Consider the following 72,089-nt stretch of genomic DNA (forward strand, 5'->3'; position numbering starts at 1 on the left):
GGTGACGTCCGGGGCGACCCTGGACCGACGGGATACCGGCCCGGAGCAGCGGCCCACAGGCCCACAGCCAGCACGGAGAAGAAGCGCCAACCCCAGCCCAACCCGCTCCAACTGCCGAGGAACCCGCTCTCTGATGGGTCGGGGATCGCCAGCCACACCCCCCGCCCCACCGAGCAGCTGCCGGCCCCCACTACCGGTGAAAGCCGAACACCAGCCATCAACGGGGATACACACAAAGCGCTGCAGCACATCAGCTGGACTGGCAGCATCCCCGGAGAAATGGAACGGGCGACGTTTCAGGTCCAGAGATGTTGCCTGACCCGCCGAGCCACCGCAGCACCCCGTGTGCATCCCCGCCGATGACCGGCGCTCAGCCCCGCCGGCACCGAGGGGGCCAACAGTCAGCCACTGGACAAGGAGAGTGGCGCAGCCGACGGTCCCCGGCCCACCGGGCAATGGCCCCCCCTGGGAGCAAGAGCAGAGCAGAGCTGGAGCCAGCGCCGGCTGCAAACCCAGACCGGTACCGCGCCAGCCCAGGGCCACCCAGACACCTCCGGTCATCCCCGGACAGGGAAGGGACGGCCTAGCAGCAACTTAACTGCGCCCACAGCGCCGGAGACCCAGGACCCAATCCCGACCCCAGGAGCAGCACGATCTCGCTCACTCACCGAAGCATAAAGCAATAAAAACGACAGAATCATCGTAGCTTTGTACAAAGGAACAATAAATACAACTAATTCATAGTTTGAAAGCAATATTTTCTTACCTAGACAAATCAAAGCTGGAAAATACGGATGAAACGAAGGTTCAGCTGCTCAGCCACCAACAATGTTTATGGCGAGTGACCTATGACCTGGGCATGCGCAGTCGGAATACCGAACTCGTTTATTTAAGTAAGTTGCGGCTACATGGTATATATATCGGGCAATTTAAAATATGAGGCACCTGCAACAAAGATAGAGATGTTTCATGAGCGTATCAAGAGTGTTTATTTGCATTTGCACCAGATTTGAACCATGTAACAAAAATCTTACCCGCTGTAGCTTTTACTGGCACTTTCAAAGCAACCAATAAATACACAATATATTATCAGTTTTTCTATGTAATCCAGACAATGATAATGCCAAAAACAAAGTACATGGAGCATACATAGTAGTGAAAATCCATTATAGTTTAGTGCTCAGGTAGGGTTATGTTTAGGGTTGTGCAGGGCGGGTTCAAGAACCTGATGAGTGATGGGAAGAAGCTGTTCTCACATTTGGAGGTATCAGTTTTCAGGTTCTTGTACTTTCTCACCGACAGTAACCATATAACCATATAACAATTACAGCACGGAAACAGGCCATCTCGACCCTTCTAGTCCGTGCCGAACACGTATTCTCCCCTAGTCCCATATACCTGCGTTCAGACCATAACCCTCCATTCCTTTCCCGTCCATATAACTATCCAATTTATTTTTAAATGATAAAAACGAACCTGCCTCCACCACCTTCACTGGAAGCTCATTCCACACAGCCACCACCCTCTGAGTAAAGAAGTTCCCCCTTATGTTACCCCTAAACTTCTGTCCCTTAATTCTCAAGTCATGTCCCCTTGTTTGAATCTTCCCTACTCTCAGTGGGAAAAGCTTATCCACGTCAACTCTGTCTATCCCTCTCATCATTTTAAAGACCTCTATCAAGTCCCCCCTTAACCTTCTGCGCTCCAAAGGATAAAGCCCTAACTTGTTCAACCTTTCTCTGTAACTTAGTTGCTGAAACCCAGGCAACATTCTAGTAAATCTCCTCTGTACTCTCTCTATTTTGTTGACATCCTTCCTATAATTAGGCGACCAAAATTGTACACCATACTCCAAAATTGGCCTCACCAATGCCTTGTACAATTTTAACATTACATCCCAACTTCTATACTCAATGCTCTGATTTATAAAGGCCAGCACACCAAAAGCTTTCTTTACCACCCTATCTACATGAGATTCCACTTTCAGGGAACTGTGCACAGTTATTCCCAGATCCCTCTGTTCACCTGCATTCTTCAATTCCCTACCATTTACCATGTACGTCCTATTTTGATTTGTCCTGCCAAGATGTAGCACTTCACACTTATCAGCATTAAACTCCATCTGCCATCTTTCAGCCCACTCTTCCAACTGGCATAAATCTCTCTGTAGACTTTGAAAATCTACTTCATTATCCACAACCCCACCTATCTTAGTATCATCTGCATACTTACTAATCCAATTTACCACACCATCATCCAGATCATTGATGTACATGACAAAGAACAGTGGACCCAACACAGATCCCTGTGGCACCCCACTAGTCACTGGCCTCCAACCTGACAAACAACCATCCACCATTACTCTCTGGCATCTCCCATTCAGCCACTGTTGAATCCATCTTGCTACTCCACCATTAATACCCAACCATTGAACCTTCTTAACCAACCTTCCGTGAGGAACCTTGTCAAAGGCCTTACTGAAGTCCATATATACAACATCCACTGCTTTACCCTCATCAATTTCCCGAGTAACCTCTTCAAAAAATTCAAGAAGATTAGTCAAACATGACCTTCCAGCCACAAATCCATGTTGACTGTTCCTAATCAGACCCTGTTTATCCAGATGCTTATATATATTATCTCTAAGTATCCTTTCCATTAATTTGCCCACCACTGACGTCAAACTAACAGGTCTATAATTGCTAGGTTTACTCTTAGACCCCTTTTTAAACAATGGAACAACATGCGCAGTACGCCAATCCTCCGGCACTATTCCCGTTTCTAATGACATTTGAAATATTTCTGTCATAGCCCCTGCTATTTCTACACTAACTTCCCTCAATGTCCTAGGGAATATCCTGTCCGGACCTGGAGACTTATCCACTTTTATATTTCTCAAAAGTGTCAGTACTTCCTCTTCTTTGATCCTCATAGTTTCCATAGCTACTCTACTTGTTTCCCTTACCTCACATAATTCAATATCCTTCTCCTTGTTGAATACCGAAGAAAATAAATTGTTCAATATCTCCCCCATCTCTTTTGGCTCTGCAGATAGCTGTCCACTCTGACTCTCTAATGTAGCAACAAGGAGAGCGTGTGGCCATGGTGTTGTGGCTCTTTCATGATTATACATGATGTAGCTCCCTTCAATGGTGGGGAGGTACGCCCATGATGTACCCACAACTTCCATCACTTTCTGCAGCCTTCTTCACTCCTGAGCACTGGCATTACCCAACCAGGCTGTAATACAACCAGCCCTACACTCTTGAAACATACACCTGTTGATTTTTGATTGAGTATTCAGTGGCATGACGAATCTTCTCAAACATCCGAGGAAGTACAAGTGTTGGTGACCTTTATTTGTGGTTACATCAATATGCTGTGCTCAGAAGAGATCATCAGCTCTTTGGTCTGCTGAAAACTTGTTGGCCTCCCAGCAGAGCGAGATATCGTTCAGGGAATGTTGCCGACTGGCCCATTCCAGACTGTAGGAGTTACCTGCTGAGGAGCACACTGTGAAGCTTGGTGCAGCCAAGGACAAGGCTCTGTGGGAGAGGACCACAGCCTAGGGACATTGAGGGGCAGGGTCTAGTGGAGACACCCCTCAAACAAGGGAAGAGACATCACCCCAGGAGGCCACAAGAAAGGCAAGGGTCCTTGGTTTAAGAATAGTTTGTGAACGCCACCACATCTAACACTGTTTAGACGCTGTGAATGTAGGAAGAGGTTCTTGAAAATGTTTTGTATACATGTTTCATTCTGAATAGAGTATATTTGGGGGGAGGGGGAGCGTGCCAACCAACAAGATTCTCGGCTGCCTTGGTTTTGTTTGCTTGATTAGTAATCAGCGAGCTATTTACCAGAAACGGGTTTTTTCCGACGGAAAAGTTCAGCTGATTTCCGACTAACATGAAAAGTTGATCCAGAAATAACATTGAGAAATAAATTCCCTGTTAAATCCGCCAGGCTGCACAACGGTGTGTTTGTGTCGAGTGCGAGTGTCCCGCGATCTGCAGCGGGTTTGATCACACGACCACCCCCTCTCCCGCACTCCCGACGCGATTCTCCGCCTCACTTGCTCTGCCCAGTTTGAAGATTTGCCCCCAGAACCCGTGCCCTGGACCTGGCTGTGACCCCGGGGCCGTTGGACCCGACCCCCCACCCCCGCCCCGCCTGCGGGAACTCCGGGGCTTTCCAGCCGCGCCACCGCAGCGCCGGGCTGGTCCCCAGTCAGTCAGTCAGTCAGTGCCGAGCAGGGCAGCGAAAGGACGAAGCGCCGTTTACGGGCACCCACTCACTCGGTGCAGAGCCGGCGGCAAGATGAGGTGCGACGAGCTGGGATACCGGTTACTGCTGACCATCTCGGGAATAGTCGGCTCCGTCGCCTTGATCTACTCGGTTAGCAGCCGAGATTGGTACGCGGGGAGAGGGCTGTGGTACAAGGACAGCATCACGCAGCCGGCGAACCAGCTCAGCCAAGGTAAGAGATTCCGTGGCGGCAGCTCACTTTGTGCCCGTCTCTGCTCTCCCCCGTGGGAAGGGGCGCAACGTGGTCGCTTGCGGGAAGGTAGACACAAAATGATGGAGTAACTGGGCGGGACAGGCAGCATCTCTGGAGAAAAAGGAATTCCGCGTCGAGAGTCTTCTTCAGACTGAGGCCACTCGGCCCACTGTACGTCTTCCTGCCGTTTGACAGAACCATCCTGGCAGACCCACCCCTCCCTCTCCTAAACTGTGGGCTAAATTGCCACAATTTCACAACGCTCCGTCTCCCTGCGATCTCCAAAGACTCAGCTGTCACCATTGCTCTCCATCCATGATGTTTACTCATTTGAACAAACTTTTTCACATCATGAGCGTAAAGTTAATGTTACATTGACAGCATCGGAAGGAATCCCGGTGATTCTCAATGTTCTGCTCACACTGCATTCAGATTTTCAGTTTTAGGTTTATTAATGTCATACTGAGGTACAGTGAAAAGTTTGAAAAACCTCCATTGACCACACCCATCCTCTTTCACGTGAGGCATAATTTCAACCACTGAATTTTTTTTTCCGTTGATGCCCATTGACCAGTTTTTCCAGTTATCGTTGATGCCACACTGGGCTCAATGTAGCTTTGAGGTCAATGGTGTTACTTTTACCTCACCTCTGAAAACGGACTTGTTATTCTTTAAGAAGGAACTGCAGATGCTGGAAAATCAAAGGTAGACAAAAGTGCTGGAGAAACTCAGCGGGTGCAGCAGCATCTAAGGAGCGAAGGAAATAGGCAACGTTTCGGGCCAAAAGCCTTCTTCAAACTGATGTAGGGTGGGTTACTTGTTTGGACCAAGGCCGAAATGAAGTGTGTTGCTGAATGGTCCTGGCAAAAACACACTGAGCAATGAGGAGCACACAATGGGTGGTAGCACTGATCAATGGCACATTAAACCATTTTACTTTTTATTTTAATTTGTTTTATCTGAAACTGTAATTGTTCCAAGCTCAGTCCATGATTTAGGAAGGGCTTTATTTATCACCAAAACACCCCATGTCATACTCTCCTACTCACACACCTTTGAACAATTTGTGTTGTGCTGTTCTCCCATCCGTGTTCTCCACTGCCCATCTTCATGCAATGTAAAAGTATTTTCTATTGCCTTCTTTCAAATTACTTTTCATCCTTGGCAACGTTACTTTTCATCTCAGCCCATCACATTTTAAGTTAATTGCCCTTCTAAATTCCTATAATCCCTCCCTACACCTACCCACTTGCAGATGTCCAAGATCTCCCTCTGAAACCTGCTTTAGACATCCCCTTATCTTTCTGCATGAATCACAGTAAATACCATCTCTCATTATTTTTTTGCATCTTCTTCTACTCAGATCCCCCAATCTCATTTCCAATTTACTTTCTTCTCTGTCCATCCAGGAAAAACTCTTCCACAAATCACTTCCAACAATAATTTCAAACTTACAACTGAATCACCCTAATACCTCCCCTCCTTTATACCCATCTTCAGATGACCGTTGTACTTTTCTTTGATGCTTAAGTATAATCCTACTGATTTTCTGATTTAGCTTTGATAATTTGTGCTTTGCAGATTCAAGCTTCTGCACACCATTGATGCTTTAATGAGTTGTTTGTATTTTGACAACTATTGCTGTAATAAATTCCACTAACATTGGTTGGTAGGCTATCAATCTACATTAAAACCACTGGCCACACAAGCTGTCTGGGCAGGGTGAATTGAGATGGAACATTCAGATGTCTTTCCAATGGGGTGGAGCAATGACCAAATATTGTGATATTTTCACAAACTCTAAAGCCATGTTTCTCCTGATGAGAATTTATGCAATAAACGACCAGAGAATCTGCCAGGTCTCGTATGATAATATTGTTTTTATTAGCAGAAAAAGATCTGAAGGACAAGCAATACGGATTTTTTACGAATGGGAAACATGAAGTGCTGTGTGTACTTTTGCTTAGTCAATCTTGGGTTTCCTTTTCAGCTGTGGAAACAGAACGTGTGCTTGGTGTGATTGCGAGTATGATGGCTGTCATCGCCATCTGTCTCTGTTTGCTGTTTAGCTTTTGTTGGGATCCATACACTTACAGTGAATCCAAGATGAATCCTGGACGAATTCGCCATCCAGAAAAATTGTTACTTACAGTACTGATGCCAACTGGTAAGAGAATCACAATCGATTAATTATCTTAATAAAGCAGTGACTAGGGAATGTACCTGCGGAGGGGGCATGTTGGGTGGGAAGGAATGAGTGAACAAAGGAGTTGCAGAGGGAGTGGTCTCTATGGAGAGCGGAAAGAAATGGGGATGGGAAGATGTGACAAGTGGTGGGAATGTGGGAAAGTGGTGGAAATGTTTGAAATGCCATTGCTTCAGCAAGAGGTTAGCAAGAGTGCAAGGTGGTGGATGTTGTCTACATGAACTGCAGGAAGGCATTTGACTAGGTTACACAAAGTAGGCTGGTCTGGAAGGTTAAATTGCATAAGATCCAGGGTGAGTTAGCTAATTGGTTCCATAATTAGCTTGATGGTATAAGCAGAGGATGATAGTGCAAGGTTGTTTTACAGACTGGGGGCTTGTGAATAGTGGGGTGCTTCAGGGATTGATGGCGGGCTCATTGTTGTTCGTCATTTGGATGAGAATGTTCAAGGGTGACAAAGAAGGCTTTTGGCATGCTGGTCGTCATTAGTGAGGGTGTTGTGTAAATGAGATGTGATGTTCTGTTCTATTGTGAGGTCTTGGTGAGGCTGTTTGTGGAGTATTGTGTCCAGGTTTATTTACCCTGCTATAGCAAAGACCTCATTTAGCTGGAATGAGTGCAAAGAAGATTTATGAAAGTGTCATAATTCAACAGACTGAGTTAAACGGAGAGGTTGGGCAGGCCTAGAGTTTATCCTTGGATGGTAGGGGACTGAGGGGGTGACCTTATGGTGGTGTATAAAATAATAGAGGGACATAAATAAGGTGTTTTTTTTTAAAACAGATTTTCCCCCTGGATAGGGGAATCAAAAATGAGAAGGCACAGGTTTGAGGTATGAGGGGAAAGTGTTAAAAGAGACCTGAGGGGCAACATCTGCACACAGAGGGTGGTCCGTATATGGAACGAGCTGCCAGAGTAAATGATTGAGACGGGTATAATTATATTTAAAGGATATTTGTACAGGTACTTGGATAGGAAATATTTAGAGGGATATGGGTCAAACGGAGGCAAATGGGCAAATTAGTTTAAATCGGCAGCTTGACAAGTTGGCTGAAGGGCCTGTTTCTGTACTATTGCCCAGTGATCTACTAACCTTCAGAAAAATATTTTGAAATAATATACAAACATGCAGAAAATAACTGAAATTCTCTACTTGACAGGATGTATAATTAGTACATATATGGGATTAATATACGGTGTACCTGACGTAGTCCATACTTGATTTATAGCTGTTTAGCACGTGTCAATTAAGTGAATCTTACCTTCTTTTCTCCAGTCAAGACAGTGAAACAATTCTACCTCGGATCTCTCAGCACAGCTATATTTTGACCAAACCTGTTACATTGCTGATGGAACAATCTGAAACACACTGAAATAGAATAGATTCATTTTGATATGTTTATAAAGCACAAAATGTTATCAAACTCAGCTTTTTGTATTGACCAGTGGAGAAGTCAATAAAATGTATGTGATTTAGTGCAATGGATGGTTAATTGCACAATTACATTTGACATAATGCAACTTACTGAGTAAGATGTATTTTGCTTTGTAGTTTTGTGTACCGCCTAGCCTTCAGACCCTCTTCATTTCTTTGAAGGAAATGTGAGTGGATCAACTGATTTATCTAAGTGGAAGTTAAAAGGCCCCTGGAAAATATTATCACATCAAGATAGATCGGATAAAATTGTTATGCTGTAACTTTGTTTCATGAGCTATTTTTCAGTTGTCAAAATTCACTATCAACATATAACATCATAATTGCTTGACTGATCACAATAACATTTTCTTTCTTTTATTTTCAGCTCTATTGTATTTTATCTCATGGTGTTCATACACCAGTCGTTACAAGGAACAAATCAGGAGTGATATCACAAAACTTGGCTCTGCATATTGGGCGGGAATCTGTTCTTGTCTCACTTTGTTAGTTATCTTGCCAATTATACACTTGACGAAACAGTGCGCACTTTCAGAACCAGAGACTAATCTGAAGAGGAGCTCAAAATTTCAAGAGAACATATAAATATTTGGATCAGGAGAACCTAAATGAAGTTTTCACAACAGCCAAAAGAGGCTGTGATTATATTCAGAACTATTTTAGGAAATAAAGGACTAACTCTGAAAGACTCTCCTTTAGAATTCAGAGAAGTGACATCATATTAAAATATTTATCATTGCAACGACCTTGAAACTTACTGAACTATATTATGAACAAAAAAGGCCATTGTAAGTGAAGATGTTATTATGTGGAAATGTAGTTGGAAAGACAGCAATTACCAATATTATTTGAACTTTAACAGTTAAGATGAAAAAACATCACCTTCCCTTCAACCACTTTCATCCCTCCCAATGTTTTACACCATCATCCTACTTGCTAAGTGACCTCAAACAAGTATTACCTTTGATTAAAGATTTTATTTATTTTACCCAATTTTTTTTAGATGTATTTTTTTCTAATGTAAGTTTCTGTTGTATTTTCTTTTCTTTGTTTTTTTACTCGTATTCTGGGTTTAATTAAACTGGGAATTCGTATTCTGGGACGGATGGACGTACTCTCTCACTCACATCTTGAATTACCAAATTATAATTGTCAATTTCATTAGAAAACTATTGAATCCTGAATTTTTCTTTGAAAATAATAATTTCTCAATATTTACTCCCTAATATAATACTACTGTTTTGCCATGGACTTTTCTAACACATTTGTAATAATGGAAATGATGTATGTTACAATGTGCAGTGGTTCACAATCTCATGCAACTATTTCTCACAGGCTTCTATTTTAAAGCCACAATGTAACAATCTTTGTTACAAACAAGATGCCGTGCAGGTTGAAATAAGGCGACTAATGGTGCATGAACAGAGAAAAACAAGAGGAAACGAAAGACTAAAAAGCCACAAGGTCTTCCTGTGCATAGGAGCAAAAATACCAGAAACCAACCGTAAATTGCTTAACTGCACTAGCACAGAATGTGTAAATACATTCTTGCTGAAATTCATGTTTTCCTCTAGTGGGGTGCAAACGTGATTTGTGTTCTTCCCACCAACCCCATATCATCTCTCCCCTCTGTTCCTCAAGGTTTTTAGACAATATTGTGCATTATTAACAATTGAATCTTGTAACAGGCATGAGTGAACAAATTCTCAGCAGATTATTCTACCAATGTGGTTATCAAAGGTGAGGTAATCACTTACCTTGTCCTAACTCCAGCTCTCGCATACGTACACACACACACACACACACACACACACACACACACACACACACACACACACACACACAGTGATAGTAGTTACTAAATAACAAGTACAAAAACTTTATCAATTTTTCTCCTCTTATGCTGAAATATTATGGTAAACTGAAGCACTATGTATTTTCCTGTCTGTTTGTTTAGATGGGTTAAATTTGAACTATTCCTGCTTCGTATGGAGTTATTTGCTATATGGACTGATTATTGGTGCAGGTCCTATGCAATGTAATACTGCAGGATGTAGCGCTGTAAGCAAATTTAAACCACAGAGCATTTACAGACAATTGAAATAGGAAGTAGAGCAACCGAGAAGGAAACACTCAATATGATTCCAAAGGTATTTCAGTGTTTTAAGTAATTGGGGAAATGGTGTTCAGTTCAGAGAAATTTGTATAGAAACATAGAACCAAAGTTAAAAGAATGCTTTACATAGAACAATGGTTTCACACTTGATCAGGAGAGAGAGAATAAATCTAAGAAATGCTCAGCAACAGTGAAAAACCATGTTTAGGTTTATCATGTTTAAGAATGAACTGCAGATGCTGGAAAATCGAAGGTAGACAAAAGTGCTGGAGAAACTCAGCGGTGAAGACTAGGGGGACTCTATAGATGAGGCTCTCACCAGGGTTTCTTCCATACCCCGTAACACTGCTCTCTCTCCCCATCCCCTCACTCGTAACAAGGGCAGAGTCCCCCTAGTCCTCACCTTCTACTCTGCTAGCCGTCACATACAACAAATAATCCTCCGTCATTTTCGCCAACTCCAACGTGACCCCACCGCTCACCACATCTTCCCATCTCCTCCCCTGTCTGCTTTCCACAAAGACCGCTCCCTCCGTAACTCCCTGGCCAATTCGTCCCTTCCCACCCGTACCACACCCTTCCCGGGCACTTTCCCTTGCAACCGCAAGAAATGCTACACTTGTCGCTTTACCTCCCTCCTTGACTCCATTCAAGGACCCAAGCAGTCGTTCCAGGTGCGACAGAGGCTCACCTGCACCTCCTCCAACCTCATCTATTGCATCCGCTGCTCTAGATGTCAGCTGATCTACATCGGTGAGACCAAGCGTAGGCTTGGCGATCGCTTCACCGAACACCCCCGCTCGGTCCGCAATAACCAACCTGATCTCCCGGTGACTCAGCACTTCAACTCCCCCTCCCATTCCGAATCCAACCTTTCTGTCCTGGGCCTCCTCCGTGGCCAGAGTGAGGACCACCAGAATTTGGAGGAGCAGCACGTCATATTTCGCTTGGGCAGTTTATACCCCAGCGGCATGAACATTGACTTCTCCAATTTCAGGTAGCCCTCAATATCTCCTCCCCTTCTCAGCTCTCCCTCAGCCCTCTGGCTCCTCCTCTTCCTTTCTTCTTCCCCCCCCCCCCCCCCCCCACCCCACCCTACATCAGTCTGAAGAAGGGCCGAAACGTTGCCCATTTCCTTCGCTCCATAGATGCTGCCGCACCTGTTGAGTTTCTCCAGCACTTTTGTCTACCTTTAGGTTTATCATTGTTACTTGTACCAAGGTGCAAGTACCAGTGAAAGCTTTTGTTTGCATGTTATCCAATCAAATCAGATATTACTATAACTGAATACGTACAAAAGTTAGAGAAGAGACAAATATACAAGAGGGCAGAACATCGTTCTCAGCATTGTAGCGTAGGAGTTCCAGAGAAAAAGTCCCATTTCCACAATGATGTAGTTTGGTGAATCAGGATTGTACCCGAGCTCATGGAAGGACGATCCAAAGTCCAATAAGAGAGGAGAAGAAAGTGTATGCCACCAGAATCTGGTGATACATGCTTTCACGCTTCTGTATCTTCTGTCCGATGGGAGTGGGAAGAAGAATGACTGGGGTGGGAAAGGTAATTGATTATGTTGACTGCTTTCCCAAAGCAGCGTGGTGTGTAGATGGAGTCAATTGTAGGGATCGGTCTGTGTGATAGACTGGGCTACATTTACAACTCTGTAATTTTTTATGGTCTTGGGCAGAGCTGTTCCCAAACCAAACTGTGATTGTAGAAGTACCTGCAGGTTTAAAAGAATTGTTGGAGATTTGCTGAATTTCCTCAGTGTCCTGAGGAATACAGACAGTGATGTGCTTTTTTAGCTTCAGAGTGGTATTGTCACGTGTACCGAGGTACAGTGAAAAGCTTTTGTTGCATGCAATGCAGTCAGCAGAAAGACAATACATTATTACAATTGAGCCATTTACAGTGTATAGATGCATGATAAGGGGATAACATTTAGTGCAAGGTAAAGCCAGCAAAGTCCGAGCAAGGATAGTCTGAGGATCACCAAAGAGGTAGATAGTAGTTCAGGACTGGTTGGTCCACAACAGATATTTGGTCATGTTTTCACCTAGGAACTTGAAGCACTCAACCATTTCCACTTTGGCACCATTGATGCTGATTGGGGCATGTACTTCAGTGGATGCTAGTTCAGGGGCCGAAATCACTGTCAAAACATGGGGGAGGGGGGTACACAATTTCTTGGTGGCCACGCGCACACACACACACGAGGCTCCGGAGGCTTCGGCTGTGGGGCCTGTGGACGCTAACATTGGGAGCTGACTTGGTTGGTGACCGACTCCGAACTCCAGCAACAGCAGCTTCGTCCGCCCGAATCGTGGGGCTTGAATCGGCCCGTTTGCGGGGGCTTGAATCGGCCCGTGCGGGGCCTTTCATCGCCCAGAGCGGCTTAAAATCGTCCAGCACCGGGAGCCTCGATCGCCTCGACGCAGCAGATTGAGTTTAAGCAGCGCCGGGCAAGGAAAGGCCCTGGGAATGGGCCGATTCAGCCCTTAGAAAGCGTCTGATACCCGCTTGAATCTTTCAAAAGATACAATGGATCACAATGTGATAACACTTAAACAAATAAAACTGAAGCAAATAAAGCCAAACAGAAGAATCAACCTTGGAGGGGGGAGAGAGAGATGGGGAAAACATACTAAATAACGTGAGTGACCGTGAATGAGGGATTTACCTGCAAGCCAGCCAGGAAATACATTCAACCGGAGCACTTAATGACCTGACCCGTTTAAATCCGATACTCGTTTAAATCTTTCCCATCCACCAATACATCCAATTAGCTCAAATGGTAATTGTACCCGCATCAGACAGTTTTAAGAAATTCTCCTTGAATACGTTCAGTAATACTTGGTCAAAACACAATTGGCAACACATCGTGTTAATACGATGTTAATGGAGACATTTAACAAGCGCTTAACAGTGACACCCCCACTGTCTCGCAGAAAGCGGAGATTTTACTAGGTTTTTTTCCACCGAATTTCAAAATCCGGATGACAAAACATGGGAGGGATTGTCCCCCACCTTTCAAGACATGGGAGGGGCATGTCCCCCCCCCCCCCCCCCCCCCCAGGATTTCCGCTCGTTTCCTGAAATCGATAACTAGCTCCTTTGCTTTGCTGAAATTGAGGAAGTGGCTGTTTTCCTGACACCACATTACTAAGCTCTCTGGGGTGGAAGGTTGCAACCTTCACGTGGTTCACCCTGTTTCGACGAATGCAATCATCCAGGCGTGCACAATCAAATAGAACAAGTTGTCCTACAACTTTAGGCTGTGCACGCCATACGCAAGAGGAAGTCTAAGCTCTCTATCTCCTTCCTGTACTCCATCTCATCTTTGTTCATGATCCTGCCCACCACATCTGCAAACTTGTAGAACGAGCTATTTGAAAACAGCACATTTTCAATTTTTTCAAATTTTGCCACTTTTTTTGAAATTGTACATTTTCCCCTCTATGCAGACAACGTACTAATTTGAACATTGTTTATTTCAGGTTCCCTCTCCTTTTCCCCCCAAAATCCCCAAAAGGCATCTCCACCAGATAGATTAACTGGAATGAAGTACACACATTTCTTTTTCTCAGTCAGCACCGCCACCTAATGTGTCTATTTCCAACGTCTCCACCCCCACCCCTTTGTCTACAACTTAACAAGTTTGATTTTTAATTTTCCCAATCCTGACGAAAAATCATACCCCTGAAACATTAACTCAGTTACTTTGTTACTGACACTAACTGATCTGTGTATTTCCAGTATTTTTTGCTATTATTTCAAATTTTTAGTATCTGCACCTTTCTTTCCTTTTCAATGACCATCCATAAAGGTGGTAAACAACAGTATATATGTTGTGATAAGAGTATGTAGAGCCCATACATAAACATGGAATGGTACGTACATAAATCATACAACCATGAACCTTGTGGTTCCAACTTATAACACTTAAGTTAACTTAGGAAGCATGGAAGCAAATCACTCTCCACCCCAAGGGAGTGTTGTAAAAGGAAGACATGAAAGCAGTTACATAAAATGCAGAGTCAAAGTGTAAGTGTCAATAACATAATTTTACTGGGCAAATGAATACAGAGCTCAAAATAAAAAATATTTTACAATAATGAACGTATTAACAAGTGGCATGTTTGAAATTGTGTTAACGCTAAATCGCTATTACATTGAATCATTACTGGATCCAAAACATTTTATATGAAATTCATTTTCTTTCCCTGTCCCATGTGGATATCGTAACACAGACAATTATATCTTACTCCACAGCTACATACATTAGTTTTAGGCAAATAGGCCAAATAGTGACCCAGTCCTTGGGACAATGTTAACATAACATGACAAATTACATTTGTGTTTCACAGCCATTTACAGTACTCAACAGAACATTAGTGAAAGAAAGCAAAATTAAAGGCAGAAAGTACTCATGTAACAGAATTCCACGTTACTTTCAGTGATGAAAGCAATGAAGGTTTTAGTAGTTTAAACTAAACCAGAAATACCTGGGAATACTCAGGTTAGCAGACTCTGTGGAGAGATAAATAGAGATAAAAGTTCAGACCATTTACCTCACAATTCTCTCTTCGTGGATGCTATTTGACTTGCTATTTTCAGCATTTTTCTCAATTTTTATTAGAAATTTCCAGCATTGGTGCAATTTTGCTTTTCCAGCAACGTAATCAATTGTTAAAACTTAGGGGTGAACTAGGCAGGGAAATACTATCCATGTCAGCTTAAAGTGAAAAATGATAAATGTTTTTCAATAAGGAATTATATAATACTTTTGTTTGAAATTATGTTCATTCTCCTTTTAATTGACTTCCCTCGAAATCACCCACGGTTCCCCATTCTTTCTGGAATCTTATGCACAAAATCAGATAGATAAGATGCATGTTTCATTTTAGTGACATTAAGACACTAAATATTCCCTAAAACAGTTTCCATGAAAATGATTTCCACCACACTGTATATAATTATCTCCACAAAACCACCATCACAAGGCACACTGCCAATTAACAATACAACTGGACCCAGTCCAAATACTGTAAAAAGTATTCCATCAAAACACTGCCGCTCTTTTGCACACTAATGCAATTTAGAGTTAGTGCACAATGTACTAAGATACCAGGATGAATTTAGAAGTTCGAGCTCTTGAACTAAACTTTTCAGTCACATTTTGTCACTAAACCTTGATAAATCCTTCATTGGAGACCAATTAAACCAATAAAAACAATTTGTGTTAACAGCCAAAATCTGAAATAAAAATTGATCATGGAAATGATGCGGCAAAGAGGTGATTTGGCCCATCATATAAATGCCAGTTATTTGGCTCATTTATTCCATTAGTCCTATTTCTATTTCCCAGCAAGTCTGTAATATTTATGCAGAGGCTGCAATTAACATGCTCTCTTCCCCTAAAAAACTGATGCTTGTGGTGAAGGTTTTTGATAAGCCAATGACAAAATGCCTAACTTTTCGTTTACAGAAATCTTTTACCAAACTGGAGAGGGAAAAAAACAGTGATTATTAATGATGACATTTACTTTTTTTCAATAGTTATAACAGTTTAGGAAGGTTCTTTAACTGGGATACAATCTAGCCTTCAGATCTTCAACAGAACAATTTTACTTTAAGATCTCAAAAATCATGAACAATGGCAGTCAAAAAATAGAAATCCTTCCCATTGTAAAAGTATGGAACTCCAAGTTAAAAACTCCCCACTGATGAGAGCTTTGATCTTCCAAGTCCTTTATCAATGATATCACATATCAGGAATTTAATTTGGTGAGTAAATTTGCGAAATATAAATGAGTTAATCAAAGCTCTGGACAAAGCTTTTCGCCTTGATAGTTCCCTCTGAAGAGCAACAAGTTACATTCCAATGGGAAAACGAAATTCCTCCTCAAAGTGAGTTGCCATGAGAAAAGACAACTAGAATGTACAAACATTCCTATATATTTAAATTAATTTGGCACTAAAGGCAATTAAAAGGTATGTAAAATTAATAAATAGGACGTACAAGATCTTAAGCGACAGTACTATATGGTATTCTTTGCAATTAACAATTTCAATGTAAAAGCAACATTTTTTAAAATTGTGGTAAGAATATCTTCTGAAGAAGTTACACACAATCTTAACATTCAAAATGAACATAACAACATAATGAATATCAACTACCAAAAAGATTTTTCAATCATACTGCCGATTTGCTGAAACATAATCCAAATATTTGAATCATGTAGGATTCCTTTTACAGCCTCCTCTTTCTTTTACTGTGGTTTAGGTGAAAGAGTTAAAAATCCTCCCAATGCCCGTGTGTGCTGTTTATTCCCATTTAGTAAGGTCATCCTTTTTCATCGATAATTTCTTCTCATTCAATGCAAATGGAAAGCACATGTAAAATTAAAACAAATTCACTGGAGCCAGCCTTTTATTTCACTCACAAGAACAGCATTCTCTGGAACTCATAGATTATGTATAATCATTTCCACATTCGTATTATATGTCATATTTCATTGTTTATCTTATTACTTGTTCACTGATGAGAGCTTTGACCTTCCAAGTCCTTTATCAATTATACCCTATATCAGGAATTTAATTTGGCGAGCACATTTGCAAAATATAAATGAGTTAATCAAAGCTCTGGACAAAGTTGCAGCCTTGATAGTTCCTTGAACAATGGACGTGGATTCTCTTGTGTAGTTAAAAGTACCAGAAATTTAAACAAAATCAGAAGATAGCAGAAATGCACAATCTGCAACATGCCCCTGTCCCACTTAGGAAACCTGAACGGAAACCTCTGGAGACTTTGCGCCCCACCCAAGGTTTCCGTGCAGCTCCTGGAGGTTGCCGGAGGTTGCAGGTAGTGGAAGCAGGTAGGGAGACTGACAAAAACCTCAGGGAACCGCACGGAAACCTTGGGCAGGGCGCAATGTCTCCAGAGGTTTCCATTCAGGTTTCCTAAGTGGGACAGGGGAACATCAGTCGCCACCATAGCTTTTGGTAGCAGAGTCTCACTCACCTGTTCTTTATTTTTCAAGTGCTTCTTAGTTTGCTGCAGATTATTTTTATATTTACACTATTATCTGCTCTTTTCAGCTTCACAATGTTATTGTCGTAAATACATATTAGTCTAAATGGATTGGACATCAGAAAGTTTTATTTTACATTTGCTGAGATTTAAAAACATCTGTCTTGCATTCATGAGCAAGTCCTTCCTCCACCCTTAAAGTACACAAAAATATCACAGCAAGTAATGAAAAATCAACCGTGATTCCTAGTTGTCATGAAGAATACTGCATGGAAAGCAGTTAACAATATTTTAAACAACATTTAAAAAACGCACAATGTGACCTATAAATTGTTTCATTTTCAATAAAAGTTGATTTAGTTTATTAGCAACCAGCTTGAAATATAAAGAAATCATAATTCCTCATTATTAGGAGGGTAATGCAGTGTATTTAACATTATTTTTTTAATGTTGTGATAGAAGGATAGGAGTATAATGGTGTCCTTGTTCTAGCGCTGTTCACTGCTGCCCCGATTTAGTCATTTAATGAAACTTCAAGTGCTGACAATCCTGTGAAGGTGACATTTCTCAATGCATCGTCGCTAAATGTCCTTAGAATGGGCAGGGGGCTTTGTGTACAGGTAAAGCTATAAACAAGTAAAATAACAAGTTAAAAGTCCAAGCAGTGTTCTACGGTACCATTTCAGTGTTGTGTTTCCAGCCCACGAGTCCCTGTAATGAATGACTAATTCATTCAGTTTACACATTTTTGTCAATTACAGGACAGTTTATTTCTCTGCGAGCTTGCAGAAAACTTCATGGACTTCGGGATTCTCTTGAGCAAACTGTTCAGCTGTGTTTCTCTGTAACCAGTCAGTTGTTCGAATCTGCTCACGGAGAAGTCCAATCAGACCATCAAGAGCAGGATCTGGTAGAGATGGCTGGACACCAATTTCTATGACTTCTTCGGCAATTTTGGTCCTACTCTCAGAATCAGAATTTGGCTCTTTATCAAGAGATTGGATTACTGAATCTTGCTCTTCCAGGACCTTCCTAATTCTGTGCATTCCTAACAGAACAAAATTCAAATGTCATTATTGAGGAAAGTGGCACAAAACGACAGCACAATTTTCATAAACCTGGAACATTTGGATCCAGGGACATCCGGACTTCCATCGGATTGCAACTGAGATAAGAAGATGGTCGGACGTAGCCCAAATGATTGTGAGTGAAGTAAGGGAATGTAGCACAGACCACCAGGGATCTGGGAGGATTTGGAGGGTGGGGTTTGCCGGGTATGTTCTTGGTGCATAACTCAGTTGTGGCAGAACTGGACATTCCATCCTCTGAGTACAGGACCTGCAAGCCCTGGAGCTGGGGGGTTGCATAGCACAGGATGATCACACCGGGTTGGTGATGCCAGAAATGACTGAGTACAAGCTTATCTTTACCTGGGTAGTTCTGTCCCAATAAATTACACCATGTCTCTGATTAAATATAAAAGATCTACACTTTATACTATGGGAAAGAACATATGGGTCTGCACGATGCAATCTTGTACTAATGAAATACCTGGATATTTTCAACCAAGAGGGCACCATACTTGTTTTTAGGGCAAAGTAATTGAATCAGTTTTCTCCTTCCAAATATTGAGAATTCCCAAGAGTTGCAATGGTTCCCAAGAATAATTGCAACTTAACCACCAACTGAATGGCAACAAGTCAAATGACTTTGGTGGGTTGTTGCCGGGTCACGGTGGACAAGACGATGGGTAACTTATTCCCAGCATCAATATTGGGACAAAGTAGATGACAGTTGGTTTGCAATAAGAATCATTGCAATGACTTCAAATCATTAGAAGAAATATTTTGTAATATTGTGATTTGTATGTTTGAACTCAAACTACCTTGCATCTATTGATTTTCTGTAATAACTGAAACGGGTACGTCTGAATTGTACTTAAATGTTCTGCTCATTAGCTACAAAACACTTGTGACAAATGCATATTTAGATGGGATAGAGAGGCTAACAAAGATGAAAACGCCAAATGGAACCAAGTAGATGAAAGTCATTGTAACTGTACTCACCTAGTTGTAGCCTACTGGTTTTGTCAGCAAACACAATGCTGAACCATCCAGGCTCACAGCACCCAAATGATTTCCCACTGCTGAGAAGGATTTTATTTTTAAGAAATTGCTTCCATAGTTTTGTTTCTTCTTCAAATGTTGGATTCCTTAAGTACTGGATAGAAAGATGCACACACATTACATTTGTGGTTTTCATTGCTGCAGTCTATCTGCTGAATCATGGAACACAAGTTATTATCTAACCCATGCCAACATACTAGAAGTCTCAAAACTGGAGGTCTGCCTGGACACAAACTGGAAAATATCATTCTGCAATGAAAGACTTCAATTCAATAAAACATAAGAGGATCCAATTGTTTAAGAATAATCAATTAGTAAGACTTACAAAATACAAAGTACTCAATCACCATCATTATTATTAATCCCTTCTCTAAAACCCATCCTTTACCCTCCAGCCTTGAGATTTACGGTCCTGTCAGCATGGTGGAGGGTAATCTCTGTACTGCACTTTCTGTTCTGAATCACCCTCTCATCCTCAGGCCAACACTCCTGTTGCCTCAAGTTTGTTCTCCTTTTCTCACTATTTCCTTTCAGCAACTCCCTGAACAGGTGTCTGTATTTGCCAAGCACTAAAACAGCCCCGTACAAAATCCCTTATACCAAAGTTTCCCAACCTGGGGTAAATTTGTTGATTCTGGATTTGTACATATTTTTTTCTCATTGACTGACTGTGTTTGGTTCTGGTATACCGGTATCTGTTCATCATTACTTGTTCATAAATATGTTAAATAACATTGTTATGTGCTATTAAAGTTGCCAGGGGTAAACGGGACGAAAAAGGTTGGGAACCCCTGCCCTATACTGTTGCTGTGTGTAGTTTTCCTCTGCATGATCTCTCCACAATTTTTTTATCTCTACTTCAATTCATTTGCTGTTCAAATTGTCATCTCTGCATTTGTCATCTCTGCTCTCAACAATTGGCAGGATGCCTAAATCATGTATAATTACCCTGAGAGCTTCAATCCTCTGTATTGTTCATACAAAATAGCATATAAAGCAAAAATGACCTAAATTCATCTTATGTTCTTGAAACTTCATGGTAGCGATAGTAAGGAGAGTCCGATATGTTGAAAGACTTACTTTTACCAAACACTATGTTACACAGCACAGTCCAAATGCACAAATAAATACATTGCACCCCATGAACTAACACAACCCTAATCCTACTTCGACAACAGAACACTATGACAGTACCAATGACTTGGTTTTTATTTTCTATTTTTATTTTCTATGCAATGTTCCTCCTTGTGTGTTGTTTGAATTGATGTACCCATGATGTGGTTGCAAGCAAGGTTTTTCATTACACCTGTACCTCACCGTACTTGTGCATATAACAATAAACTCGACTAGATATTCTAAAATATGCCCATCACTCTTGCTTCTCAATGCATTATGATGATAGATTTCTATGGCTGCATAACCATACCATCACCTTCCATCTTGAGTCCCTCCCACATGAATGAGATCCTACAAAGTCCCTTGGTCTGAAATCAGAAGATTCAAAATATGAAAAAACATTATTTTTAAACAATTTTATTACATTATAGAAGGAATATATTGAAACAACTGAAAAGAATCCTAAATAAATTTCTGGTACAGAAATGAAAGATTCCTTTATATCCGTCTACTGTGCAGTGAATACCTTTCTAAAATCAGCCCAGATATGATGGCCTGCCTGCGGGTTCAAGAAAGGAATGTCCATTGCTATTAATTCATTCGTCATACACTTGTGGGCAGTTTTTAATCTGGCTCGATTTGTTGGTAAAAAAACACGATTGAACCAATCTACAGAGAAATAGAAAAAAAAAATTTACACAGACGGCATGTCCTAATCTTGTAAAAGAAAATCTGTTATCCAATTTATAGAGAAGCATTTTTACATCCAACAATTAAAACAGTACTATTTTATCACATTACTTTTATAACTGGAATACTGGAATTCAGTATTAATTTTATGTAAGTTCAACTCGCTGGCTTTCCGCTCTGCACTGGACCACTTGGACAATAGAAGGACGTCTTTTTATATAACATTTAGCATGTAAAAATCGTATCATTAGATATCCTTTTTGCAGGACTTTTTACAGGACTAATTTCCAATCTATAAATATAAATCAAAACACTGTAGGTAAACATAACAGATCATAACTTAGTCTCAGTCTCTTACAGAGAATATAAAAATGTAAACAGGACCCACTAATTTTAAGTTAAAGAAAATATACTCTGTTACATTTTGATTATTAAATATAGCCTATTTTGTATTGACTAATAAGTTACTAAAGAAAGATATGATACCTTATTCATTGTTTATATCTCATCCCTCCCCACTCTCCTTTTGATTGATACTTAGCCAATGAATGGAGTTTTGACTCTACAAGGGTGCTGGGCTAGCTCATCTCAGTGGCATGATGATACTCAGAAGGTGTTTCAACTGGTTTAAGCAAAACTAATCTAGAAAAGGAAAACTAAAGGCTGTTATTCTTATGGCAGTTCAGTATTCAGTCATGTGTTGAAAAAAATGGACGTGCATGGTTGTGTTTGGAAAAGAGAAGAATTCAGTTTAACTATAAAATCCTTAAAAATCTAACTTGCTGAGTCAGATTTTTATTTAACATATTTGGTTCAGCCTCCAAACCTGGTCTGTAAAGGTGTACCTTCAGGAAAGTGTGAGGTGAATACAATTAAATCAGTTAAAACAAAAGGTAACACAATAAAACTGATAATCTGCCATCTTGAATTTGATGGATGCGGGCTGGCAGATTTTCCAGACCATCAGATGTTATTCCTATTAATACCCAACACACTTTTGATTTGCTTTTTTTTTGTGTCACATAATAGCATAATAAATTCTGCATTGATCCACGTGAGTTTGAAGGAGTACAGGAGCAGGGCCTGGTGAATTTAAAGGTAGTATGGTTTTCAGTGAGTTATAGAGTCGTATAGCGAGGAAAGAGGCCCTTTGGCCCAACTTGCCAATGCTGAGTTAATAGGGAATGTGTGAAACAGAACCAGGTGAGACAGAAGTCCAAAGATTGGGATTTTTTGTATTGGATTGGCAATCTTTGATAACTACTTGTTAACATCCTAGTTACACCATGGTTTAATGTAAAAGATGATGTAACACCCATTGCCTATACGAGTAACTTTTTAAAAAGCTCTTTGTCATACGTAGACACTAGGAACTGCAAATGCTGAAATCATGAACAAAGACAAAGTACTGGAGGAATTCAGCAGGCCATGCAGCATCTGTGGAAGGGATGGATAAGCAACTCCGGATCGAGACCTTCAGGCCGATTGTAGTAGGGGGGGAAAAGAGGTGGTGGGTGGGGCAAAATCTGGCAATTGATACGTGGATACAGGTGAGGGGGGTGTTTGATCGGCAGATGAGTGGAATTAGTGACAAGGGCTTGAGATAAAAAGGTATTGGTTAATGAGAGGAGTGAAATGTAAATCCAGAGAGAGGGATAAAGGTTGAAAGGGACAGGGGTAAGGGGGAAAAGAGGGGTAGGATAATGGGAGAAATGGGTACACCCCAGGTGTGGGGAAGGCCCAGGAAAGAGAGATGGGGAAAATGTGGTGTTACTAAAAATTTGGATAATGCAATATCCATTCCGTTGGGTTGTAAGCTTTTCATGGAATATGAGGTGCTGTTCCTCTGGTTTGCAAGTGACCTCGCTCTGGAATTGGGGAGGCCCAGAACAGAAAAGATGGTATATGACTGGGAAGGGGAGTTAAAATGGTAAACAACTGGGAGATCCAGCAAACCTTGCCAGACTGAGCATGTGTTTGGTGAAATGGTCACCTCTATTGCAATCAGCCTAACTTTCCAATCCAGGCAAAGCAATGTATTTCATGTGAAGCACTACCAATTCATTGATTAATGGACATATGCATTCTATGTACTGTTGGAACATGGGGCTTTCTCCACAAGGCATTCTTACCTTGGTCTCTCAGTAACTGTGCTACCATATGTTGTGTGGCAGCTGGAACACCATGGAAGTGTGACAGTTGGCCAAGGGCACTAATAACATCAGCATTCTCGGTGTGTAGAGTACCTACGTGAAGTCCACTGGCTGTAAAATCCTAGACAACAAAAAAACATGATCCATTTAATTATCTCCTGATATTGCTCACTGCTTCTCAGTTTGTTTTTTGGCATGCAATTTTATCCCAAATTGTCAAGCAAGCAAGGCCAAGCAACAAGGTCCCTGGAAATCAGGTACAAATCCATGACATCACCGGTTTGATATTTCGAATGCCCAGGAACGAAGGAAGCTGCAGAAAGTGGTGGACATTCCCAGTTCATCATGGGCACTGACCTCTCCACCATCGAAGGGATCTCAAGAGCACTGTCTCAAAAATATAGCTCATATCACGAAAGACCCACACAACCCTGGTCACACTCTCATCTCACTACTACCATCTGGAGGAATGTACAGGAGTCTAAAAACCGTGACCTTCAGGTTCAAGAACAACTTCTTCCTAGCAATAATCTAGCTCTTGAACGCCGCAGCACCCTAAACGCAATCCTTTCTCAGTAACTATGATGCATTATGGACTTTATTTTGTTTGTATTATGTACTTTGGTTTTGCTCTATTGTGGTTTGTTACTTTGTATTACTGATAATTAAATTTATTGTATAATTGATTCTTGTATATCTATGTGTTGTTGCATTAAGGCATCAGTAAAGCTGCAGCGTTGTTCCTTGCCAGTACATATGACAATTAAATACTCTTGACCTGATTAAATAGATTTTGCTCATGCAACATAATCCGCAGTGAAGACATTCACTGCAATGTGTTGCTGGTGGCTTGGAACAAGTTTATCTCCAATTTCAGATTACAAAGACAATAGTTACACAAAGGTAAATTTAAGGGTTATTCCGCCTCTGATGATCAGTATATGCTATTTTAGATACATAAAATATCAGTGATCTGAAGCTTAGGCAGATTCTTATGACTTAATGGTCCAGATTTTGCATAATTGGTGATAATGGTGAAATCACCAACATTTTCCTTCATTAATCTATGAAACCGACACTGATCATGGGATTTTGTCTTATGCAAAATTTGAACTTTTTACTGATTCAATGTCTTGCTACAGGCTTCTTTTTTGTTGCTTTCTTCAACAGAATCAAGGGGTATCTGAAGTTAAACCACTTTAGATTTATCCGCACTGTAGAATACCCTGCAAGTTTTGACGTGAAGGCCAAGCAAATTTTTGATGACGACATACTAAGCCATTGATAACTGCTGAGCAAACCTTGCATCAAAGATGACTGTGGTTGTTGGAAGTCAATCATCTCATCCCAAGGCCCATGGATACTGTAGGAGTTCCTTGAGGCAGTGTCTAAGGCCCAACTATCTTCAGCTGCTTCATCATTGACCTTCCTTCTACAGGTTGGAAGTGGGGACATTCACTAATGATTTCATAATGTCTAATTGCATCCACAATTCCTCACCACATGAAGAAGTCCATGCTTGCATCAGCAAGACCTAGACAACATCCAGGCATGGATAAGCAGCAGGACACATTCACGCCACAGCAGTAGCAAATAATTACCATGTTAAACAAAAAGTCTGGTCACATACTCCTGACATTCAATGGAATTACCATTGCCAATTTCCCCACCATCAACATTCTGTGGCGTTTAACATTCAGAAACTTCACCAGCTTGCTTCACATAGCACAATAAGCACTATCTCCATCCAATACAGGCAAACGTGGGTCACATATTGTGTACCATTGATAAATTGACCTGAAGTTACTCACCTAGGCTATGTCAATAGCACTACCCAAACTTGCAACCTCTACCAATAAGAAGGACAAAGGCTTCAGACAAATGGCAACAATACCACTTACAAATAGCACATCATCCTGATGCAGTTACTTCAGCATCACTGGGTGTAGTATCCTGGAGCTCCCTCTCCAACATCACTATAATGATTGCAGATGTTGGATGACCACCAAGTTCTCAACAACTCAAGGCTGAGCTTCAAATGCTGGCCTTGTTATCAATCCTTTAAAGATTCAATGTTGGCCTTGGATTACCTTGCAGCACTTTAGTTAGCAGGGACCCTGTCCTCCAGTTCTCACAATATTTTCACTGCTACTCGGAAATGCATGATAATCATCAAGATTATGTAGCCTTTACTGCAGAACTTCATAAAAGGATCACAACAATAAAACAGCCTAATAAGCCAATTTGGCTCACTTTTTTTTGTAAATGATTTAACATCTGTTTCCTTTGTGTTTTCCAGTATCTATCTCTTTGCAAGTATTTAACTGATTCCCACAGAAGGGAGTTAACGAATTCTGCTTTAATCACATTTGATAGAAAGAATGCTACTATTAAGAAAGTTTTAGCTATTCGTTATTTTAAACATTCATTGATCAGGGCTTATGACCATCAAAGGAAGGTAACATCACAGTGAATTTATAGCATCGACTGAGTCATTCAGCTAACTTCAAGATAAGTGTTCATGCTTTACAATATTTTCCTACAGCTCAACCTTCTATTTCAGTACTAATCACTTCTTGATTAAAGGATTTTTCACAAATTCCTTCCTTCCTGGAATAAACTAAATAGTACAGAGATAAATTGAACAGAGTTTCTATTTTTGTTTAAATGATTCTTCTGTAGCTTTAGATATAAACTCATGAGAGGCTTAGCTCGTGCGAATAGGAAGGACCTATTCCCTTAGCTGAGAGACTAATTACAAGGAAGCATAGGTTGTGGGTGGAAGGATTAGAGGAGAGCTGAGGAAAAAATATTTACCCAAAGAGTGGTAAGGACTTGGAATTGTGTGTCTGAAAGAATTATGAAGACAGAAATCATGAGTGGATTTATAAAAGGAACCAAGAAAATGAAAACTAGGAATAACATCAAAAGTTTGTTTTTAAACTGATATAACCACAAGGCTAAATGCCTCCTTCTGGATTAAGATATTTAGGAATCCATCAAGTCCCCTGCACCTCCTACAAAATATAGTAAGGTATTAGCTCTGGGCGGCGCCACAGCAGTTCAGTCGAATGGCTCTTCTTAATATATCCCCAGATTAATTCAGTAGTGACAAGGCTCATCATGGGAGATGCAAACCAGCATGTTACCATTTTCCGGCACAACATGTAAAAGTGCCAATTCACTGTTTCATTTTGCTACTTTAACACATTCTACGTTGCTGTTTTAATGAAAGGCATGCAGAGAGTGGATGTGAGAGTATGTTTCTACTAGTGGGAGAGTCTAGGACCAGAAGGCACAGCATCAGAATAGAAGGACGTACCATTAGATGATGAGGAATTTCTTTATTAGAAATTTCTTTATTTAGAGGGTGGTAAATCATTGCCTCAGATGGCTGTGGAGGCCAAGGCTTTGGGCATTTTTAAAGCAGAGATTGACATATTTTTGATTAGTAAGGGTGTTAAAGGTTACAGAGAGAAGGCAGGAGAATGGGATTGAGAGGGAAATACACATCAGATGAATGAATGGTGGGGTAGACTTAATGGGACGAATGGCCTAATTCTGCTCCTATGACCTCTGAACTTTAACATCACATTATCTCTTGCATTGACACAGATGCCACGGTGGATGCATTTACCTTTCTAATTCCCCACATAACATGAGTTCTCTGTGGATCAGGGAGCCTGAAAAACAATACCAGACAGCCATCAATATTGTACATATAAATATTTTAAAAAGCTCACACAATGTATACTAATGTGGACAAGGTAAAATTATGCAAGAGATAACATAAATGTGTTTTGAATTATCAGGTGAAAAAAACAAAGGCTGCTATTACTTGAACTTGTAGGTTGACTATGCATTTTAGTGCTTACCTTGCACTACCTGCAACCTCCGGCAACCATCTTCAACTAGCATTGCAACCGGCTTCGACTAAAAAATTACTGATTTTTAAAACGGCAACCTATTTTTAGTCGCGGCAAGTTTTGAATTTTTTGAAATAATCGCCGTAACATAGAAGAAGCGGAAACCACTTTCGACCATTAGGGAGACTGACAAAAACCTGCGGGAACCGCATGGGGCGCAAAGTCTCCAGAGGTTTCCGTTCAGGTTTCCTAAGTGGGACAGGGGCATTACCCTCTGGCAGCTGACAGGGAGACAATTACAAAATCAGATGGTTCTTTACTGAGTGTAATGATTACCACACCTATGTCCCTGGCACATTCTCCTCTTCTTAGATTGGAATGTATATAAAGATAACTAAAACTTTAAGAACTGAGTACTATAATGGTATTATTTGTGTCATGTGAAATATTCTATATCTTATCAGTCTCGTGAATATGTGTGAGTATGCACAGTGCACTTTTGCAAAATAAGGAAGACCTACACTGGCAACAGTGTGTACTGAAAACCTGTGCTTGTTTCTATCTACATGCTGAAACCGTAATTCAGTATCTTACGATGGCGACGAGGATCAGATAGAGTTCGTGAACTCAACCTCTGAATACAGTGCAGGATTATTTTGCAATATGCAGCATTGTTTAACGTTTTAAACAGCAAATATGAAGCTGTGTCGCAGTTGTTTGTGAACTGGACACGAGAGGCCACAGATCCTTCTATGCAAGGGACTGTAGTTTAAAACAGCAGCTGTACAAATCGTCTAGAGTTTGTCAGGCTATCTTTGTCTAGTGCCCAGGGGGCAAGATGGCATCCTCGGGACACATAGGCCGACTAGGGACTTTCGACAAGAACTGTGAAACCTTTACCTCGTACTGTGAGCGAATGGAAAGTTTTTTTTGCAAATTACATTATTGAAGCTGAAGAAGCAGAGGATGATGATCAAGTGCAGGTAAGAGCACAAAACAAGGCCATCCAAGAACAAAATAAAGCCATTCTGTTAACTGAAATTGATCCCGAAGTTTATGAAGCTCTCACTAACATCCTAGCCCCAGAGAAAGCAAGGAATGTTTCATTTGAGACTGTTCTTGCAAAACCTGATGCTCACTTCAACCCCAAGAGATTGCAGAAAGTTACAAATTTCACACAAGAAACCAGAAGTCTGGTGAGACTGTGGGTGAGAACATTATCTCACTGAAGAAGTTGTCTCTACACTGCAATTTTGCGACATTTCTGGATCGAGCTTTGCATGATAGATTTGTATGTGGAATGCTGGATGAGCGAATCCAATCAAAATTAATGACACACCAACCCTTACCTTTGATTTAGCATGCAAAACTGCTTTGGCCATGGAGATGGCATGTCAAAGTGCACATGAGTTTTGACCAACACATGCTGGCACAGTCAACAGTCAAAAGGTAGTTCCAAAACACAAGCATGACAAGACTGGGAAAAGGCCTTCACAGGAAAGTTCTGGGAAATGCGCAGCTATGTGCTATTGATGCAATGGTCAACATAAAGCAAATAAGTGCCAGTTCACTATCAAAGTGCCACAACTATCAAAAGAAAGACCATATTGCAGCAGCATGTAGAGTGCCATCACATGATAAAGCTAAACAAAAGGCTGGAGAAAACCACATGCATGGGATTCATAACCTCGAAGAACACCCAGAAAGTAATGAACTTGGCATCTATACTATGAACGGTGGGTCTGGAGAGGAAGACTTTCAGACAAGGGTCAAAGTGAACAATCCATACATCAATACATCAACCTCTTTGCTCCCTCACTGCTCGACACCTCGCTGCACCCGCTCTGCTGGACAACCTCTCTGCTCCCTCACCGCTGGATACTCTCTCCACCTGCACCTGCACCGCTGGACACCTCTCTGCACCCTCACCATCATGCTCAAATACTCAACTCTGCAGATGGCTGGTTTCTGCAACAACCACATCCCATCCTGCATCCAGGTCGTTAAACAGCTTGGACTTCTGCGTCGACCCCGTTACATCCACAGAGGCTCTCAGCGCAGGCGTGTTTGCTTCAACCACGGACGTTCCATTCCATCCGTCTGCTCATTACCACGCTCTGCCCCCCCTCAACCGCGTCACCCCCCATCCCAGCTGACCGCACGCACTGTCAACCGGGACAACCTCAGATCTCTCCAGCCTGCTCCCATCCCTCCACCCTCTCACAATGCCAACTTTGCCCTCCTCAACACCAGGTCGCTCAACAACAAAGCCCTTGCCCTCCATGAACTAATCCTTGACAACACTCTGGACTTCCTTCTGCTCACTGAGACCTGGCAACAACCCAATGTCTTCTTCTCCCTCAATCAAACATCCCCACCTGGATTTAATTACATTTCCAAGCCCCGCCCCTCCCGCCATGGAGGTGGCCTCGCTGTTATTTTCAACCAGAATCTTCGTATCACTGAACTCACCTTCCCCCCAGTAGCATCATTTGAATTCCTCGCCTTCAAAGCCCTTTCCTCCATGACAGTCATCCTCATTTACCGGCCACCTAAACCAAACCCCTCCTTCCTATCTGACTTCACTGAACTCCTCACACTTGCCTCATCCCTCTCCTCACGTCTGCTGCTACTTGGTGACTTAAATATTCACATGGACTCCCCCACCTGCAAGCTCGCATCTGAATTCGCCTTTTTACTGGACAACTTCTCTCTCACTCAGCACGTCACCTTTCCCACCCATGACAAAGGTCACATCCTTGACCTGGTCTGCTCCACAAATCAACCAGTACTCGACCTCCATCCTTGCCTCTTCCCCCTCTCTGATCATAAGCTTATACGGTTCACCATCCCTTCTCCGACACCTCGCCCCCGCTTCCTCCGAGAAATCACCTTCCGTAATCTAAAATCCATTGATCCCCTCCATCTCTCTGACCTGCTCTCCACCACTCTCCCCCTGGACTCAACCCCCATCTCACCTGATGATCTCACAAACCATCTCAACTCCACCTTGTCTACCTCCCTCAACACTCTGGCCCCCCTCAAAACAAGAACCGTAACTTTCAACACATCCTCACCCTGGTACACACCTGCACTTCGTAAACTGAAACAGACTGGTCGCCAACTCGAATGACTTATAAAGAAATCATCTCTCACAGTCCACCTTGAAGCTTACAAACTCCACCTCACTGACTACAAAGCTGCCCTCATTGCTGCAAAATCTGCCTACCTCTCCTCCATATTCACCGATCCCTGCCTAAACCACAGAACCCTCTTCTCCACAGTGGGCAACCTCCTCAAGCCTCGAGCCAACACTCTCCCTACCTCTACTCCGGACCTCTGCAACTCATTCCTCCACTTTTTCGCTGATAAAATCAGCACCATCTATCAATCTTTATCCCCTGTACCCGACTCCCCAGCATCTACTCCACCACCTACCACGGCCCCTCCTTTCAACATCTCCACTGACCTCCTTACCCCTCCTCCACACTGCTTCCTCTCCCAGTTTGACTTGGTCACCCCTATTGAAATCTCCAAACTCATCAGCTCTTCCAAACCCACCACCTGCTCCCTCGACCCTCTCCCCACTCCCCTGTTGAAGTCCTGCCTCCCCGTTCTCTGCCCCTACCTCACTAATCTCTTCAACTCCTCATTGTCCCAAGGAATTGTCCCCTCCGCTTTCAAAACTGCTGCCGTTACACCAATCTTAAAGAAACCTGGTCTTGATCCCTCCTCTCTCATTAACTACCGCCCAATCTCAAACCTCCCCTTCCTTTCAAAAACCCTGGAGCGTATCGTTGCGACGCAACTTCATTCCCACCTCCTTGCGTATAACCTACTTGAACCCCTCCAATCTGGCTTTCGACCCCTCCATAGCACAGAAACTGCTCTCCTCAAAGTCCTCAACGACCTCCTCACCTCTGCTGACACTGGTTCCCTCAACATCCTCATCCTCCTCGACCTGAGCGCAGCCTTCGATACAGTGAACCATAACATCCTGCTCACCAGACTCAAGGACCTCGGCATTGAAGGCTCTGCACTCAGCTGGCTCCGTTCCTACCTTTGCAACAGATCCCACTTCATCTCTCTCCACAACCACACCTCTGCTACAGCCGCAGTCACTCAAGGCGTTCCCCAAGGCTCCGTACTCGGCCCCCTCCTCTTCATCATCTACATCCTCCCCCTTGGTCAGATACTCCGCCACTTCAATCTGGACTTCCACTGTTACGCTGATGACACCCAGATTTACCTTGGCACCAAATCCCCCCACAACCCCCCCCTCTCCCATATCAACTCCTGTTTGTCAGCTATAAAAACCTGGATGCAACATAATTTCCTCAAACTCAACAGCGATAAGACAGAATTCCTCCTCATAGGCTCCAAAGCCACACTCAGCAAAATCAATAACCCCACTCTCACCATCGACGGCACCACTGTCTCCCCATCTCCCCAGGCCCGCAACCTTGGCGTGATCTTTGATTCCACCCTCTCCCTTGAGCATCACATCCGCCATGTCATTAAAACCTCCTTCTTTCATCTCCGCAACATCGCCAAACTCAGACCCTCTCTCACACCGCCTGCTGCTGAAAGACTCATCCATGCCTTCATCTCCTCCCGACTGGACTATTGCAACTCACTTCTCCTTGGCATCAGCTCCACCTACATCAACCGACTCCAACTGGTCCAGAACGCAGCCGCCCGACTCATCACCCACACCAAATCCTGGCATCACATCACTCCAGTCCTCAAAAAACTTCACTGGCTTCCCATCTCCCACCGGATCACCTACAAAATCCTGGTCCTCGCCTACAAAGCCCTCCACCATCTGGCCCCCACATATCTCACTGACCTCCTCTCCCCCTACCAACCCTCACGGTCCCTCAGATCCACATCAGCCGGTCTCCTCTCCATCCACAAGTCCAACCTCCGCAGTTTTGGGGACAGAGCCTTCTCCAGGGCAGCTCCCAGGCTCTGGAACTCCCTCCCCCAACTGATCCGCAATTCCGTGTCCCTCCCCATCTTCCAGTCCCGCCTCAAGACCCATCTCTTCACCTCTGCCTATCCTTAGCCCCACGTCCCCGTCCCTTTTCATCTGTGCATTAATTGCCTCATGCTGTGTTTTGTATTGAATTCTGTCTTTACTTTGTGTACTAGTCATGTCTCTACTATTTATTTCATTCCCCTTACATGTTTTTCCTATACATGCTCAATTTTTGTAAGGTGTCCTTGAGACTCTTGAAAGGCGCCCATAAATAAAATGTATTATTATTATAATACTATGTGTATTGATACCGCTACTGATTGCACAATTATAAGCAAAGGCACCTTATGAATCCAAGTTTAGCAATATGCCTATCACAGAAACAAGCGTTCAACTGAAAACGTAATCTGGAGAAGTATTGGAGGACGTGTTAGTAGTGTGCACATAAATCATATGATCCCAGCAAAGGATGAACCGGTACAAGAGCAAAGCATAGACGAAGAAGTCGATCTGTCCGACTTTGGAATAATAGCAAAGTCTTACATCTACTTCTTTGTCTATGATTTGCTCTTATACCGGTTCATCCCTAGCTGGGATCATATGGTTTATTTGCACACTTCTAACACGTCCTCCAATTTCTACCTTTCCAGTCACAGCAGCTGAAATTGCTGCTGAAACTCAAAAGGACACAGTGCGAAAACCAGTATACGAACAAACTTTGTGTGGATGGTCAGAAATAAAACCAAGTACTAATCACCTAAAACCTTATCACAATAAACAACATGAACTGTCATGTAAGCAAGGGTGTTTTAAATGGGGTCACAGAGTAGTAATTGGTTAAGACAAAGATTGCTTAAAGAACTCCATCGTGAACACACATGTACTGTGGAAATGAGGTCTACAGCCAGAGGTTGCATGTATTGGCCAGGATTGGACAATGACAGAGAAGCAATGGCAAGCAAATGTAACACCTGTCAGAGTTGTAGAGGTAGGCCTGCCCAAACCACTTTGCAAACATGGTCTTGGCCTACTTGACCTCTTCAGAGGATTCATGTGGATTTTTGTGAACCCGGGAATAATAATTTTCTTGTTTTGGTAGATAGTCACTCAAAGTGGATTGAGGTGGTTACATATGGGTACAAACACAACAATAGAAACAACAATAGACACATTGCGGTCTATCTTTGCTTGTCATGAATTACCTGAAGAGCTTGTCTCTGACAACGGCCCCCAATTTCGTGCTGCACTGTTCCAAACTTTCATGTAGCTAAATGGTATCAAGCATACCTTAGTGCCAACTTACCATCCGGCATCTAACGGCGCAGCTGAAAGGTCAGCCAGGATAGTCAAAGGAGCTCTCAAGAAACAAGTTCTTGAAGGGAATTCAAAATTCAGTATGTCACAGCGGCTAGCTAGTTTCAATACAATACAATACAATTTATTTGTCATTTGGACCCCTTGAGGTCCAAACGAAATGACGTTTCTGCAGCCATACATTACAAAACAAAAAGACCCGAGACACAACACAATTTACACAAACATCCATCACATCACTGTGATGGAAGGCAAAAAAAACGTATCTCTCCACTCCCCCCCCCAATGTCAGAGTCAAAGTCAAAGCCCCCGGCTGGCGATGGCGATTGTCCCGCGGCCATTAAAGCCACGCCGGGTGATGCAAGGTCGCACACCGGGTCTTGTTGTTAGAGCCCCTGGCGTGCGCTCGCAGAGTCCCGCGGCCATTCCAAGCCGCGCGGGGCGGTGCTGTAAGGCCCCGCTCCAGGTGCTCTTCAACCCCGCAACTCGGGCGGGAGAAGTCGCCGTTGCGGAAGCCCCGAAAAGCGGTCTCCCAGCAGGGGCCCGCGGGCTCCCGGTGCCGCCGTCCGCCAGACCCGCAGTTGCAGCCTCCGAATCTCCGGGGGTCGGGTGGCAGCAGCGCTCCACCACCGCTCCACTTGCTCCGGACTCGGCCAGCTCCGCGACGGTGAGGTGAGTAGTCGGCAGCTCCACAACTGGAGCCCCAGGTCATTCCTGTTGGAGGCCGCTCCACGTTGCAGCCCCAACGACAACGGAGACCCGACAAAGAAAAGGTCGGGTCTCCTGTGCAGGGAAAGATTTTAAAGTTACCCCCTCCCCCCCACACTCATACCCCAACAAAAAAAATAACAAAAACTACATAAAAACGAGACAAAAAATAAAAAAACAGACGGACTGCAGAGGCCGCTGCTGACAAGAGTCGCGCCGCCCACTCCACTGAAATATTGTGCCATGCCACAATCTATCGCAGGGTATAAGCCAGCTGAACTAATGAAAAGAAGGCTCAGAAATAGACAGCGTTTGGCTCTACCTAACTTATCTCCTAAGGTTGAACGAAAACAATCTGATCAGAAACGTCATTATGGTGGAAGTCCAAAAGGATGTAGGTTTGATACCCATGATTAGGTTCATGTTCTCAGCCCCCCTTACAATGCAAAAAATGGGATGTGGGAATAGTAGTTGAAGTGTGTGGTACCAGGAGGTAGTTGGTAGAAATTGGAGGACATGTTAGAAGTGTGCACATAAACCATACGATCCCAGCAAGAGCAAAGCACAGTCGAAGAAGTAGATCTGTGAGACTGGTATTATTCCAAGTTCGGATATAAAATCAGAATCTCCAAAGAAAGTAGAGATAAGGGTAAATGATGCTGAACTTGACTTTCCTTTAGAACCACAACATGACACTCCCCCTAAAGCACTCAGGAGATCAGAAAGAGTGCGTAAACCAGTCGTCAGATTAACTTTATAAAATTATTCTTTATTAGTTTGTCTAATTTACGTTATTTTACTTTCTAAGGGGAGAGCAGTGTAGTGTATATAATTATAACTGTAACTTTAAGAACTGAGTACTTTCATGGTAAGATTTATTTTGTGTGATATAGTCTATATCTTATCAGTCTCGTGAATATGTGTGAGTATGCGCAGTGTACTTTTGCAAAATAAAGAAGACTCACACTGGCAACAGTGTGTACTGAAAACCTGTGCTTGTTTCGATCTACATGCTGAAGCCGTAATTTCTTACATAGATGAGGGAGATGAATTTGCACCAGAAATACCTCTTGATACCTGCCATTTGCTAGGGCTGGAGTTAGGGGTGAAGGCAGGACAATTTGTGTTTAAGGAACAATTGAAAGGACTGAGGAAACAGTTGTGGGCCAGTTACTGGGATTAGGTGGGGTGGGGATTTGGGGAGGGTGGATGGCAGAGGTGGGTGTGTGTCAGCCTCACCCCGTAGAGAGAGCAAGTGGGCATCTATGTTCCTCAATAACTCACCTCAGAGGCTCTTTAAAAAAGACAATGGGTTTCTGACAGAAGATAATATAAAATTCAAGCACACCAATAATTGTAAAAGCAGCAAAATAATTAAGAGACGTACAATATTTAATATTAAAGTAAGACTCACTTGTTAAAGCTGAGGATACTTTGGAATGAGTTTACGTCATCAAATACCGAAAGCATGTACACTTCATCCACAATTACATGCAATTTGTATCTACATCACCAGAGGAACAAAAAACAGAATCTAAATAACTTATTCATAAATCTCAATCAATGCAAAGGTTCTGATTTTTCCCCCCACAAGATAACCAGTCGTTTTGCTTATTAATAGCATAGCGATATGGTAGAACCAACATGATCTTTGGGCAGAAAAAGTAGCCTCAACTAAAATATTAGAATCAGCAGTCTTTTTTGGATCCTATGACACTAGTCATAGGTTCATAGCGTCATAGAGTGATACAGTGTGGAAACAAGCCCTTCGGCTCAACTTGCCCACACCGTCCAACATGTCCCAGCTATGGACCTGCCAGCATTTGGTCCATATCCCTCCAAACCTGTCCTATCCATGTACCTGTCTAACTGTTTCTTAAATGTTGGGATAGTCTACTTTAAAAAAATCTGATGGAAAGTGTATGCACAAAGTATATCCTACTGATCCATGCTACTGTATAGGTTAAAATGAATGAATTGTACCAGTTGGGTATTCTTGTCATTGATGACATTTTTCTGCTGGTTAAATTGATCCAAAATATAGTAGCACAAAATAGAATAAAAGAACTTGAACCATGCTTTGGAATCAAACTTCAGAATCGTCCATTTTGCCTTCAAACATACAAGGATATAACCTCAATTGTATCAGCAAGCCTTAATAATCTATACACACAGAAACAAGAGAGTGATTTCTCAACAGGATGCGTAGAAATATGAAATTATATATTTAATGCCAAAATAAAGTACATCTACACAAACAAACAATGAACGATATTCCATCCTCCCAAGGAAATATGTTAGCTGTGATAAAGATTCAGACCGAAGGCCACTTTAAGTCTCAAGTGGAATTACAAGGACGGAAATGAGATGTACATAAGGTCATATATCAAAGATATTTAAGGTCATTTAATTTCTAAATTGGATGATCGGAACACCTAAGCGGACATCAGCAGGAGCATTTGATTGTTTTATTGAACATATAGTTTTAAAGTTTTCATGGAAATGTAACAAAGTAAAAACATACAATTTTTCATTCTGGAACTGCGAATGTCTCACCTTTTAGCAAACTCAAGAAATTCTTTCATTTCTGTTGCTGAATAAATATCACCCAGGGGATTGTGAGGGTTTGTTAGAATCATGGCTGTGACCTTCTTACCCTGTGAATACACAGAAAAATTATTAGGGTTATTGCAAAACTACCTTACAATGAAAGATTAGTATAATTAGAGTGAGGATTTTAAGAGTCATTTTTGGAGTCATGCAATGGTAATTATAATACCCAAAATACAAAGTGCATCATTAAACATGTAATTATTTTTGTGTCAGTTACTTCAATTTCTCATTCTGATTTACAAGTGTTTCCACCTTGCTTTCACTCTTAAATTTAGTTTAGTTTTAGTTTAGAGATACAGCTCGGAAACAGGCTCTTCGACTCATCGGGTCGGCACCGACCAGCGATTCCCGCACATTAACACTATCCTACACACATTAGGGACAATTTACATTTATACCAAGCCAATTTACATACAAACCTGTACATCTATGGAGTATGGGAGGAAACCAAAGATTTTGGAGAAAACCCACGCAGATCACGAGGAGAACGTACAAACTCGGTACAGACAAGCACCTGTAGTTAGGATTGAACCCGGGCCCCTGGCGCTGTAAGTCAGCAACTCTACTGCTGCGCCACAGTGCTGCCCAAATTGTGGAATATATTTTAAATAAACTATGAGATTGCTATTGTCTAATCCTTAATGTAATAACCTGACTTAGCACTGAAATTCCCATTCAGCTCAATGGGGATTCTGACCTGGAGCTGAGAAAGAAAAGGTTCAGTTCAATTAGTTTGTTTTTCTAAACATATTTTCCTCTTTCATTGTTGTAATTTATCGCAGCAAAAGCCTTTCACTGTACCTCGGTACAAATGACAATAATCTAAACTGAAACCGAAACTGAAAAATTGCTATCTACGATCAAAACGATGAACATTTCTGAATCATTCACCTGGAGCTTTGCAGCTTCCATTGATTTTTTCAGCTTTCCCACTGTAAGTTGAAATGGACGTGTGTCACCATCAGTCACCTAAAACAAGGCCAAGGCAAATACACATCAATACTTGGGTTTACACTTATAATTCTCTATGATATCAATTTCCACCTTTCTCAACTATATAATTAACATTACATGCAAACTGAAGCCAATACTAATGGCTCATCCAACTCCTTTGGCAAAACTATATGTATGTGCAGTTTGCATAGTTGGAGAACTGTGAACATTGGGATATGAGGAGAATTTAAAAATACACTTTCCCCATTATGACGGGTGTGGCAGGACCCATAAATGAAAAGGAATCATGTTATGCATATAAGAGGCTGATGTATGCATTCTGATTCAATTCAAGGGTGTTTTAGTGAATTACATTGAAATGATATGTTCAACACACATCTTGAACAAAAATACTCTCTCAAATACTAGTTCTAAACACAATGTTGGTTCTTTGATTACAGTACAGATCTACCTTGCTTGAATACTTTGCATTCACCCAAACAGAAGCTTAAGATCTGGACAGGTTTGACAATAAGCAGCTACTAAATACAAGGAACCACAACGTCAAATGTTCAGTTGTTTTTACTCTTACTTTGCTCTCCAAATGCACATGCAATGGTTTGACTTTGCTGTAGAGAAAAATATCATCCTTGATAACACCATAGTATGGTGTGGGTAGAAGAATTCTATCTGTCAACACAGAAGGAAAACAGTTACATTAAAGTAATTTTAGTAAATAGCCAGCAGCTTAGAATTTAAATAGTCCTTTACTATTGAACAAAACAATTTTATGAATGAATGAATGAATGAATGAATGAATGAATGAATGAATGAATGAATGAATGAATGAATGAATGAATGAATGAATGAATGAATGAAGGAATGAAACATCAGCACACTTGTTGCAAGTAACCAATGTTCTATGGCTGAATAGTGAAACCGGTTTATGAAAACAATTTTTAAAAACAAGACAAATTTGTGGTTTTATTCAAAATTCTATTTTACTACTAAGCATCCTGATTTAGGTGCAAATATGGGATATAAATGAGTGTCAATGATAACATTGTTCAACACGATCAACATTTCCAATGTGATGTATTATATGCGTGCTCATTGCACAGTGCAATTTGTGATACTAATCAATCATGTCTGTCAGAATTGCACTTTCAACAATAGAATGTTATAGACAAGAGTTCAGGCAGATAAATGGTTTATTATTGTCAAATGCTATGAGGTACAGTGAAAAGTTTTGTTTTCAATAAGCCTTCCCACAATTTAGGCCATTAATTTGTGAACCAGTCCAACCATTTTCCATGACCATCTTGAAACATATAGAATTATGGTCATCGATCCCAAAGTGCTTCCAACCAATAATAAGGTAAACTCATCTACTATCACAAAACTGTTGTTCCTACAGCTATCTGCAAACTCCCTGTATATATTTCCTCGAATTCCTGCTGACTATTTGAGGGAGGGGGCAGGGTTACAGTATAATTCCATCAACGTGATCACTCTTTCTGTATTTTTAAGGTCTACCCAAATGGCCTTGCTGGATGTTTCCCGGCACATCCTCTCTTTGATCAATGCTGGAATCCCTCCTAAATTACCTCCATCTCTCTCACGCTGCAAGCATCAGTTTCCTGCAACATTGAGCTGCCAGTCCTGTCCATCGCTCAACCACATTTCTGTGATAGTTATAATATCATAATCCCATGTGCCGATTCATGCTCCAAGTTCATCCAATGTATTTTGCTATCGAGGGAGTGCAGCATAGGTTCACCAGGTTATGGCAGGACTGACATATGATGAAATAATGGGTCGACTGGGCTTGTATTCACTGGAATTTAGAAGGATGAGAGGGGATCTTACAGAAACATATAAAATTCTTCAGGGATTGGACAGGCTAGATGCTGGAAAAATGTTCCCGATGTTCGGGGAGTCCAGAACCAGAGATCACAGTTTAAGAATATGGGGTAGGCCATTTAGGAATGCGATGAGGAAAAACTTTTTCACTCAGACAGTGATGAATCTGTGGAATTCTCTGCCACAGAAGGCAGTGGAGGCCAATTCACTGTATAATTTCAAGAGAGAGTTAGATTTAGCTCTTAGCGCTAACGGAACCAAGGGGTATGGGGAAAAGGCAGGAACAGGTTGCTGATTTTGGATGATCAGCCATGGTCATATTGAATGGCGGTGCTGAGTCGAAGAGCTGAATGGCCTACTCCTGCACTTATTTTCTATGTTTCTATGTCTTACCTGCAAGGCCTCTTGCTTTGAAGCAAACTAGCTGTTCAGACCATCCATGTTCCCTGTTCTGCCCCAAGCCTTGTCTGGCCTGCCTCCTAGACATGCAGCTTTAATCTCTATACTATAGTTCAACTTTCCCAATTGGATCATTGATAAAGCAGCTATTGATAACTGGACTATAGATGCTATCCTGGGGCAACAAGGAATACTAGCAGTAATGTCCTGAATCTGCATTGATTAGCCTGTAACAATCATGGGCATGTTTACTGGTTGAGAAAGGGGAGGTGGAGAAACCAAGGGTTTCAGTGGCCCTTTGTTACTAACTCATTTGAATAGTGTTTGTAGCAAGCACAGTTACTCTCAATCCTGTTCTATGTTTTAGTTTTAATATTTATTTCTGGATCAGGGACTGAGTTTTTAATTTATTTTTACAAGTCCATTTCAAACACTGACAGTAGTTTAAAAGGTAATTTTACAATATTGATATGTCAAATGTCATGGAACAACATCACATCCACAGTACAACTTTAACCGACTGAAAAGCAAAACCAATTATTTTGTTGTTCAAATAAACAACTACACAGTTTCGGCCTTCACCTACCTCCAGGATCACAGAGCACAGCAGACAATGAGGAAAAGAGAGATCCACATCCATTAACCACCACTATCTAGAATAATGACAAAAGTATTGAATGCATCATTCTTGGTTACAAAGTATTTCATGTAAAAGTATTACATTTGTAAGGAAAAATAACACCTACTCAAACTCCATCTGTAAACAAAATTGGGATACAAGGTGGTGTTCGTCCAATTTGCATTTGGCCTCACTCTGGCAATGGAGGAGGCCCAGGCAAGAAAGATCAGAATGGGAATGGGAGTGAAAGTGGTTAGCAACCGGAAGATCTAGTAGGCATTGGCGGACAGAGTGGCATTTGGCAAAATAATTGCGGAGTCTACAATTGGTCTCACTGATTTACAGAAGCCCACATCGGGAACACTGGGCGCAGTAGTTTGAAATATTTCCACAGGTACACAGGAATGCTGAGTTGGTGTTAGAACAGATCAGCTATGATCTTATTAAATCGCAGAGTAGACTTGAGGGTCTGAGTGGCATTCTCTTCCTCCTAGTTTGTAGGTTCAACCAGGCTATTGGACCAGGCTAATTAAAAGATCTGCCACAAAATGTCATGAAGAGATAGAAGTGATATTAACCATTCACATTCTCTGTAATACAGTTTATTAAAATTAAAGTTTAATATGCCCAAATATTCCCTTTTTCTTTATATTGGTTACTCCATTACTCACGTTGTCAGGCTTGATGTATACAGATGCCTTACAGTGATGCGTCAAAAACCTTCCAACTTCCACTCTGAGACTGAGGTGGCAGAAAAAAGAAAAGACAAAAGGTGATAGATAAATGTACCTCTTTCTTTCACATTTCTTCATGTTTAAATTCTGGCTTGAAGCAAAACATACATTAACAAAATTATCAGGTTAAAAGAAGTAAGAAGTAAACAGTGTCAGCAATATTACTTAAATGCTTATATTTCTTTCTTATAAATGTAAGGCCATTTAGTATTATTGAGCACTGTGACATGATCCTTTGTTGCTGGCTTCAAGGAGTGAAAAATGCAACATGGTGAGTTTCTGAACCAGAGTAATGTCGGGGTTTAATAGAGATAAGGAAATGTCAAGCAATGAAAAAGTTATCAGTTGAGTTTATCTACTTCAGTCAACCTTAAAAATAATGAAACTTTGAAACTCAATGTGTACAAGATTAAACTTTTTGACACACTAAAAATAACAAAAAAGGTGAAATGACAGGCAAACTGCAGGTGAGGCTGCCGCTCGCAGTGCCACCCGATGATTCTTAATCCCGTTCCTGCCTTCTCCCCATATCCCCTGACTCCGTTATCTTTAAGAGCCCTATCTAGCTCTCTCTTGAAAGTATCCAGAAAACCGCCCGAGGCAAACTGAGGCAGGGAATTCCACAGACTCACAACTCTCTGTGAGAAAAAGTGTTTCCTCATCTCCGTTCTAAATGGCTCACCCCTTATTCTTAAACTGTGGCCCCTGGTTCTGGACTCCCCCAACATCGGGAACACGTTTCCTGCCTCTAGCGTGTCCAAACCCTTAATAATCTTATATGTTTCGATAAGATCCCCTCTCATCCTTCTAAACTCCAGAGTATACAAGCCCAGCCGCTCCATTCTCTCAGCACATGACAGTCCCGCCATCCCGGGAATTAACCTTGTAAACCTACACTGCACTCCCTCAATAGCATGAATGTCCTTCCACAAATTAGGGGACCAAAACTGCACACAATACTCTCGGTGTGGTCTCACTAGAGCCCTATACAACCACAGAAGGACCTCTTTGCTCCTATACTCAACTCCTCTTGTTAGACAGGCCAACATGCCATTCGCTTTCTTCACTGTCTGCTGTACCTGCATGCTTACTTTCATTGACTGATGAACAAGGACCCCCAGATCTCGTTGTACTTCCCCTTTTCCCAACTTGACACCATTTCGATAGTAATCTGCGTTCCTGTTTTTGCTACCAAAGTAGCAACATTTATCCACATTAAACTGCATCTGCCATGCATCTGCCCACTCACCCAACCTGTCCAAGTCACCCTGCATTCTCATAGGATCCTCATCACAGTTCACACTGCCACCCAGCTCTGTGTCATCTGCAAATTTGCTAATGTTACTTTGAATCCCTTCATCTAAATCATTGATGCATATTGTAAATAGCTGCGGTCCCAGCACCGAGCCTTGCGATACCCCACTAGTCACTGCTTGGCATTCTGAAAGGGACCCGTTAATCCCTACTCTTTGTTTCATGTCTGCCAACCAATTTTCTATCCATGTCAGCACTCTACCCCCAATTCCATGTGCCCTAATTTTGCCCACTAATCTCCTATGCTTATCAAATGCTTTCTGAAAGTCCAGGTATACTACGTCCACTGGCTCTCCCTTGTCCATTTTCCTAGTTACATCCTCAAAAAATTCCAGAAGATTAGTCAAGCATGATTTCCCCTTCGTAAATCCATGCTGACTCAGATCCTGTTACTGCTATCCAAATGTGCCGCTATTTCATCTTTTATAATTGACTCCAGCATCTTCCCCACCACCGATGTCAGGTTAACTGGTCTATAATTCCATTTCCTCCACCATCATTAGACAACAGACAATAGGTGCATGAGTAGGCCATTCGGCACTTCGAGCCAGTACCGCCATTCACTGTGATCATGGCTGATCATCCACATTCTGTACCCCGTTCTTGCCTTCTCTCCATATCCCTTGACTCCGCTATCTTTAAATGATATTTGTAAAGTATCTAATACGTTGAAGTTTGTTACATTTGTGGATGATAAAAATGTATTTTGTTCAGGGAATGATAATAAAAGAACTATTGAAAACAGTAGAAAGAGAAATGATAGTGCTAAAAAAATGGTTTGAAATTTAATAATTTAAAAATAAATTGGATAGGTATATGGACGGGAAGGGAATGGAGGGTTATGGTCTGAGTGCAGGTAGATGGGACTAGGGGAGAATAAGTGTTCGGCACGGACTAGAAGGGCCGAGTTGGCCTGTTTCCGTGCTGTAATTGTTATATGGTTATATGGTTTATATGGTTATCCCTAAATGAAAATAAAACAACATTTATGGTGTTTGCTGGTGACAGGGTTAATTGTGAAATAAAATTGAATTTAAATGGTTGAAATTGAAAGAGTATATCAAATAAAATTCCTGGGAGTGATTATAGATCATAAACTTTGTTGGAAGCCACATATAGAATACATCAAATGGAAATTATCTAAATCCATTGCTATTCTTTACAAAACAAAGGATCTGTTGAATAAGGTGTTTGTATATATTGTATTGCTCGTTTATAATGCCATATACATCATATTGTGTTGAAGTTTGGGGAAATGTATATAAAACAAATATAGACTCTATAATTAAACTCCAGAAAAGAGCTATTAGAATAATACATAAAGCTTCTTACCGTGAAACTACAAATCCATTATTCATAAAGTCTGGTACCTTAACATTTTTGGATATTGTGCATGTAAAGACATTAGAAATACTTTTCCGAGTTAGGAATAAAAGCCTTTCTGTTAGTATTCAAAATTAAATTAAATAAGAAAAGGACATTATAATTTAAGGGGGTTGTGTATTTTTCAAACATGTAAAGTGAGAACCAATGTAAAATATAGATGTGTCTCAGTTTTGGGAGTCAAATTATGGAACGGTCTTAGTGATGAGTTGAAATTTTGTATCTCTCCGTTGAGTTTCAAAAAAGCCTTAAAATGTAAAATAATTAAGGATTATAATGTAAAATGATTAAAATGTAAAATAAGTAAGGATTACAATTTAGAGTAAATTTTTTTTTTCTTTCCTTTGTAATGCTGATATTCTGGGTTATCTTATGGATTGTATAGGATAGGAAAAAATAAGCTTTGTGGCTTCAGCCTATTTTTCGGTCATTGATTATGTGAACGTTGTGTGAAATGGACACAGTGTTGGTTCATATTCACACAGATTGTAAAGTTTTGTTCTTTTTAATGTATGACTGAAATAAAACTATTCATTCATTCATTCATTCATTCATTCATTCATTCATTCTTTAAGAGCTCTATTTATCTCTCTCTTGAAAGAATCCAGAGAATTGGCCTCCACTGCCTTCCGAGGCAGTAAATCCCACAGATTCACAACTCTCTGGGTGAAAAAGTTTTTCCTCATCTCCGTTCTAAATGGCCTGCCCCTTATTCTCAAACTGTGGCCCCTGGTTCTGGACTCCCCCAACTGGGAACATGTTTCCTGCCTCTAGCGTGTCCAATCCCTTAATAATCGTATATGTTTCAATAAGATTCCCTCTCATCCTTCTAAATTCCAGAGTATACAAGATATATCAGATATGCTATCGCTACATTCCTTGCCCACACTTTGGAAAATCTGACCCCTGGCCTGTACCTCTTCTTGCATATCGGCAGCGACTGAAGGCCACAGCCTCAGATGTGTGGACTGCCCCAAGCTGGTCAGGGAAGGCAAAGGAACGACGCGACTGAAAGGCGCAGCCCCAGGGGTGTGAACTGCCCTAAGCTGGTCAGGGAAGGCAAAGGAACGACAGTGGGATTGCTTTGAGTTGGTAGACTGCACAATATTTATGGACACAGCAACTGACCTGAACAAATACACCACAGTTGTTACTGACTTCATAAGGAAATGTACGAAGGGATGTGTTCCCACCAAAACCATCCAAGTGTTTCCCAAACCCGAAGCATTGGATGAAACGGGAGGTCTGCAATCTTCTTAGGACCACATCTCGGGCAATCAAGTCTGTTGATGTAGATTCATACGAGTCCAGGTATGATCTCAATAAGGCCATCAAAAAGGCTAAAAGGGGCTTCTGCTCTAAATTAGAGGATGAGACAGATATTCAGCAGCTGTGGCTTGTACACCAGGCAAGGCAAAACCAAGTGGCAGCTCAAGGGACAATGAGGCATTACTCCTGGACAAGCTCAATGTATTCTATGCACACTTTCATAGGGAGAATATTGAATACTCAAGGCTCCCATATCCCCGATGATATTGTAATCTCAGTCACCAAGGTTGATGTCAGAAGATCCTTCATGAGGGTGAACCCTCAGAAAGTGCCTGGAACTGATGATGTATCTGGTTCCTTTATCAAAACATGCGCGGACCAACTGGCTGGTGTTTTTTGCAGACCTCTTCAATCTCTCATTACTGAGGTCTGAGGTTCCTACCTGCTTCATATTCCTTGCTCTGGCTTCACAATTTGCACTCTTCTATCCTGATCTCACACTTTTTGTCTTTTCATCTGTGGTCTTTGTCCAACTATCTGCCAGTTAACCTCCTCCCCCCCTTCACTTCACCTGCAAGCTTTGTCTTTCCCCCACTTCTCATCGAGCTTTCCCTCCCCCACCAGAATCAGTTTGAGGAAGGGTCCTGACCTGAAATGTGATCTATCTATGTTCTCCAAAGATGCTACCTGGCCCACTGAGTTACTCCAGCATTTTGTGTCTTTTTGTGTAAACCAGCGTCTGCAGTTCCTTGAGTCGCTCTAGATTTCATTTTAATATCTAAACTGAAACAACAGACATCTCTAACGTTATGCGTTGAAATATTAACCCAGAACATGTAGTCAGATTTTTGACAGTATATGTTCGTGGATGCACATTCAAATTAAAGTGATGTAATATCAATAAACTACTAATTAAAATCACACAGTACTTACAACTCTTGTCCATTCCAGTCTGGACACTCCAAGAGTGGCAGGTCCATCTGTATTACGTCAGTCTGCATCACCTGCAAAAAGGATCAATCAACCGTTCAATTGAGCGTGCTTAAAACTTGTTAATCAATTAATAACTATAAATCTACAAGTCAGTTATGAAAATGGTTTAAACTCTGTTGTGAGTTCATTTGGAAATTTAGAGTTTTATATGAAAGATTCAGGACATGAAACGGAAAGACAACCATGAATCTTCTGAAGAAATCAAATATAGAAACTTTTGTCGAAAGCATGAAATTCATTTGCAAACATTATTGCTTTAAATTGCTTTAAACATTAGCATAGGAAAAAGTTGAACAATGTAAGTAATATTTAGGAAGGGCATTTAAATCATTCTTTGAATGATATAAAAGTGTACAAATGGACATACCCTTTTGGAAAGAAGATCAAAGCACAGCTTGTTTTCACTGGTTCCCAGATTAATAATGCCCTGGAACAAAGATGAAAGTAAATCAAATATAATGACATACATCTGAAGAAAAGTAAATTATATGCAAACATACTTGGCAATTTGTCCTACAATATCAGTGTTAGGTGGCTCCAATTCTACCATCAAAGTCAAATTTAATTTAAAGCATGTGGAAAGCTTTTCTGAATCTTCACTGACTCTGCTTCGTAACATTAATAGTTACATTATTTACACCCAACAAACTGTATTTTAAACAACATAGATATTGCTGGAGATGAGTTTTCCAGCTTACTGAAATCCGCAGGTTTTGCTGGTTTATGAGAATGGAAAGGAGAGAAAATACTCTTCTCGTCTCTGTACATCAGCCACGCAGCAAACATAAATCATACAATGATTTCCAGGAAGACCAAAGGAAATGAAAAACCAAGGACATTGTTCCTGGCACATAATGACCAAAGGCAACATCCTCCCATAGATTAGGTAAATGTAAGATTAACATGCCTATTAAAACATTCGATTAATACATTTGCATGTCAGAAAGAGCTTTTAGATGTCTGTTTACTTCAGTTTTAAAAACAGCAAAAAAATATTCATCATCCCATCAATTATCAATATTTACATAGATACATAGACAATAGGTGCAGGAGTAGGCCATTCGGCCCTTCGAGCCAGCACCACCATTCAATGTGATCATGGCTGATCATCCACAATCAGTACCCCGTTCCTGCCTTCTCCCCATAACCCTTGATTCCGCTAGCCCTAAGAGCTCCATCTAACTCTCTTTAGAATTCATTCAGTGAATCGGCCTCCACTGCCTTCTGAGGCAGTGAATTCCAAAAATTCACAACTCTCTGTGTGATATTCTTAGTATAATGAAGATTATAATGAAATTATTTCTTAGTATAATGAAGATTAAAATTGACTCAAATTTCATCGACGTGATTTGTAAACTTTCTTATTGACTGCATTGGAATGAAGATTAAATATGCTTGATATTGTATTACAAAGTGATCAAAAATCAACACTGCAGAGAAATAGAAGCAACTTTAACAACCACCAATAAAGCTCCTGTAAGAACTTTCCGTGGGTAAGTGCAGTGATCCAGAATGGTGCAAATAACAAACTGCTGGTGGAACTCAGCGGGTCCGGCAGAATCTGTACAGGCAAAGGGAAAGTCAACGTTTTGGGTCACAACCCTGCATCAGTCCTGATACAGTCATACATCACCCAAAACGGTTGCCTGACTCACTGAATTCCTTCAGCAATTTGCTTTTTGCACCAGAATCCAACATTTCATCTCCTGTGGATAGAAAGCTATGTATAGACAATAAACCTGTGTGCAGAGTAGTGCCCACACCAAACGTGAAACTTAATGTACAATATTCATAATGTACATAATGTTAAAAGGATCAAGTCTACAACATTTTTCATATGTACCAAACTGCAAGGTAAGTTAACCCAAGCCCATGAATATCTCAAGACAATTGTGTGACAATTTTCCACCATCTCCACTTAATATTAACATTTTAAAGATTTTGCTACATTTGGACAGCTTTATGTGTGCAAATTAATTTTTCACTTTGATCTAAAGTCTCTTAAATAGATTCTTCTTACTGTGTCTTAAAAACCCTGGTAAAATATATTAACCAATCTGAAATTGGATATAGATTTAAATTACGTAGCTAACATATCCCAAACAGAAAGTGATTGAATACAGATGCCCAAACTAAAGTAGTAATTCAGACCTACACTTGGTTATTTAACACAGCTTAATAGACTCACATTCGGGTTTTTGTCTTCATCGTACTTATCTGCGTGATGCGCAGGAGAATCTTTCTGAAATATTCCAAAAAAATTCTTAATTTCATTTCCTCTTTTCGATAAATAAATACTTGACTGAAGGTGCTGGAATGTTGGATTCAATTCTGCATGAGTTGTAACATCTCTCAATCCATTTGGTAAAGGTTTGCTCTGATGCTGGAGCACTCTACTGCTACCATCTTTGGAGGTGGAGGCTGAGCTCGGGCTTCCAACTGTTTCAGTAGCTTGGTCAGAGGACTGTGAGAAGACTCGGCTGAGGTCCAAGCCCAAGTTCTGCACGGAGCCACCGTGTCGAAGCGCATTCACCATCTGAGCAAAGATGGTGAACATTCTGTACTCGTGCTCCCGTTCCAGCTCCATCCGGCGCTGTTCCAGTTGCATCCGCCTGTCCTCTAGTTCCATGTCCCGTTGCATTCTGCGCTCCTCCATTTGCAGGAAACGTTCCTCCACTACCCTCTGCGCTGTGAGAAATTTAAGAAGAATGTCATCTAAGGGATCCTTCACCCGGGGTGGCTTCCTCTTCCGGCGAAGTCTGTGGAGGGTGGAAAATGCAGGTCCTGAGGTGTGCATTCCTGAAGATGTGCCACCTATATTCTGATTGACATAGTCTGAAATAAAGAAACGCAGAGTTAATCCAAAAATACATTGCTTACGGTTCCAAAAATTGCAACACTATTATTTGTGGTCATAATAATGAAGTAATGCATCTAAAGAAACTATTCAAGGTTGAATTTGTATATCAGTGTTAGCTCAGTGACACCATCCCTCCTTTGGAGATGTTCTTCTTCAGGATTTGCATACATCTTGGCTGTTTCTTCTGCCAATCATTGTCTCTTCCACCTGGCACAAATGGCACATTGGATCACGACCACTTCCCAATTACCCTGTGCTGTGCTGACGCAAATGAATGACTGCTTCTTCGATTAAATGGGTAATAAACGTTAAGCCAGGCAGCAGTGTTCACATCCCTGGAGTATGTAAATACAGTATTTAGGGAAGAGCGTATTCAAGAAATCCTGTCATTTAGAGGTGATGTTTTGTTTTGGATGAGACTTCGGCAAGGTAACATTCCTATAATACTTCAACAAACAGGAATTTTCCCTGTTTCCTGCTCAGTAGTTTTTCAACACCAGTATTACCAAAATAGGCTATATTTTCATCAATGAATTGCTGCTTGTAAAAAGAAAATTTGCCATATATAAATTTGCTGCTTTGGCAAGTCGAGACGGTGGGGAAGTAAAATTGTTTTATTTTGAGAACGGAAATAACGAAATTACCCGAGTCGCTAAAGAGGCCAAATACACGATGTTGGTCCCACACGCGTGGCGCTAGAATGAATCAATACAGTAAATAAAACACCCGCACTCATGTGACTTCTCCAGCCAATCGCAAGGGTTCGATTACACAGAGCCACCACCAGAAAGTATCGTAAATGCCGGATGGCCAGGTATAGAGCGAGAAGCTCCCTGCCAAAAGTACTATTGTTGCGTTCAGGGGCCCGCAACTGGCTGAAAAAGGCCAGCGGCTGCCATACTGTAAGCAACCACAGTTTTCTACTCCAGCCAGCCTTGCTCTTCACTCTAACATGGAATAGAAACCCAGCCTACTCAACTTTCTCTATTCCTTACACTTAAAAGCATACAATTTACCAGACATCCCTTTATCTGCAGACAGCATCCCCCCAATCAAGTGCTGAAAGGTACTCTAATATCATCAAAATTGATCTTGCCACAATTTAGGACTTTAACTACAATTAGCTGTAGTTATTTAAAAACTAATAGAGTTACGGTCACTGGTCCCAAAGTGCTCCTCCACTAACACATCAGTCACCTGCCCTGCCTTATTTAATTCTTAGTCTTCTTCATCTTTATAAATGACCTTGTATCAGGAGATTTCAATGATGATACAAAAAGGTATATTCAAATATTACTGTTTATATACAAATATTCTGCAGACAGAAAATAGTTACAAATGACTAATATGCAATCGAAATAGCATATTTGTAGTCGTAAATTCTCCATCTTACCATGAAAGTGTCATACTGAGAGGTAGACAATAACACTTTACAAAAAACAGTCTAACAGCATATGCAGACTGAAGAATGAACTGCCTCTTATAGTCTTCTTCTTGCATATGGCGTGCACAGCCTAAAGTTGTAGGACAACTTGTTCTATTTGATCTTATTTGATTGTGCACACTGGGTTGTTTGTATTCATCGAAACAGGGTGGACCACGTGAAGGTTGCAATCTCCCACCCCCGATGGTGAAGATGCTTTTCAATGTAGAAAATTCCATTTGAGAGATATTAACTTTAGACGAGTACATATAACACGTTTGCCTCTCAAGGGTGCAGAACTGAAAGACTCAAAGTATTGTAAAGCCATGACAATTATTGGGAGAATGACTTAGAAAGCAAATCATTAGGATGCCCAGCTATACATCTGTACCATTTTCATCATGTACAAAACCTTTATTCAGCAACATCTATAATAATGTGCACAGTTTGAATCACTTGCATAATTCTACAGCTGTCAAGGCCTTGAAAACAGTCTATGCTGTACATTGTATTAATGTGCATAATAAAAAAATGCAATGTAGTTGATAGAATAGGTCGTTTTCTTCTCAAAATAGGGAAAATGGTAGTCTATGGTGACTATGGCTAAAAGGGTGCAAGTTATCCTGTCACCAGAACGGATAACAGGTCTTTTCTGACAATTTTTCCAGGCACATTATATAGAGTCATAGAGTGATACAGTATGGAAACAGGCCCTTTGGCCCAACTCGCCCACACTGGCTAACAATGTCCCAGCTACACGTCCCACTTGCCTGTGCTTGGTCCACATCCCTCCAAACCTGTCTAATTGATTCTTAAACGATGGGATAGTCCCAGCCTCAACTACCTCCTCTGGCAGCTTGTTCCATACACCCACCACCCTTTATGTGAAAAATGCCTTGGATTCCTATTAAATCTTTTCCCCTTCCCTTTGAACCTATGTCCTCTGGTCCTTGATTCCCCTACTCTGGGCAAAACACTCTGCGCATCTACCCGATCTATTCCTCTCATGACTTTGTATACCTCTATAAGATCTCCCCTCATACTCCTGCACTCCATGGAATAGAGACCCAGCCTACTCAACCTCTCCCCTTTATGAAGACAAAACTAACATTTGTTAACCCAAGTGCCAAATAATGAACAGAAGCGGTATAACACGACCATATTAAGTCCGCCATTTTCATCCACAATTTTATATAAAATGCTTCAAGAAATCTGGTGACATACATCAAATGACTGCGATTTCTTGACACCACTGGCTGGTCAAGAATAATAAGTGTCGTATTGCACTAGTAACAATGTATTTCTGTAAAATTCACATTGTTTTTTTTCTTCAACAGATCAAAACAACGATTTGAATACTTTAAACAACATTACAGTGAAATGAAAAAAAAATGAGCAAAAATTAGATTTATGGATGATTAATAGAAAGAGAATGGGAGTCAGGTTTGTTGGGTTGGTGCCAAGGTAAAGGTTGGGCTAATTAACATTGTCATTAAATGAGCCCAAGAGTTTTTGCAGGGAAATGGATAGGCACAAGAGGGGGTCGAGAAGAGAAAGAAATCAAAGCTAAGAATGTGGATGAGAGCCGGAAATAGAGAAAGGGAGACAGGGAAGGTAAAAGTAGAAAATAAAAGAATATGATAAGAAATAAGAATGAGAAAATATGACACAAATTAAAGACTGAAAAAGATAAAGCAAAAAGCTATTTTCATACCAACCTGATGGGGAAATGGTATTCTCTGCTGGAACATCGACCCTAATAACTGATGACACATCATGTTGACCTCCTTCCAAAAGACTCCCATCCATTCCGTGATCATCTCCACTCTGCTGGAGTACAAGAGAGGGCGGTGGTTCAGGAGTCTCACTGTGTTCATCCGAATCCACTTCTTCACATTTTATATCCATTAGTTCCTGAGGATGATGTGAATGAGAAATACCAAGTGGAGGAGAAGTCAGATGATGGTGGTGATGATGATGAATATAGCCATCTCCTGTTGCCAGAATACCTGGTGGTATCTGCTGTGTTATCACCGTGTTACCCACAGTACTATAACAAATATTTGGTCTGTTGGACAGCACTCTATCCATCACCTCAAAGAACTTCCAGGTTCTGCCACCTCTACAGATTTTGTTGTTATCCTTAATTCTTCTGTATTCAAGTTTCATTTTTTTAATCTTCTCCCTACACTGGTCTCCAGTTCTGTGGATACCTTTTCCCCTCAAGACTTCAGCTATCCTGTTGAAGACATGCTGATTCCGCAGGCAGCTCTCCAACTCCATCTGAACAGATTCATCAGCCCAAAGCTGCAGCAACTCCACCACCTCAGGATCTGACCAGTTACTTCCTCGCTCATATTTTTTGCCTCGGAAATCCATCTCATCTCACTAGGCTGGAAGACATTAAGTGTAAAATTATATATTTTATATGCTTATTTGCAATATCATTATACAATCCAGCAAAACATATTAAGCAAATGTTATTTGAAAACGTGCATGTTGACAGTAAAGTCATAATATACTGTTTAAATAATCTATGCTCCTTGAATGAATTTAACATCCTTTTATTAATTGTATGGAAACTTCAAAGCTATATTTACTCAGATATGTGACTAGGAGCAGTTTGGTAAAATAACAACATATTTATAATAGATTGGATTAGACATGTGATTAACAAGAAACCACACTAATATTACAGTTTCAAACATAATTTAACATGCATTCTAACTGAAGCCATTGTTACTATTGTGGAAAGCACACACTGTATGGGAGCGAAAATAGTGTATAAATCATGCTACAATCAAAACTGTTTAGATGAAAACAATTCAAGAGTAACATCATTATTGTTTATAAACTGATGGCGTTCTTACAAAAGCATCTCTCCTTGTTCACATTCATCATGGAAACAGGACCTTTGTTCCAACTTGCCTATGCTGACCAGGATGTCCCATTTACACTAGTCCCAGCTGCCCACATTTGGCCCATATACATCTAAACCTTTCATCCATATACCTGTCCAAATGACCTTTGATGATGTTACTGTACCTGCCTTAACTACCTCCTCTGGCAGCTTTTTCCATATATCCACCACCCTCCATGTAAAATCAGTACCCTTCATGTTCCTATTAAATCTTCCCCTCTCATCTTAAACCTATAGCCCCTGGTTCTTGATTCCCCTACTCTGGGTAAAAAAAGTCTGTGTATTTACCCGATCTATTCCCCTCATGGTCTTATACACCTCTATAAGATCACCCCTCATCGTCCTGCGCTCCACGCCTGAACAACTTCTCCCTATAGCTCAGGCTGTTGTGAATTGGAGAAACTTGTTGGTTGCCTTGGGCACGATTGATACCCACAAGGCAGAAGAAGCTGAGCAATAAGTTGATAATAAATCCTTTCCGGTAACAGAATAACTGTCCACAACAACAGTAAAACACAACTCCGCGATCAGCAACATCTTTCAAAATAGTCTTGTCATCATGCCTAAAACAAAATCAATGGAAATCCTCTCTTTAAAATGCAATGGTTAAACATCTTTGCATTTTGGTTGAATTTTTATTTTTCCATTTTAATTTCATCCAAGTGTGCTTGGAAACTTCAGTGGGGAAAGTATTCCGTTCCTGTACATCACCTGAGAGAGCTGTCATCAGAGTAATCTCCAAGTACCAGATGCACCGAGCCCTGCTCTGCTTCATCCCGGTTATCCCGGGTTTGTCTCGCCAAAATCCGCCCGGTTCGCCCACTTGCTTGGGCGGTTTTATGGGCCAATTGATGCCATGGACGCGGTGATCTGCGATGTCCTGCGCTGCCTGTCGCCTTTGTTTGCTTTGGTAATGTGTGAAGACAGAGTTAGCAGGGTCTGGCCGGGTCTGGCCCGGGTCTGGCCCGGATCGGATCGGATCGGCCCGGCCGCCTGACACTTTCGGCTCAAGTGATTTACATCCGGGTTGACGGCACATGCGTGCTGTCCTTATTCCGGGATAACTTTGGTCCGTGTCAGTCAGTCAGTGGCTGCTGCTGTGCGAATGAGAGCCAGTGGAGAGAGCGAGAGAAAGTGAGGGAGATGAGGGGAGAGCGGGCGCTGGGAGAGACAGCACACCCCGATGGCAGGGGTTGGCAGCGCAGCAACTCACCTCACACCTTCAAACTTCCCTCTTTGGTATCACTCAGACCATCACGGAACCACCAGCCCAGCGGGGCAGCTGCTTTGAGGTTCCACATGGGGCCAACTCAGGCCAACCTTGCAGTTGCTGCAGTGTGTGTAGGAAGGAACTGCCAGGATCTTATAGAAACTTACAAAATTCTTAAGGGGTTGGACAGGCTAGATGCAGGAAGATTGCTCCCGATGTTGGGGAAGTCCAGGACAAGGGGTCACAGCTTAAGGATAAGGGGGAAATCCTTTAAAACCGAGATGAGAAGAACTTTTTTCACACAGAGAGTGGTGAATCTCTGGAACTCTCTTCCACAGAGGGTAATCGAGGCCAGTTCATTGGCTATATTTAAGAGGGAGTTAGATGTGGCCCTTGTGGCTAAGGGGATCAGAGGGTATGGAGAGAAGGCAGGTACAGGATACTGAGTTGGATGATCAGCCATGATCATATTGAATGGCGGTGCAGGCTCGAAGGGCCGAATGGCCTACTCCTGCACCTAATTTCTATGTTTCTATGAAAGATGCTGGTTTACATAGAAGATAGGTGCACATTGTTGGAGTAACTCAGCGGGACAGGCAGCATCTGTGGAGAGAAGGGATGGGTGACGTTTCGGGTCGAGACCCTTCTTCAGACTGAGAGTCAGGGGAGTGGGAGACTAAAGATATGGAAGGGTAAGGTGAGAAAACGACAGATCGGGGCAGACGTCGGTCAAGGAAATGTAGAATGGTTCATTGTCAGCGACGGGGAAGGTGTCAACGAGGCATACAACCAATCAGTAACATTTAATCAAGAGGACAGTGAAACTAGTCGGGGAACAAGTGCGGGGGGGGGAGACAGAGAGCGAGGGAAAACCAGAGTTACTTGAAGTTAGAGAAAACAATATTCATACTAATTCATACTGCTGGGTTGTAAGCTGCCCAAGAGAAACGCAGCTGCTTTGAGGTGACGTTTCGTGTGGACACCCTTCTTCAGGCTGGTTTCTGCAGTATAGTCCAGCATAGTTGCTGCAGTTCTGCCACGGGTGTGCACGGAGTAAGGCGAGGGCGGGAGTCCCCAGACATCCACTGATACAGTGGAGACCACCAGGAGACTTCTCCTGACGTGGGTGCTGTCGTAGGTTGTCGCCAGGATGACGTAGGTTGTCGCCGGTGCTGACTGGTGAATTCCATTGGCGATTACCTACATCAACCGGCGACAGGTACCGGCAACTGAATTGTCTTAAGTTGTCTACCGACAGGGTCGTACTTTGTCGTAGCTTGTCGCGGGTGGACGTAGGTTGTCGTAGGTGTGGTCGAAGTGGACGTCCTAATGGGTTGCTGTTTGTTGGTAGCTTGCCGTAGCTTGACATCAACTAGGTGGTAGGTTGTTGTAGACATTGTCGTAGGGGGGTCCAGTCGCCGTTTATTCGGTGACCTGCTACGACTATGACATTCGCCAAAGTGGGACAGGCCCATAAGTTAACTCGCGTGTTTCTCTGGATACCTTTTTTTTTGAATGTCAGTTATTATCTCTGCTTAATAGTTCGACATTCCAGATTATAAACCACTTCTGATTGGAATTAAACCTCCCCTTGCCATACAAACGGTCTAGATTCTTGATTCAATTTGAAGACAATGTACTGTCTTGCATCTATTCTGCTCATTTAGTTTGGGCTTGCAAAGGAGTCGATGCTAGTGATGTTGCATATCCATGATTACTGTTGCAACTGGGCACACTTTTTCTCAATATGTTTAAAATGCCTACAGCAACGTCTTGAGCTCCACCACATCTATTTCAATCAGGTATTGAAATCTGTCCTTTTTTCTTGACTGTCAGTTTGGGTGTAATTTAGAATGGAAAATAAATATGAATAAACACAATCAAAACCTTGTGATTAAGTAGATTTTCTGCCCCCCCATGTTGAATCAATCAGTTAATTGGTATTACTGATATTGAGAACCAGGTTGTTGTGCTGGCACCATTTGGTCAATCTGTCGATCTCACTTCTATACTCTGACTCATCACCATCTGTAATTCGTCCAACAACGGTGGTGTCGTCGGCAAATTTGAAGACAGAGTTCGCTCTGTATCCGGCTACACAGTCATGAGTATAGAGTGAGTAGGGCTGGAGGCTGAGCACGCTGCATTGAGGTGCTCCCGTACTGATTGTTAATGAGGAGGAAGTATTTCTGCCAATTCGAACAGACTGGTCTGTGGATGAGGAAGACGAGGATCCAATTGCAGAAGGATGAGCAGAGATTCAGTTCCATGAGCTTGGTAACCAGCTTTGCTTTATTGGGTTTTTTTTAGTCCGAAAGAATGGTGAAGCAGATTCAATAATCACTTTCCAAAGGGAATCTAAAAGATACATAGTGGGAAAAAAGGGCAATGGATAAAGATCTATGGAATGCAACAGAGCAGATTATTCTTACAGAGAGCCAGTGGAGACTCGGAAAAACTGAATGGTTTCCTTGAGTGCAACAATGATTCGATGATTCTTTTTTTATAGCTTACGGTAACTTATTCCAACTTGTATGATTCCATTACATCTAAGTTAATGAAAATAATAACAGAACATTTCTTCTCGTATTCTTCCATTTACACTGCATATCATACTCCCAATAATGTAACAAATCCCTACACATTCCACCCCTCAAAACAAATAGGTTTGGTAACCAGGAAAACCATACCCCAAATTATGAACTTTAATAAAAATATACATCGTAGCATCTCAATTTGTATAATAAAAGGGATTTACATCCTCAACCAGGCAGTTGCCTTGGTATGCATGTAAAGCAAAACAGTCTTATAACTCAATTTTGAGATCACTATCAACTAAACACAACTTTTTAAGAACTAACTTTGATTCCAAACATGTTCAATGAGCATTAAGAAAAAGTCCAAAGTACACAGTGAACTGTCATTTGCTATATTTTTAAACTATTTTTCCATGGAAAGAATTCAAGAATGCATTACTTTTAAGTGGTTCACTTACCACTTTACTGTAAAACATACTTTACTGCCATATGTTCTGGCTGTTGAGGTGGAGAGGTTACAATTCTAACACATGTGAGCATGAACATGTGGTTGTACTTTTCCTCAGGCAGTCTTTCAGGTATACTCAGACAGGATGATGACTTTCTTTATAATTCCAATAGTTCCGTGGTGGATAATGAGACCAATATTAGACCCTCAGACCCTGTCACTGGTGGTTCAACAGGTGCTGCCATGATGGCCAAATGCATAGTTTTGGAGGAGTTTTGTTTCTTTCATTGTTTTATGTTGGGGTAACTGTGTGCTCCCAATGAAGGACCTCTCCACCTCAACAGCCAGAACATATGGCAGTAAAGTGGTAAGTGAACCACTCTAAGTGCCATCCTGAGTGTTCTTTCTCCATTTTCAGAGTTCATGTGCCACGTGTTCCCTTAAATTGGTGGTCAATGTTATCCTTTCTCAAGGAAACTTTGAGAGTGTTGTTGGAACATTTCTTCCATTCTCCTGGTATTCTTTTGGCTTGGTGCAGTTCAGAGTAGCGTACCTGTTTGGAAGTGTGGATTTGGGCATGCAAGCAACATGCCTGCCTATTGGAACAAGTTGAGTGGAGATAGGGTATTGAAGGTGTTGATATTGGCTATTGAGTTTGTAGGTCTTGACATACGGGTTAACAATGATCACTGGTGTCTGAGACCTTGAGCTTCATGCTCGGTTTGAGGTCTAGATTTTCAAACAGCATTTTCCTCAGACTGCCAAAGCCTCTGCTAGAGCATTGACGTTGAATTACATTATCTATATTTGTCTTTGCTGACACATCACTAAGATATCACCAAGTGTTGTAAAGAGACTTGGCTTCTCTTGCAGAAAATATCAGAACAGGTTTGATGAAAGAGACCAGGAGAACCTCAAGCAAATTAACATCGAACAATAAAAATTATTAGCATGGAAACTTCACCAAGCAAAAGAAAATGTTCTGCAGGTGGCTGAAGTCCAACAGAAAACCTGTGATCCAAAGTGCAGAAAGAACACATGTTTTTAATTAACAGGCATCTTCTATCTTCTATATATTACTAAAACTCTCATCTTGACCACTTCCTGTCTGCGTTGTAATTGAATTTGCGCAAAAATGATCCCTCATAGCGCTACAATTTTTCGCCACCTTACTCACCATTCTCCTCTCAAGTCAAATAAGTTTTGTTCCAATCGGTGTAATAGTACAAAAGTTATAAAGGTTTTGAAGGTTCCCCCTCCCCCACCCTCACAGTCCCCCCTTCCCAAAACCCCACCCCCCTCCCCCACACACGCCCCCCCCACCCCCCTCCCACCCCCCCCCCCCTCCCCCACACACCCTCTCTGCCACCCGGGACCAGACCTCCCACAGCCTGTGGAATTCCCTGCCTCAGAGGGAGGTGGAGGCAGGTTCTTTGGATGCTTTCAAGAGAGAGCTCAATAGGGCTCTTAAAAATAGCGGAGTCAGGGGATATGGGGAGAAGGCAGGAACGGGTTACTGATTGGGGATGATCAGCCATGATCATATTGAATGGCGGTGCTGGCGTGAAGGGCCTTCTCTTGCACCTATTGTTTTTTGCTATTGTCTATTGTCTCCCATGTGACAGAACCATTTAGTCTAGTTTAATATTAATATTAGTTTAATATTAACAACATGAGTCAAAGACTTTGACGCTAAGATTTACTTTACTTAAATTAATCCAATATTCCATGCATACATGGAGTTACAGATTGGATACATTTTCCCACTTAATCAGTTAAATTAGAATTTGATACTTCTCTAGTATATCCTCTAACCTCCAAAGCATGTACAAAGCAATCCCTTTAAACTCAAGTGCTTTATCTGACTGCAATTTATCTTATGTTTCATACAAAACCTAATTGATCATAAGCAAAATAAACATATGTTAAAGACACTAGTGGAATGATTGATTTCCCTGTGACCCAGGTGTTAATCTTTAATTGGCAACCAACCAATTCTGACTTCCTCTTTTGACTGCAGCACCATAGACTGTTATGCAGTGATTTTTTTAATGTTTAAAGTTTATTGGTCCCACTGCAGTATTTTTCCACTTGGTAAAAGCTGATGACCAGAATTGCTTTTCTTCTTTGGATCCCTCAACAATAGTTAATCAATGTAGGCTTCCCAAGGCCGGAAGATGTTCTTGCAGTTGACTAAGCCGTCTGCCTGCACCCCGCCAAAGTCAGGTCTCCCTCATTTTCTCATCTGTGAGAAATAATTCAGACAGATCATAGCAGCAGGGTTAATAAAAATCTTTATGTGTAGGAACAAACTGTAGATGCTGATTTAAAAAAACTGAAGATAGAAACAAAAAGCTGGAGTAACTCAGCAGGTCAGGCAGCATCTCTGGAGAAAAGTAATAGGTGATGTTTCAGGTCGAATCCCTTCTTCAAACTCGGGGTCAGGGGGGGTCTCAGTCTGAAGAAGAGTGTCTATCTTCGGTTTAAATCAGCATCTGCAGTTCTTTCTTACACAGATAATATCCTTAAGGATAAGGGGGAAATTTTTTAGGACCAAGATGAGAAAAACATTTTTCACACAGAGAGTGGTGAATCTGTGGACTTCTCTGCCACAGAAGGTAGTTGAGGCCAGTTCATTGGCTATATTTAAGAAGGAGTTAGATGTGGCCCTTGTGGCTAAAGGGATCAGGGGGTATGGAGAGAAAGCACGTACAGGATACTGAGATGATCATATTGAATGGCGGTGCAGGCTCGAAGGGCCGAATGGCCTACTCCTGCACCTATTTTCTATGTTTCTATGAACCTTTCTGCTTCCTAAGCCATTGAGCATTACTTTTTAACTTCACAGCCTGAAAAGTCATACTGATGTAGAAACAAGGAACTGCAGATCCTGGTTTTCAAAAAAAGACATAAAGGTCTGGAGTAACTCAGCGGGTCAGGCAGCATCTCAGGTAGGGACCCTTCTTCAGACTGTTTGTAGGGTGGGTGAAGAAAGCTGGAAGAGAGGAGGATTAGGACCAAGCCTGGTATGTGTATAAAAATGTGTATACAATGTGTATACAATGTGTATATATACATATGTGTATACAAATGAGGGTGGGCTTTGATGGGCAGATGGTTCGACAATGGCCAGAGACAAAAAGACAGAAGGTTTAAGATTAAAGTATTGACGAGTGAAACTAGAGGATGGAATGTGGGTGGAAGGGGAGGGAGAGGGAATAGGTGCAAGTGCAGGTGGGTCCCAGGGGAGAGAGGAGGGGGGTATGTAATCACCTACAATTGGAGAATTCAATGTTCATACTTTTGGGTTGTGAGCTACCCAAGCTGAATATGAGGGGCTGTTTCTCCAGTTTGTGTGTGGCCTCACTATCTGGCAATAGAGCATGCTCAGGGCAGGAATGAGAATGGGAAGTGGAGTTAAAATCATTAGCAACTGGAAGATCCAGTAGGCCGTGGTCGCCATGTCTACACTTGGTCTCATCAATGTACAGGAGGCCACATTGGGAACATTGGATGCAGTGGAGGAGGTTAGAGGAGATGCACGTGAACCTCTAACTCATCTAGAGAGTACTTGGGACCCTGGATGAAAGTGAGGGAGGAGGTATGGGGACAGGCGTTACATCTTCTGTGGTTACTGGGGAAAGTATCTGGGGAGGGGATTTTTTGAGTGAAGAGGTGAGTGAACTAAGGAATTGCAGAGGGAGTTTTTTGTATAAATGCCAGGGCAGGGTGGTGAAATGTTATCTTGGATACTGTGCTTTATAAACAGAGGCATAGAATGCAAGAGCAAACAAGTTTAAAAACACTGGTTCAGCCATAACTGGGGTATTGAATCCACTTCTAGGCACTATATGTTAGGAAAATTGCAAATGTTTTGCAAGAAAACAGATTTGTTAAAATGTTTCTACGAAAATGTTTGCAGAAGTTAGTTCTTCTGAGAACAGGTACTTCTTAGAATTTCTCAAAATTATGCAAATGCAACGTAGACAGAGGCTTTTTCCAGGGGGGAGGTAGAGGGGGGAGGAGTCAAGAACTAGGGGACATAGAATGAGGGTGATTGGCAACATTACCAAATGTAACCTGAGGAACTGAAATATGCACGCAGAGTGGTTAGGATGTGAAAAGCACTGCAAAGGGAAGTGGTGGAGACATTGAGCCTTTGAAAATCAGCTGGATAAGTATCTGAAACAAGAATTTCTAGGGCTTTGAGGAAAGGGAAGTGGTGGAGATTGAGCCTTTGAAAAGCAGCTGGATAAGTATCTGAAACAAGAATTTCTAGGGCTTTGAGGAAAGAGAGTGAATCTAGCCAGATTGTTCTTCCAGAGGGATGGTAATGAGATGATAGGTCAAATGGTGTTCTTCCATAGATACAAGACTGCAGATGCAGGAATCTTTAGGGTTTAAGATGACATTGGCAGATGGAGGAGAGGATCGATGCCAGTGAGAAAGCTGTGAGCTTGCCTCCTGCACCCTTGGAGGCACGCTGGGGTTCTGAGGTTGGTTGCGGTAGCCATCCTGGCATTCACAGAGGTTGAGCGGTGACTGCGGGAGGCAAAGGGATGGCGCATTCTCGGGTCAGTGCCAATGGAGCGAGCCGCTGAAGATCCTACAGTAACCAAGGGTACACATGGATCAGGCGCTATTGGAGGTACCACAGGGATAGGACAAACATCCAGAATGAATGTGGCCTGCAGTGGCTTGGAGTGGTGGTGGAAGACATTGACAGCATCGCTAGGCTATGCCTACCTTTACCACACCGAGCCAGTGCCATCCACAGGGCAATGGGAAATGAAGATAGTAACAGTGGGACTGGCAGCATCTCTGGAGAGAGGGAATGGGTGATGTTTTGGGTCGAGACCCTTCTTCCTACACATTGGGAGGTGCAGTCTGCAATTCTTACACTACAATCATTGCACTTGTACTTATGTATGAATGTGCTAATGTGCAGTGCGATTTTACTGATTTGAATGCAAAACAAACAATTTCACTGTATCTACAGATAGGTACTGTAAAGGAGTGATGACTGACACACTGTAACCTTTACTAGGAGTTTAATATAGCACATGGCACACACGTCCCAGCACTGACTGCATCCAGCCTTCATGCGTACTGGGACCTAGTGGGAGGAACAAAGGGAGGATACTACAGTTATACTAATATGATGGGGCGTGGTTAGTGGTGATGAGGTAGCTACATTATAGGTTGCATGCATAAACCATCTACAGGTACATATGACAATAAAGTACCATTGAGCAAATCCCACACCCCCCCATTCATTGCCAGGCTTGGCCACAACCAATCACCCTTTTCCAGCTTCTAACAATGTGGATATATACTGTAACACATAAGTTCCCACCTGTGAAATTTAAATTTAGATAATAATCTAAAATTTGTACAATTGCAACTAACGGTCTTAGTGACTGCAAGACTTAATGGTTTATCATAAGCCATCTCTTTCTCATGTTTTGCTATTCTTGCCTTTTCTGGTTTATATGTGAGTGCACAGTGTTGACTGCTTCAAGATGATGGCTCATTACTGCTTTCTTAAGGGGCAGTTTGGGATGAACAATAAATGTTGCCCTGTTCAGCAACAACGAGATCCCAAAAAATGAATTTTGAAAAAAACTCAATCGCCATTGCCAATGCCTCAACCACCTTCATCTGCTTCGTCAATGCTCTTCCTAATCTCAAATGGGATTGCTTGAAAACATACTATTTACATTTATCAATTTTAAAATAGCCCACAATTTGGTGATATATTGCTACTTATGCTGTGTTATTAACTTACACTAGATGGAGCTAAATTCCCACCCTCTGCACTTTCATATAAATAAATCCCTAAAAATTTACAAGATCATAGAGATTTTGATTTCTTCCACCTATAGGTAACAGGACAATAGAGCCTAATCAAAAAAAGACAATCTAGGAGTGACTTTATTGCAATCCTAAATTGGGGTAAGGCCAACTATGAGGGTATGAGAGATGGACTCACCCAGGTTGATTGCAGTAGGTTTAAGAAGGAACTGCAGATGCTGGAAAATCGAAGGTACACAGAAAAGCTGGAGAAACTCAGCGGGTGCAGCAGCATCTATGGAGCGAAGGAAATAGGCAACGTTTCGGGCCAAAACCCTTCTTCAGACTGATGGGGGGGTGGGGAGGCGGGGAGAAGAAAGGAAAAAGGTAGGTTGTTTGAAGGTAAAGGAACGACAGGAAGGTGGGATGTTTTTAAAAGTGTGCTGACAAGAGCTCAGGACATGCATATCTCTGTTAGAGTGAAGGGCAAGGCAGGCAAATGCAAGGAAGCATGGATGATGAGGGAAATTGAGGCTTTGGTCAAGAGTAAGAAAGAGGAATGGAACAGGTATAGGCAGCTGGGATCAAGTGTATCCCTAGAGGAGTTTCGGAACTATGGAGCAAACCTAAGAAGGAAATCAAAAGGGGACAGTATAGATGGAACATGTTGGTTGGTGTGGGTATGTTGGGCCGAAGGGCCTGTTTCTACGCTGCATGACTGCTACACTTACACCTGGGTCCTACGTTGAGTATTGGAATAGCAGGGCAGTCTGCGCAGTATTGCAATAATCTGAATCTGGCAGACTGGCACTGGCCAAGACCTGGCCTGCAGCCAAAACAAGTTATTTTAAAATCTGCCCTCTGTTCAGGATGGTGTAACCTGGGAACTTGTTTTCTTATCAACCACCAGGTGGCGCCGTACAATGGCTCCCCCGCCAAGTCTGTCTCGTCCTTTCTTTGTTGTTTTTTAGTCTGTAGTTAAATGCTGTTTTAGTGTATCTTTAGTTTTGTATGATGTGCGGGGTGGGGGAAACTTTTTAAATCTCTTTCCATGACAGAGATGCGACTTTTTCCTTATCGTATCTCCGTCTGCACTGCAGCCTAACTTTGTGGAGCTGGCGGCCTCTTTGCTGGGGATCGACCTTGGGAGCTCCAACTGCAGGAGCCTGCAGATTTAACATCTAGTAGCTGGTGGTCCCTTTGCTGGGAATTCCTTGCGGTCTTGAATGGAGCTGTTTCTAAACCAAGCTATGATGCATCCTGATAAAATGCTTTCTCTGATGCATGGGCAGAAGTTGGAAAGAGTTGTAGGGGACATTGCAAACTTCCTGAGCCTTCTCAGGAAGTAAAGGCGTTGGTATGGTTTCTTGGTCACTGCTTCAATATGGGTGGTCCAGGAGAAGTTGTTGGTGATATTGACTTCTAGGAATTTGAAGTTTTCAACCATCTCTGCTTCAGCACTGTCAATGCAAACTGGGGTATGTGTACTGCTTCACTTCCTGAAGTTGATCACTATGTCCTGTATTTGCATCAATTTGCATGAATTCATTAGGTAATTGCAAATTCACGCAATTCTCTCTTTCAAGAAAGTAAACTACATGAAATAATAAATGCTGTTTGGAAAACAGATATGTATTTAGTTTCAGAGCAAATGGCCAAAATAGTTACTTTACAAATTATTTACCCAGCTCTCAGAGGTTGCGATGTAATGAGATTTCTACTCCAAAGGGTAACTACTATTACCATGTCCAGATCACAGCAGAGGTGCTTCTTAAGAGTTTTAATGAAATTATTAGGTAACATTCATTAGCTACAGAACCATTTATTATATTACTTAAATAAATAAAGTTAAATGGTTTATGTGATTGCAAATGATTCAATTTAAGATATATTGTCTTTTGTGCTGGCCACAAATAATTATTAATTGAAACAAAACTAATTTATTTGTTTTAAGAATAAGACATTGTAAAATTGTTTATCAAACTGACTATTGATTTATGATGATTATGTGGAAAATGCAATGAAACCACATTACTTTATATAATATAGTTATATATGATTACAGTCATATTCACAGTCATATATATATATATGGTATCATAATATTGTTTAAATAGACTGCAACAGGGAAATAGGGTCCCCATGGTGTAATATGGGCATTGGACACTAGATGGCGCTTACCTTTTTTATCTCATTTTCGAATTAGTTTAAGTAATTAAATGTGCAGCTTTTGGCACTGATGAGTTATGACTTCCTTCTCAATTATATTTTATCTAAATCTGTGCAAAATTTCATGTAGTTCCGTGACATGGGTCACGAAAGTTGATTTCTAGACACATATTTGATGCTCGGCCCACTGCCTATGTTCAGCATGTCCCCAACAACCCTCACCAACTTCTGCAGATGCACTGTAGAAAGCAATTTATCGGAATGCAGCACAGAGTGGTTTGGGAACAGCTCCCATCCAAGACAGCAAGAAATTACGAACGTAGCCTAAATGCAAACCAACTTCCCTTACATTGACTCCATCTACACTTCACACTGCCTCGGCAATGCCACCAGCATTTCAAGGACCAGTCTCACCCCAGTCACGTCCCCTTCTCCCATATCCCATCAGGCAAGGGGTACAGAAGTTTAAAAATGTATTCCTCCAGATTCAGGGACAGTTTCTTCTGAGCTGTTATCAGGCAACTGAACCTGTTAAGGCACAGTCTTGACTTCCCATCTACATCATTGGAGACCTTTGAGCTATCATTAATCAGACTTTGTACTGTAGGACATTATCTTGCACTAAATGTTATACCCTTTACCCTGTATCTGTACAGTGTGGAAGGCTTGATTGTAATCATGTATAATCTTTTCTTTGACTGGATAGCACACAACAAAAGCTTTTCACTGGACCTCAGTACACATGACAATAATAATAAAGTAAACTATGATGTGAATTCCCATTAAGAGCAAAGAAACACTCCGCCCTGCATAAAAGTTGCTTCAGAACTGTGTGGATGCATCCGAATCGATGCGGTTATACTTTCAGCACCGAGACAATACACACGTGACAAATTCACTAAGTCATACTCTGATTTCATGTCTATAAAATAATAGAAATACATCCGAAGTCTAGACCATGGTGATATAGAGAGAAGGGAAATTGCAGAGAAAAAAAAACTGTGGTTTGTCTCACTGACGATTCACTTTTATGTGAAGTATACAGTATTTATATTTGAATTATGTATCATTGGAAATTATAGGGACAGCTGCCGGCTATTTACTGCAAAGTGATTGATATGTTTGGAGTTTCACTATTTTAATTTTTTCTTAACCATGTGTCTGTCCTATTAATGAATCATGAATTTAATTTAGGAGAGACTTCTTCATTTGAAAATGTTTTACTCCTACTTTTTAGGCTGAAGAGACTGTCTTTACGCTGCCAGAGATTTTGTCGAGCTGGTTTTGTCAAGCTTAACAGTTTCATATGGTATTGATTTTAAAAGGGCGGCACGGTAGCGCAGCGGTAGAGTTGCTGCCTTACAGCGAATGCAGCGCCGGAGACCCGGGTTTGATCCTGACTACGGGTGCTGTCTGTACGGAGTTTGTACGTTCTCCCAGTGACCTGCGTGAGTTTTCTCAGAGATCTTCAGTTTCCTCCCACGCTCCAAAGCCGTACAGGTTTGTAGGATAATTGGCTTGGTAAATGTAAAAATTGTCCCTGGTATATTGTGTGTGTAGGATAGTGTTAATGTGGGGATCGTTGGTCGGCACGGACCCGGTGAGCTGAAGGGCCTGTTTCCGCGCTGCATCTCTAAACTAAACTAAAGGTTGATTGTCAATTTACCTTTCCATTAAATTAGAGTCACGAAAACTTATCATTTATTGAATAGCCTACAGTAAATTAAAGCTCAAATATTTACAGATCACAAGGTGATGACATTTCAAGAGAATTGGACATGGACAGGAACAATGGTCAAAATATGATAGATATCAACAAATGATTTATGTCCACAATAAGCCAAGTAAAAAATGGGGGGGTGGGGAAAAATCAGACAAAGAAAAATAATTTTGGATCAAACTGCAACAGCTATTTTGGTTCTATGTCCATAAGTCTCGTATTTTTAACATCAACACGATTGCCTGCATCTGCCATCAGCATTTATAAATAGAATGGAATGAATGTAAATTAATCACATCTTTCTGCTGTTATTTTTGGCATGTACAGTCACCTTCACAATAAATGGCAACATGATAAATTTAGTTTCTGCACAGTTTAAACGGTGTATTCAGTTTTACATATTAACTGGCTAAATTAATAGTATTATAATAAACAACTTCTGGTACTAAATCTTTGTTGGTTGACAATGATCAAATTGTGTTTGATATTCCAAACGCTCCCTAGTCCTCCTTGTTACTTTTCTGGTGGCAATGAACTGAACAATTGCTGCTTAATCTTTTCATCATTGTCATCTATTCTTCATTGAAAAGCTTCCCTTCAAATATTACCGACAGAAGAGGTATTACCAGATATCAGTTTAGTAATGATTTACAGATGTTTGCACCCAGGAACTGTAGGCACACTTCACAGTTATGCTGGGGACTGAGATGAGGAAAGTTTTATTGCTAACAACACAGCTGATTTAGTGGCAAATGCTCCACATCACTGCTTACATCAACATGCAGCTGCCAGTGAACAGCATTTCCCCCGAACTCTTGCGTAATTCCTCAACAGACGCAGAATAACCTACAATATAAATGGAAAAACACCTGGGTGATTTATTGATTTCCGTTGATTCATCGTTGTTTTGCCTTTTCCCCTTCTTTCCATGTTATTTAAGGTTCCGATATGTGGTGCTTTGTTCAAAAGCAGATTGAAAAATGCTGTAACTACATAAACTATAGAATAAGAGGTGCAAATCAATACAACTTATTTAACAATAAATTGTCTACACATTGTGGAGACAGTTAATTTCTCAGATTTATGATTTTTCACCAGAACAATTCTACTGATTTGCTGCATACCCGAGCCTCTACTCTTGTTTTATATCATTTGTATGCATGAATGCAATGCAATAAACATTCATGATGTTCGTGCACAATGTATTCAACACATACCCTATTACTCCTACCAAGGAAACATTAGGTCTGATTCTGATAATTTCTTTGTGTGATTGAGTTTGGAATAGAGTGTCTGTTTGGGATTCTGTACACCATGAAGTGTCCAATGGATCAGATGTGTGTACCGCAATTCTGGGGATGTTGGCCTGGAATGTCAAGAGTCAAGAGTGTTTTATTGTCATATGTCCCAGATAGAACAATGAAATTCTTACTTGCTGCAGCACAACACAATATGTAAACATAGTATGATATTATAAACGAGAGAGAAAAGTTCATGCTTTAGGTTTGCTAAAGGCGACAAAATGTGTAAAAGACAAGTGTAGCTCAGAAACGATCCTGTTTACATTAATCATCTTTACCTCGCTATACCCTTTGTGAAAAAATGTGTCCTTCATGTTCCTATAAAATCTCCCCCCCCCCCCCCCCCTCTGTCCTCTATAATAATAATAACACATTTTATTTTCGGGCGCCTTTCAAAGTCTCAAGGACACCTTTCCATGTTATTTAAGGTTCCGATATGTGAAATTAACAGAAGAGAAAAAAAACATATAGTCGGAGTAAAATAAATAATAAGGACATCACCAATACACAAATTAAAGACAGAAATCGCTCCAAAGCGGCAGCTAAAGCGGCAGCTAAAGCGGGCCAGCGTCCACTCTCCCTTCTGACATCCTCTGGTTCTTGAATCCCCTACTCAGGGTAAAAGATTGTGCATTTACCTGTCTAATCACCTCTATTCTGAAGTTGGCTCAAAAGGTGTTCATGCAGGTTACAAAAACTACAAAAAGGCATCAATAAACATGGTGCCTGTCCTATAGTTCATTAGTTCTATCAAAGGAGTGGAAGAGACATGCAACAGTATCTTAAACAATTATTCAGAACTGCCAAGCAAATGCAAGGGCTTGAGTTAGAAACATAGAAACATAGAAATTAGGTGCAGGAGTAGGCCATTCGGCCCTTCGAGCCTGCACCGCCATTCAATATGATCATGGCTGATCATCCAACTCAGTATCCCGTACCTGCCTTCTCTCTATACCCTCTGATCCCCTTAGCCACAAGGGCCACATCTAACTCCCTCTTAAATATAGCCAATGAACTGGCCTCAACTACCCTCTGTGGCAGAGAGTTCCAGAGATTCCACTCTCTGTGTGATATACATTAGTTCATATACAGTGGCTTGCAAAAGTATTCATACCCCTTGAACTTTTCCACATTTTGTCACGTTACAACCACAAACGTAAATGTATTTTATTGGGATTTTATGTGATAGACCAACACAAAGTGGCGCATAATTGTGAAGTGGAAGGAAAATGATACATGATTTTCAAATTTTTTTACAAATAAAAAACTGAAAAGTGTGGCATGCAAAAGTATTCAGCCCCCTTTACTCTGATACCCCTAAATAAAATCCAGTGCAACCAATTGCCTTCAGAAGTCACCTAATTAATAAATAGAGTCCACTTGTGTGTAATCTAATCTCAGTATAAATACAGCTGTACTGTGAAGGCCTCAGAGGTTTGTTAGAGAACATTAGTGAACAAACAGCATCATGAAGCCCAAGGAACACACCAGACAGGTCAGGGATAAAGTTGTGGAGAAGTTTAAAGCAGGGTTAGGTTATAAAAAAATATCCCAAGCTTTGAACATCTCACGGAGCACTGTTCAATCCATCATCCGAAAATGGAAAGAGTATGGCACAAATGCAAACCTACCAAGACATGGCCGTCCACCTAAACTGACAGGCCGGGCAAGGAGAGCATTGATCAGAGAAGCAGCCAAGAGGCCCATGATAACTCTGGAGGAGCTGCAGAGATCCACAGCTCAGGTGGGAGAATCTGTCCACAGGACAACTATTAGTCGTGCACTCCACAAATCGGGCCTTTATGGAAGAGTGGCAAGAAGAAAGCCATTGTTGAAAAAAAGCCATAAGAAGTCCCGTTTGCAGTTTGCCATAAGTCATGTGGGGGACACAGCAAACATGTGGAGGAAGGTGCTCTGGTCAGATGAGACCAAAATTGAAGTTTTTGGCCTAAATGCAAAACGCTATGTGTGGCGGAAAACTAACACTGCACATCACCCTGAACACACCAGCCCCAATGTGAAACATGGTGGTGGCAGCATCATGCTGTGGGGATGCTTTTCTTCAGCAGGGACAGGGAAGCTGGTCAGAGTTGATGGGAAGATGGATGGAGCCAAATACAGGGCAATCTTGGAAGAAATCTTGAGACTGGGGCGGAGGTTCACCTTCCAGCAGGACAACGACCCTAAACATACAGCCAGAGCTACAATGAAATGGTTTAGATCAAAGCATATTCATGTGTTAGAATGGCCCAGTCAAAGTCCAGACCTAAATCCAATTGAGAATCTCTGGCAAGACTTGAAAATTGCTGTTCACAGACGCTCTCCATCCAATCTGACTGAGCTTGAGCTATTTTGCAAAGAAGAATGGGCAAAAATTTCAGTCTCTAGATGTGCAAAGCTGGTAGAGACATACCCCAAAAGACTTGCAGCTGTAATTGCAGCGAAAGGTGGTTCTACAAAGTATTGACTCAGGGGGGCTGAATACTTTTGCACACCACACTTTTCAGTTTTTTATTTGTAAAAAAATTTGAAAACCATGTATCATTTTCCTTCCACTTCACAATTATGCACCACTTTGTGTTGGTCTATCACATATTCCCAATAAAATACATTTACGTTTGTGGTTGTAACGTGACAAAATGTGGAAAAGTTCAAGGGGTATGAATACTTTTGCAAGCCACTGTATATGAATGCATGTAAGTAAGATTGATGACCATCAGACTCCTATCACCCTCACCCATGATACAATGGCTAAAACAGAGATCAGGCTCAAAGAAGGGGAATATTATTTCTGACTACAAGGTAATCAATTAAAATGGGGGAAGGAGGGATGGCGGTATTGATCAAATAAACTGCTATGACAAGAGAGAGGAATTATGCATATGAGAGGTTAAAAGCAGAATTTATGGTGTTGCATTTCTGAAACCAACCAAGTTTGTTGCATTCTGTAGGCAACCCAAAACTGGAAAAGAGATACTGTAGATGAAGGTACACAAAATTGCTGGGGAAACTCAGCGGGTGCAGCAGCATCTATGGAGCGAAGGAAATAGGCGACGTTTCGGGCCGAAACCCTTCTTCAGACTGATGGGGTGTGGGGGGGGGAGAAGGAAGGAAAAGGGGAGGAGGAGGAGGAGCCCGAGGGCGGGCGGATGGGAGGGTGGGAGGAGACAGCTAGGGGGTTAAGGAAGGGGAGGAGACAGCAAGGGCTAGGTTGGACAAAATTCATAAAGTTGCAATAGCTACACTGATAATGGGAGGCTTCAACTATCTTGTGACAAGTACAATGACCAGTCAAAGGAGGAGGGTGGCTATAAATTCATAAATATATGCAAGGGAAATTTCT

The 72,089-nt window shown here is 41.5% G+C and overlaps 1 protein-coding gene across 1 annotated transcript; it reads right to left on the reverse strand.

Moving 5' to 3' along the window:
• Positions 1-17,402: 17,402 nt before the first annotated feature.
• On the reverse strand, positions 17,403-54,616 carry LOC116984650 (1-aminocyclopropane-1-carboxylate synthase-like protein 1). The gene is made up of 16 exons (XM_033038913.1): positions 54,280-54,616; positions 52,367-53,041; positions 48,554-49,200; positions 46,733-46,792; positions 46,306-46,376; positions 41,344-41,413; positions 40,640-40,706; positions 38,384-38,481; positions 37,750-37,827; positions 36,802-36,902; positions 35,660-35,749; positions 27,014-27,059; positions 23,356-23,497; positions 21,060-21,202; positions 19,358-19,511; positions 17,403-18,339 (listed from the first exon to the last, which is right to left on the reverse strand). The coding sequence occupies exons 2-16, from the start codon at positions 53,025-53,027 to the stop codon at positions 18,059-18,061; spliced, it is 2,709 nt and encodes a 902-aa protein (XP_032894804.1). The 5' UTR covers positions 53,028-53,041; positions 54,280-54,616; the 3' UTR covers positions 17,403-18,058.
• Between the last annotated feature and the right edge of the window lie 17,473 nt (positions 54,617-72,089).

The sequence above is a fragment of the Amblyraja radiata genome, chromosome 20, assembly GCF_010909765.2.
Source record: "Amblyraja radiata isolate CabotCenter1 chromosome 20, sAmbRad1.1.pri, whole genome shotgun sequence".
NCBI classification, from domain to species: Eukaryota; Metazoa; Chordata; class Chondrichthyes; order Rajiformes; family Rajidae; genus Amblyraja; species Amblyraja radiata.

Coding starts and splice junctions, on each gene's coding strand:
- LOC116984650 (XM_033038913.1), bottom strand. CDS start 53,027: ATGGATTTCCGAGGCAAAAAATATGAGCGAGGAAGTAACTGGTCAGAT. Junction 35,750..36,801: donor TTTCTTGAGTTTGCTAAAAG/GTGAGACATTCG, acceptor CTGGTGATGTAG/ATACAAATTGCATGTAATTG. Junction 27,060..35,659: donor AGTATCCTCAGCTTTAACAA/GTGAGTCTTACT, acceptor ATTGTTTTTCAG/GCTCCCTGATCCACAGAGAA.